We start from the raw sequence: 72089 nt of genomic DNA on the forward strand, positions 1-72089 counted from the left end.
ACAAAGGATTGTAAATAGATTGGGCGGCAAGATTAGAACACTGAAATCGTATAACTGCCCCTGTTTTCAACAGAGGTTAGTGGGGGAGAGAGGTGGTCGCTACCACCTCATCAAGACAAGGAGAGAAACCAACATGACTGTTGTAAAACTAACTTCTCCAGCCTCGAAGGAAGGAAGAACATCACCATCTACCATTAACTATCAAAAGGATTGGTAAGCACAAGTCCCTGCCCTGGAGTCTAACCTGGCTAGAATTAGGTATTGGGAGGTGTCATGTTTGTAACTACAATGTAACACCACTGTATTATTGTGTACACTCAACACAGATGCACACCTTGACCACAAGGGGTGAACTTGTGGGAGACACTCCTTACCTGATCACTCAGGTATATAAAGGGAGGTCCCACGCAGGGTCATCACTTCTGGAATGCTGTAATAAAGAGTTAAGGTCACGGAGTGGCCTTGTCCCTGGAATGTGTCTCGTGTGGTTTCATGCTGTAGAGTAAGGACTTTACATTGGAGACGAGAAAAGGGAATTCACGACCCACGAGAATGGCCACCGGTAGCACAGATGAACGGTACTGTGTTGGGGAAGACTAGGACGATTTTGTTGAGAGGCTTCAGCAGAGCTTTGTCATGAAAGACTGGCTGGGGGATGCAGTGGCCGACAAGCGTCGGGCTCATCTTTTGACCAGCTGCGTGCCAAAGACTTATGCGCTCATGAAGGACTTACTGGCACCCAAAAAGCCGTCGGACAAAACCTTTGAAGAGCTTAGTAAGTTGATTGGGGAGCACCTGAAGCCGGTGAGCAGCATACACATGGCTCGACACAGATTCTACACCCACCGACATCGTGAAGGACAGGGCATACCAGACTTTCTAGCGGACCTCAGGTGCTTGGCCAGCCTCTAAGTTCATAGATGCCAGCATGGGGGAAATGCAAAGGGACTTCTTTATCGAGGGTATCGGTCATGTGGGAATTTTTCGCAAGTTAATTGAGACCAAGGACTTGACCTTAGAAGCGGCGGCGTTGTTGGCTCAGACTTTCATGGCGGGGGAGGAAGCGATGAAAATCATTTACGCACGCAATTCTGCCTCCAATGCGGTGATGGATCAGGGAGTCAACATCCTCAATGCTACTCAGAGCCCCGCGGGCAGGCAGGGACAGTCCGACATTCATCAGGCAGTAATAGACCCCAGAGTAGGACCTCAACAGAGACAATGGCAGGCTGAACGGATGCTCATGCCATCACAGTGGACAATGCGGCCTGGGGTGGGGCCACTGACACCTACTAATAGGGTACTTAAGAGCAGTCAGAGGGACAGTCAGCGCGGAATTCCTGGCCACAGCCCTTTTGTCCCCAACAATGGAAACTTTAACTCATGCTGGAGGTGTGGGGGAAAACACTCAGCCAGATCTTGCAGATTCCAACAGTTTGTCTGCAGAAACTGCAACCTCAGTGGCTATTTAGCTCGTATGTGCAGAAAGCCTGCAACCAGACTGATATGAGGCAGATGGACCAGAAGAGGGTTCTGTGAGGCAGGATGACTTTTGGGGCAAATTGATGGGACACCAAGGTTCAGCTGGTCCATGCAGCAAATATTCACAGTTCATACGCCAAAACGCCACCAATGATGATGAGGGTTTTACTGAATGGTATCCCAGTACGCATGGAGCTAGACACAGGGGCCAGCCAGTCACTCATGGGCGTTCAACAATTCGAGAAGCTATGGCCACTCAAAGTCAATAGACCCAAATTAGAACGTATCGAGACACAATTAAGGACTTACACCAAAGAAATCATTCCGGTGCTAGGCAGTGCAATGTTGGCTGTCATGCACGATGGCTTTGTGAACCGGCTGCCGCTCTGGATTGTCCCGGGCAATGGTCCCGCACTGTTGGGGAGGAGCTGGTTAGCCGAGCTGAACTGGAAATGGGGAGATGTTCACGCAATGTCCTCGGTGGAGCGAAGTTCGTGCTCACATGTCCTACAACAATTCGAGTCACTTTTCCAACCAGGCGTCGGGACTTTCACAGGCACTAAAGTAGTGATACACATCACCCCGGATGCCAGGCCAGTGCACCACAAAGCCAGAGCGGTGCCATATGTAACGAGAGAAAAAATCGAGAATGAATTGGACCGGCTATTGCGAGAGGGCATCATCTCACCTGTTGAATTCAGTGACTGGGCGAGCCCCATCGTCCCCGTTCTTAAAACGGATGGCTCTGTCAGGATCCGTGGTGACTACAAGGCCACCATCAATCGGGTGTCCTTACAAGATCAATACCCGCTCCCAAGAGCGGAGGACCTCTTCGCCACGCTGGCAGGTGGCAAGCTGTTCACCAAGTTGGACCTCACTTCAGCCTATACGACCCAGGAACTGGCCGATGAATCTAAACTACAGACCACCATCACCACGCACAAGGAACTGTTTGCGTATAACAGGTGCCTGTTTGGCATTCGATCAGTGGCCGCGATTTTTCAACGCAACATGGAAATCCTGCTTAAATCAGGAACATCTCCACAACCTGGAGGAGGTGCTGCGCCGACTAGACCGGGTAGGCCTGCGATTCAAGAAGTCTAAATGCATGTTCTTAGCTCCCGAGGTTGAGTTTCTGGGCAGGAGGGTTGCTGCAGATAGGATTCGGCCCACCGAATCCAAAACAGAGGTGATTCGACGAGCACCCAGGCCCTGCAACACACTGGAGCTGCGTTCATTCCTGGGACTGTTGAACTATTTCGGGAACTTTCTGCCAAACTTGAGTACGTTGTTGGAGCCGCTACACGTGCTTCTGTGTAAGGGTTGTGATTGGTTTTGGGGGGGACTGTCAGGAGCGGGCTTTTGATCGGGCGCGAAACCTACTGTGTTCAAACAAGCTGTTGACCCTGTACGACCCTTGCAAAAGTTTAGTTCTGACATGTGATGCATCGTCCTATGGTGTTGGGTGCGTGTTGCAGCAGGGTAATGCTGAGGGTCAACTACAATCTGTGGCTTATACCTCCAGGTCGCTCTCTCAAGCAGAACGAGGCTATGGGATGGTTGAGAAGGAAGTGCTTGCATGTGTCTATGGTGTAAAGAAAATGCATCAGTACCTCTTTGGTAGCAAGTTTGAATTAGAGACTGACCATAAGCCACTCACATCCCTGTTGTCAGACAGCAAGGCTGTCAATGCCAACGTATCAGCTCGCATATAGCGATGGGATCTCACGCTAGCGGCCTATGACTACTCCATCCGGCACCGGCCCAACACTGAAAATTGCGCTGACGCGCTCAGCAGGCTCCCACTGGCCACCACTGAGGGGGCAGCTGAGCAAAGCGCTGAGATGGTCATGGCTGTCGATGCCTTCGACAGTGCAGGCTCCCCTATCACAGCCCGCCAGATCAAAATCTGGACAAACAGAGTTCCTTTCCTATCCCTGATTAAGAAATGTGTCCTGACTGGGGATTGGGCGCCCGCACACAGAGCACGCCCTGAGGAGGTCAGGCCATTCCACAGACGGATGGATGAGCTCTCCATCCAAGCTGACTGCCTACTATGGGGTAGCCGGGTAGTCATACCCCAGAAGGGCAGGGAGGCGTTCATCAGGGAACTCCACAGCGAGCACCCAGGCATTGTGATGATGAAGGCCATTGCCCGGTCACATGTTTGGTGGCCCGGAATTGACTCAGACCTGGAACACTGTGTTCGCAGGTGCACTGCATGTGCCCAGCTGCGCAATGCCCCCAGGGAGGCCCCGCTCAGCCCGTGGCCCTGGCCCACCAAGCCATGGTCATGCATTCACGTTGACTACGCGGGCTCGTTCATGGGGAAGATGTTCCTTATCGTTGTCGATGCGTACTCGAAATGGATTGAGTGCATCATCCTGAATTCATGCACGTCATCCACCACCGTGGAAAGCCTACATGCGATCTTCGCAACCCATGGCTTGCCGGACATCCTGGTTAGTGATAATGGCCCGTGTTTCACGAGCTATGAATTCCGGGAGTTTACGTCGGTCAATGGCATCAACCACGTCAGGACTGCGCCGTTCAAGCCGGCCTCCAATGGCCAGACGGAACATGCGGTCCAAATCATTAAGCAAGGTATGCTCAGGATTCAAGGACCCTCCCTACAATGCCGCCTATCGCGCCTCCTGCTGGCCTATAGGTCCCACCCGCACTCGGTCATGGGGGTCCCGCCCGCAGAGCTACTCATGAAACGGACACTTAAAACTCGGTTGTCCCTCATCCACCCAGTCCTGACCGACATAGTTGAGGGCAAGTGTAAGGCACAAAACGAGTACCATGACTGTAATTCGAGGGGGGGATATATAGAAATAAATTATCCTGTATTCGTCCTCAATCACGCAATGGGGCCCAATTGGCTCAAGGTTACCGTAATTGACAAAGAAGGGAATAGGGTCATCGTGGTAAAACTCAACAATGGCCAGATATGCCATTAGCATCTGGACCAAGTAGAAATGAGGTTCAGCAATGACACGGAGAAACCTGAAGAAGACCATGAGATGGAGCTCACACTACCGCCAGTGAACGAGCAACAAGAGCAATCAAAGGAATGCACAGTCCCTGCGGTCAGGCCGGAATCACCACAGGTGACAGGCACTCACATCAGTGTCCAACAATCAGAGCCCTAACTGCGGCGCTCCACGAGGGAGCACAGACCACCTGAAAGATTAAACCTATGATCCCAATAAGACTTTGGGGAGGGGGAAGGTGATGTCAAGTTTGTAACTACAATGTAACACCACAGTATTACTGTATACACTCAACACAGATGCACACCTTGACCACAGGGGGTGAACTTGTGGGAGACACTCCTTACCTGATCACTCAGGTATATAAAGGGAGGTCCCACACAGGGTCATCAATTCTGGAGTGTTGTAATAAAGAGTTAAGGTCACGGAGTGGCCTTGTCCCTGGAATGTGCCTCGTGTGGTTTCATGCTGTAGAGTAAGAACTTTACAGGAAGTATAATTTTACTGCAACCCCCTTTGAATGTGTAATGTATGGTACTTTATTAGAGTGATTGTAAGTTTGGCTGTGTATTTTCTTACTAGAGTAATAAGCCTGTATTACCTTGACTGTAATAAAACCAAAGTTCTTTGCATCAAACCAGTGTCCTCTGCACTTTTGTCACACACCCCCCCCAAATAAATCCAGAGTACAGAACCCAAGGGAAGGAGAGCGATTCGAAACCGCTCAAGTTGGTCAGAAGGGAACCTGACCCCCTCATAGAGACCACAACCACACACCCCCCTTACAACACGTAGTAAGTCCGAATGAGGGTGTTCTGAGGGCAAGGTATCGATTTTATACATGTCAACGGTCTGAAGGCCAGGAAGTGGCGAGCTATGTCGCCGAACTAAGGCGTCTTGCAGGACATTGCGAATTCGATGGATTCCTGGAGCAAATGCTAAGAGACTTTTTTGTACTTGGCATTGGCCTGAGGTTATCCTTCGCAAACTATTGACTGTTGAAACACCGATCCTGAGTAAAGATGTAACAATAGCCCAGGCATTTATGTCCACCAGCAATAACACCAAAAAAAATTTGCAGCATAAAGATGCATCGGCACGTACTCTACACAAAGTAACGTCGTTTTCAGGCAGGAATGTATATGGCAGAATGTACACGCCTGCAGCTGCACGACTTCACATGACTCAGAGTCCACCATCATGTGAATGCGAGGCAATTAACACCTTGTTGGCGCTGTGGAGGTGATCATCGAGCCCATCAATGCCGCTTCAAACACTATGCGTGCAAAGGCTGTGGAACAATGGGACTCCTCCAGTGAATGTGCAGGTGAGCTGCAAACCCTGCAAACCACCACGTTGCAAAGGAAGACCGATCCATGGCAGATCAAACTGAACTAGAGACTCGAACCGAGGAGGCAGAAGTGTACGGGGTACACACCTTTACCACGAAATGTCCACTGATCATGTTAAAAGTTGAACTGAACGGAATTCCAGTATCCATGGAATTGGACACGGGTGTGAATCAGTCTATCATGAGCAAAAAGGCCTTCGAGAGGCTGTGGTGCGACACGTCACAAAGGCCCAAGCTGAGCCCTATTCATAACAAGCTGAGAACTTGCACCAAAGTGCTGATCCCTGTAATTGGCAGTGCAGTAGTAAAAGTCTCCTATGATGGAGCGGTGCATGAACTACCACTATGGATTGTACCAGGAGATGGCCCCACATTATTCGGCAGAAGCTGGCTGGAAAAAATCCGCTGGAACTGGGACGACATCCGAGCGCTTTCGTCTGTCGACGATGCCTCATGTGCCCAGGTTTTGAGCAAGGTCCCATCATTGTTTGAGCCAGACATCGGAAATTTCTCTGGGATGAAGGTGCAGATCCACTTGGTTCCCAGTACACGACCCATCCACCACAAGGCACGTGCGGTGCCATACATAATGCGAGAGAACGTGGAGATCGAGCTGGACAGGCTGCAATGAGAGGGCATCATTGCGCCAGTTGAATTCAACGAGTGGGCCAGTCCGATTGTTCCGGTTCTCAAGGGCGATGGCACAATCAGAATTTGTGGGGACTATGAAGTAACGATTAACCGTTTTTCGCTGCAGGACCTGTAGCCGCTACCCAAGGCAGACGACCTATCTGCGACGCTGGCAGGAGGGAAGACGTTCACCAAGTTGGACTTGACCTCGGCCTACATGACGCAGGAGCTGGCGGAATCTTCGAAAGGCCTCACCTGCATCAACACGCACAAAGGTCTGTTCATCTACAATAGATGCCTGTTTGGGATTTGATTGGCCACGGCTGTTTTTCAAAGGATCATGGAGAGTCTGCTAAAGTTAGTTCCACACACCGTGGTTTTCCAGGACGACATATTGATCACAGGTCGGGACACCATCGAACACTTGCAGAATGTTGGCTAGATCGTGTGGGACTCAGGTTGAAACGCTCGAAGTGTGTTTTCCTGGTACCAGAGGTCAAGTTCTTAGGGAGAAGAATCGCAGCAGACGGCATTAGACCCACCGACGCCAAGACGGAGGCCATCAAGAATGTGCCGAGACCACAGAACATGACGGAGCTGCAGTCGTTCCTGGGACGCCTCAATAATTTTGGTAGTTTCCTACCTGGGTTAGGCACCTTGCTAGAACCTCTATGTGTTGCTATGCAAGGGAGATTACTGGGTGTGGCGGAAATCACAAGAGACAACTTTTGAGAAAGCCTGAAATCTGTTATGTTCCAACAAATTGCTTGTTCTGTATGACCCATGTAAACATTTAGTGCTAGCTTGCGATGCATCTTTGTACGGGGTCGGGTGTGTGTTACAGCAAACAATCAAATCGGGAACATTGCAACCGGTCGCTTATTCGTCCAGGAGTTTGTCCAAGGCCGAAAGGGCCTACAGCATGATTGAAAAAGAAGCTCTGGCATGCGTTTACGGGGTAAAAAAAATGCACCAGTATCTGTTTGGGCTTAAGTTCGAGTTAGAAAGTGACCATAAACTGCTCATATCACTATTCTCAGAGAGCAAAAGTATTAATACCAATGCCTTTGCTCGCATCCAAAGATGGGCGCTCACGCTGTCTGCATACAACTATGTAATTTGCCACAGGCCAGGCACAGAGAACTGCGCAGATGCTCTCAGTCGGCTACCATTACCCACCACCGGGGTGGAAATGGCACAGCCTGCAGACTTGCTCTTGGTGATGGATGCATTTGAAAACGAAAAGTCACCCGTTACAGCCCGCCAGATCAGGACCTGGACCAGCCAGGACCCTTTACTGTCCCTTGTAAAAAACTGTGTCCTCCATGGGAGCTGGTCTAGCGTCCCAGCAGAGATGCATGAAGAAATCAAGCTGTTCCAGCGGCGCAAAGATGAAATGTCCATACAGGCGGATTGTCTTTTGTGGCGTAATTGCGTGGTTTTGCCTAAGAAAGGCAGGGAAGCGTTCATACGCGACCTTTACAGTACCCATGCAGACATAGTAATAATGAAAGCTATAGCCAGATCCCATGTGTGGTGGCCCGGCATCGACTCAGATTTGGAGTCTTGCGTGCTCCAATACAACACTTGCTCTCAACTGAGCAATGCACCCAGGGAGACACCGCTAAGTTTGTGGTCATGGCCCTCCAAACCGTGGTCTAGGATCCACGTTAACTTCGCTGGTCTGTTTCTAAGCAAAATGTTTTTGGTTGTTGTGGATGCTTATTCAAGATGGAGTGACCGTGTAATAATATCTGTAAGCACGTCCACTGCAACCTTCGAAAGCCTATGAGCCATGTTTACCATGCATGGCCTGCCTGATGTCCTTGTCAGCAACAATGGGCCGTGCTTCACCAGCGCTGAATTCAAGGAATTCATGACCCGCAATGGGATCAAGCACGTCACATCTGCCCTGTTCAAGCCTGCATCTAACGGCCAGGCAGAATGGGCAGTCCAAACCTTCAAGCAAAGCTTGAAATGCATGTTGGAAGGCTCCCTGCAGACCCGCCTGTCCCGAGTCCTGCTCAGCTACCGCACAAGACCCCATTTGCTCACCGGGGTTCCCCCTGCCGAACTGCTCATGAAAAGGGCACTCAAAACAAGGCTCTCTCTAGTTCACTCTGATCTCCATGATCATATCGAGGGCAGGCGACATCAACAAAGCATATACCATGATCGCGCAAATTTGTCATGTGATATTGAAGTCAATGACCCTGTATTTGTACTCAACTTTGGCCATGGTCCCAAATGGCTTGCTGCACTGTCGTAGCCAAAGAAGGGAGTAGGGTGTTTGAGGTCAAACTTGCAAATGGACTATCTTGCAGAAAGCATTTGGACCAAACCAAACTACGATTCACAGGCAGCCACGAGCAACCTGAAGAGGACACCGCTAACTTCCATCCTCCGATAGACACACAAGTGGCAACCGACATCACAGTTGACCACAAAGCTGAACTCATCGTCCCCAGCAGCCCAGCAAGGCTAACTGCGCAGCAGCCCAGCGAAGGCCCAACCAACTCACCTGCACCTGTGTTTGTACCAAGACAATCGACAAGGGAGCGGAAGGCCCCAGATTGTTTCTTACCCTGTAAATAAGTGTACTAATCATTTTGAGGGGGAGTGATGTTATGTATGCAACACCTTGTAACCAGCATTGTACCACCACCAGAGGGCACATCTGTTGGAGTCCCAAGGGATCCCAGCATTCCTCGGGAGCATTGCGTATAAGCAGGTCTCCCTTGCTGTGCTGGCACTCTGGAGTCAGAATAAAGATTCTAAGGTCATACTTACTCAAGTCTACAGTACTCAGTCACATTGCTTTATTTGAGACATAACAGGGAGTATGATTAAGAAGTTTGCAGATGACACTAAAATTGGCTGTGTGATTGATAATGAAGAGGAAAGTCATGGGCTGCAGGAGGATATCAATCTACTGGTCAGGTGGGTAGAGCAATGGCAAATGGAATTTAACTCTGAGAAGTGTGAGATGATGCACTTTGGGAGGACTAATAAGGAAAGTGTATACACATTAAGCGGTAGGCCACTTAATAGTGTAGATGAACAAAGGGTCCATGGAGTGCTTGTCCACAGATCCCTGAATGTAACAGGCCAGGTGGATAATGTGGTTAAGAAGACATACGGAATGCTTGCCTTTATTGGCTGAGGCATAGAATATAAGAGCAGGGAGGTTATGCTTAAATTATATAATACTTTGGTTAGGCCACAGCTGGAGTACTGCGTGCAGTTCTGGTCGCCGTATTATAGGAAGGACATGATTGCACTAGAGAGGGTGTAGAGGAGATTTACTGGGATGTTGCCTGGAATGGAGAATCTTAGTTATGAAGACAGATTGGATAGGCTGGGTTTGTTCACATTGGAACAGAGGAGGTTGAGAGACCTCATTGAGGTGTACAAAATATTGAGGGGCCTGGACATAGTGGATAGTAAGGGTCTATTTCCATTGGTTGAAGGGTCTATTACGAGGGGGCATAGTTTTAAGGTGGTTGATGGAAGGTTTAGAGGGGATTTGAGGGGGGGGGCTTCTTTACGCAGAGAGTTGTGGGGAACTTGCTGCCTGGAAGAGTGGTGGATGCAGAAACTCTCACCACTTTTAAGAGATGGTTGGATGGGCACTTAAAGTGCAGTAACCTGTAGGTTACGGACCTAGAGGTGGCAATTGGGACTAGACTGGATGACATTTTGATGGACGGCGCAGATATAATGGTAAGTACTGCAGGGAATAGAATACGGCCAGGGTGATCTCCTGGACTAGTTTCGATCACCTGGATGGGTTGGAGAGGAATTTTCCCAGATTTTTCCTCCCTAAATTGGCCTGGGTTTTTATCTGTTTTTTGCCTCTCCCAGGAGATCACTTGACTCCGGTTGGGATGGAGTGTAGAATGTTTCAGTATAAGGGGTGTCGCAGTTGTGTGAAGCGGACTGGTTGGACTGGGTGCTCTTTGCCTTTCCGTCATTGTTCATAGGTTTATTTGTAACCTTTAGTGCTGCTGACCAAGGGCCATGCAGCTCTTTGTCGGCCGGTGCAGACACGATGGGTTGAAATGGCCTCCTTCTGCGCTGTAAATTTCTGTTTCGATGACACTGGTTTGAGATCCAACTTTATCACCCTCCAACTGAATTTGAAATTCAACCATGCTATGATCACTCTTTCCGAGAGGATCCTTTACTAGGAGTTCATTTATTAATCCTGTCTCATTACATAGTAATGTTTCTTCTTCTTAAGTGGTCCCTTGTATCGATGATGATTTGCTTGCACACCAAAAAGGGAAGAGTTCATAGGTGTTTCAATGAAGGACCTGACATTCCATGTTCCGAACTACATATTGAAGGGTGGAAGATGCCTGTGCGTGGATTTTTTTAATGTGTGGTGGCCGTTGTACACCAGCTACCACACATTAGTGTCTCATTAACGCTTCACAGGAGTATTACGAGATAAAATTTGATACTGAGCTGCATAAGTAGAAATTAGCGCAGTTGACCAAAAGTTTGGTCAAAGAGGTCTTGCAAGATCCTGCAAAATCCCCTGGGAGGATAGATATACCAACGTCAGTGTTCTCGATCAGACCAACATCCCCAGCATGGAAGCACTGACCACACTCGACCAGCTCCGTTGGGCGGGCCACATTGTTCGCATGCTCAATACGAGACTCACAAAGCAAGTGCTCTGCTTGGAACTCCTACACGGCAAGCGAGCCCCAGGTAGGCAGAGGAAACATTTCAAGCCGCAAAGCCTCCTTGATAAAGTGCAACATCCCCACTGACACCTAGGAGTCCCTGGCCAAAGATGGCCCTAAGTGAAGGAAGAGCATCTGGGTGGGCACTGAGCAGCTCGAGTCTCGTCGCCGAGAGCATGCAGAAATCAAACGCAGACAGAAATCAAGCGGACTCCCACCCACCCTTTCCTTCAACGACTGTCTGTCCCACCTGTGACAGAGACTGCAAAGTATTAGACTGTTCAGTCACCTGAAAACTCACTTTTAGAGTGGAAGCAAGTCTTTCTCGATTTCGAGGGACTGCCTATGATGATGATGGTGAAAAAGGTAGGTTTTAAGGAGTGTCTTGAAGGAGGAAAGAGAGGAGGAGAGGTTTAGGCAGATACTTGCTGAGGTCGTAAAAGGCGCTATATAAATGCAAGTCTTACAGTACCGTTTAGTTGTAGGTTGTCAATCAACAGCTTTCGGCGTGTGATTGGCGGGGGCACGTGGGAAAGGAACAAATAAGAAAAAGCGGGAAGGGCTGGTGCGCAAGTGTGTGAGCCGGCTGCTCTCCAGGGCTAGAATCATGTCTCTGGAGCTGACCTTCCTCGGCACCGGCTCGGCCTACCCGTCTCCCACCCGCGGGGCCTCGGCCGTCGCGCTGCGCTACGAGGGCGAGTGCTGGCTGTTCGACTGCGGCGAAGGGACTCAGACCCAGTTCATGCGGAGCCAGCTGAGGGCAGGTAGGTAGTGGGCCCGGCAGGCCGGCCGGCCTTCTCCCTCCTACCCCCGGCAGGCCGGCCGGCCTTCTCCCTCCTCTCCTCCCCCGGCCCTTCTACCCCGGTCCGGCCTTCTCCCTCTCCCCGGCCCGGCAGGCCAGCTCACTCTCCCCCCTCCCCCGGCCCTCTCCTTCCCCAGCAGGCCAGCTCACTCCCTCCCCCGGCCCCTCAGAGCACAGTTTCCCCCACTCCTCAGTGTTTCAGCGGGTTTGCTCCCCCTCGATCCCACTTTTTCTATTTTTCCTTTCTCTAATAGCCCAATGTCAGTCAGCATCTGAAAAAGGGCAGTTTTAACATAATTTGCTCAAATCCAAAAATGTTACTCCACTAAACACAAGACCAACAAATAACACTTGGAAGGAAAATGTTTTCAGCTTCTGATTTATTTTGTCTTTCAAAGAAGGCTTTCATTTAGCTGGAAAACCTAAAATTAAAAACCGAAAGCTCTAGAAACACTCAGCAGGCCAGGCAGCATCTGTGGAGAGAGAAATAATTGTCTGCCTGCTCAGATGGACATAAAATATCCCACGATATTATTTTTAAAAAGAGCAAATAGTTCTCCAAGTGTCTGGGCCACCAATCCACCTTCATTCAGCCAACACAACCAAATTCGATTAATTCATTCATTTGGTGTTTGTGGGACCTTGCTGTGCATAAATTTTCTACTGCAGTTGCCTATTTAACGACAGTGACTGCACTTCAAATCAATCCATTGGTTGTAAAGCACCTTGGGTTCTAATTGAGAAAATGAAAGGTGCTATATAATTGTAGATTAATTTATTTAAAATTCTGGTTTTAAATCTCTGCACTTTAATTAAAGTAGCATTTTTAGATTTGGGCAAATATGTTAAAGTGCCCTTGTTCAGGTTTATCTTGGGCTATTTTAGAGTTGAGAACTAGGGTTGTCACCTCGTCTGCTTTTGAAAATCTCAATAGATGCTAAAATGATTTTTTTATTTTGTTGTTTTTCTGTGTTAATGTGGAGCAATTGGAGTTCTTCAGATTTTCAATAAATGTTGACAGTAGTAAAGAAAAGATCAGCACTCAAGCCATGATCTTATTTCCTATAGGATTGCCACCTTTCACCAAGTCCAAAACCAGAGGACTAGGTTCACTGCCTGAGTTTTGATTAGAAAGCCCATTAGAAAGTTCTCTTGCTTCTCAAAATGTAGTGCAACTCAGTTTTGGGGTGGATCGTCTTGCACTAAATCTGAAGAAGGTTTCTGACCTGAGATGGCCTGTTTTTTTTTTCTCCAACGCTGATGAGTTGTGCATTTCCAGCATTTTCTATTTTTACATTAAATTTTGTTTGATAATGCTCCTGTGAGGCACCTTGTTAGTAACTGTTCTCACTATTTTGGAAATCTAAATTCTTCCTCATTCATCAACTTTAATATGACAAAATGCAGTCTCAAGGTATCAGGAAATTCTAATTGCAGAAGATCATGGTCTGAGTTTTGATGATTGCTTTGCTGATGTTGCAAATTAATTGAATAATGCATGTATGTTATAAGACAAGAAAATGCAAATAAAAACAGAAAATGCTGCAAATACTCAGCAGCTCAGGCAGCATCTGTGGAGAGAGAGAGTTAATGTTTCAGGTCGATGACCTGTCATCAGAATGGAAAATAGAAATGTTTTTGTTTATAAATTCTGATTTTAATTCTTAGATATTTCCAGATACCATTCAAAAACAAAAAGGTGCAGCTCCCTTTCCCACAAGATTCTTGTTTTCTGCTTGCATTTGGTGGCATTAGATTCGGACTTAAAAATCTCAGTTACGAATATTTTTTGTGACTAATTTTAAGGTACAAATGCATATAATGTACTAACACTTCTATTGTATTTTGTAGGAAAAATTGCGAAGATATTCATTACTCATCTCCATGGTGACCATCTGTTTGGTTTGCCTGGTCTCTTGTGCACAGTTAGCCTCCAAAGTAGTTCTCTCTTAAACAAACAACCTGTCGAGATTTATGGGCCCATTGGATTGAGGAAATTTCTGAGGACAAGCATGGAACTTTCTCACTCACAGTTGGTCTTCCCATATGTCGTCCATGAACTGGTTCCAACAGAAGATCAGTGTTTCCCTGAGGAATGGAGGGAGCCCTCGATACAGAAAGTGGATGACCAGCTTCATCCTCAGGAACTACAAGGAAAAACAATTTATCTTAATCCTCAGGAAGACTGCTATAATCTTGTCACTCATGAACAGTTCATTGTAAAAGCTTTCAGGCTTTTTCATCGCATACCATCTTTTGGGTTTGTAATTGAGGAGAGAAAACGACCAGGAAGACTTCAGACACAAAAACTGAAAGATATGGGTAATTTTGTAGTTCTTGTTGACTACTTTTACTGTCTTTTTTTCAATGCACTTTTTCAGATCCTGGGATTGCCAGAACCACTCCTCACTGCCAGCATTAATTAATTTGAGGCTCCAGAAATGGTCATATTTAATTGAAACTTACAATGGGTTGTTTGAACTAGACTGAAATAGTAAATGCATATACCAGAAATTAAAATATCTGGAAATAGTTGGTCCATCAGGCTCTAAAGGAGAAATGAGTGACTAATGTTTCCTCTGGAAGTCTTCAATAAAACGAGCTGAGGGAAGGCAGCAAGCCCATTAGAAAGTTCTCTTGCTCCTCCTATACTAGATCAGAAAGTAGTGCAACTCCATTTAGGGATGGATAGCCTTGCACTAGGTCTGAATGAGTCCTACGTAAACGTTGTGGAAAAATATTTCCGAGACTGTATAATATATATAAAGAGAGGTTTATTAAATCGGAGACAAAGCTTTGGGAGAAGTGTTAAAGACCCCTGTCTTTGAACCGTCTTCTCAAATTGGTATCTGCAGTGAAGTCCTTTTATCTTACAAATTACGTCACTTTACAACACATGCTTTAGCACTACAAAGCTTTGACTTATCGAAGGCTAAGCTTTTGATATATAACCCATCCTGCATTGTGACAGGGAGTATAAACAAGTGCAGGCTTTTGACACCGGTATAAACAAACATACCTAGCACTTAACTCTCCAGTGTTCATAATGCATCAGTATTGTCCCTTACAAAATTCATTTAAAGGGGAAAATAAAACAAATGTTTGGTCCCGTATACAATCAAATATATGTCCAAAAATCCGCTCCAACAATATTCCCCCTTTTGGTCCTGGAGGATGTTTACGAAATCCAGATGACCACAATGATAGTAGCATATATTCGTCCTTTGAGGTATGTTACTTCCCTGATGTTCCGTATATCCACCTTGCCTGTAGCTCTAGAAAGATAGTGGTCGGTGTCATTGTCGTCTGTTTCTTCATCCTTGGTGTCTTCAGGTATTTCCATCAGATGTGCTTCTTCGGCGATTACACTGGCTACTGGCATCAGTCGAGCCATCATAACTTTACAGCAGATATTAAAACACCCGATAATCAGACAGCAAGTAATTATTATTACAACCAGAATAATTACTCCATGCATAAGATAGGACCCCCAGGATCCCCCTAACAGCCAGTCAAATCAGCCAGATCCTCCTGCTGTCGTGGATAACTTCTTTACTTCCCTTCTTATGTGATCAGCGAGGTTGGTTATGTTTTCTGAATTATCGGGAATGTAAGTGCAACATTCAGCTCCAATTAAGGCACATTGTGCGTATGGCTACCATTTCAGCTGCTATGCCCTCCATTGCTTCAGCGGTGTTGTTAACTATCTGTTCCAGTACCCTCTCTAGGTTATGTAATTCATCCATGGTGCGTCCTATCCCGAATGGGAGCATCATGACCCCAAATAGCCTCTCTACCGGGGTAAGATCTCGTCTTAGTCGACCTGGTGTCTGTACTTCTGCTAAAGTACGTACCCGTCTGACAAAAGGGACCACATATCCCAAATAACAGGACCCCCTTCAGTTCTGAGGCAACCAGGGGTAGGCCTTATGCCCGCACACAAAATAAGTGCCATTGTATGCTGTTAGATTCGATCCCAATCTCTCTCTCAGCCCCTGTCGCCACCTAATCTTAGAGTCCCAGTCCTGGCTACTTGTCTGATTCTTCAAACCCTCTATTTCAAAGAACCCCTGGTTTGTTGTTTCGCTGGCTATTATGTTCCACCTGGTGAGGTTAAAGTATTGCGTACAATTGCTATATCCTGCTACAAAACCTGTTTCCTCACCAGTCAGGTCTCTAGTGAAACAAATGTCAGCGGTGGGCCTTCCAACTTCTGAGGTGTTGGTCAAAACCAGGAACGGGGGTCGTACCGACCTATTGTATTCCGGCTGGTACCATCCGTCAAGTGCATCCAAAAGGTAACCCCCCCCCCCGATCTCCACGTTTCTTTATCCCCACTCTGGTTCCAATTATCATTTACTTCCCCTGTACCGTTTTGTCGCATTACCCACTCTGCTACTTGCGAAATGTTAAGGGAGATTGACCTCAAAGGGATGCCTCCTTTGCTATGTATGGGGATGTGCGAACATACCCAGCAACTAGAAAAGTTCTCATTTTGCGCATAAACATAAGACATGTACAAAAAGGTATTTACATGTAACTCTCGTTTTGGTCTAGCTAGCAGGCCGGACCTAACACGAACTATGATAATCGCACCGATCACAATATATAATTTCATCATCTTATTACTCCTATATTTAACAAATAGTCAAAGGCAAAATGGCCAAATGGCTTGCTTGAAGAATCTCTCGCTGTCAATCTGTAAATAGACAAACAACAACAACTAATACGTGTGCTAAACGGCTGGTTCAAAAACCTTAAGCTGGGTCCAATGCTTCCATTGTAAGTTCTCTTTAACATCGATGCAGGCACAAGTGTCCTTGCTGATTATAACCTCATACGGTCCTTTTTGGGGCAAACCCCGGTTTTCCCGGGAGGACCCTTACCATAACGCAACTTCCCGCCAACGGGACTTCAGGGAGCTTTGTAAGCTCCGCTTCCGCGTCTCTTTCTTCCTGATTGTCCCTAACTAATTTACACATCCCTTTTAATTGAGTACTTAGTTCCAAAACGTTTTGTCTTTTAATGGGCCGACATCGGCCCTCCCCTGTTATGATGTTCTCTGGTAATTGCATCGTCCTTCCTGTCATTAGTTCATAAGGAGTTAATCCGGTTGTCCGGTTTGTCGTGGCTCTTAACTTCATCAATATAATGGGTAATACTTCTGTCCACGTTTTTCCTGACATTTGCATGGCCTTTGCCAGGGTGTTCTTAAGGGTACGATTCATGCGCTCTACCATCTCAGAACTCTGCGGCTGGTAGGGGATGTGGAATTTTTGTTTTATGCCCATCAGCTGGCATATTGTTTTTACAATTTTTCCGGTGAAGTGGGTGCCTTGGTCGGAATCTATTTGAAGAGGCATTCCCCATCGGGGAATCACCTGCTCGGTCAATATCCTTGCCACTGTTGAGGCAGTGCAATCACGTGTGGGGAAAGTTTCCACCCACTGGGTAAATTGATCTATAATCACTAGGAAATATCTTTTTCCATGGGATGGGGGCAAAGGACCTGTGAAATCAATTTGAACGTGTTTCCATGGCCCCCGTGGACGGGGCTGGTGTCCCATTTTAATTTTAATGGGCCTGCCTGTATTATATTGTGCGCACGTAACGCATCGATGGCAATATTTATCAATATCTCTCCCCATCCCCTTCCACCACCAATCTCTCCCAAGACTCCCGGTCATGGCCTCTCGTCCTGAATGAGACAGGCCATGATGCAACTCCAATAAGGTATTCTGTATGCATTCAGGCGCCATTACCTTGTCGTTTCGTCTCCAAACGTTATCCTTCCCTTGCGTTGCGCCCTGCTTTGTCCACATACTCCTTTCTTCCTCAGAAATGTCCAGGTGTAGTTTCTCAATACTTATCTGTTGGTCTCGGGCCCCAGCGGCACTGACTGAGGCTTCCTCACACTCCTCTTGTTCTAATGCCTTCTGTGCAGCTACGTCTGCAGCTTTATTTCCCCGGTGACTCAGCCAATCTGGACTGGTTCGGTCCGGCTCCCTCCTGTGGGCTTTAATTTTAATAACCACTACCTGTTTTGGTTTATTACTGGCTGCTAAAAGAGCTTCTATTCTCAGCTGATGCTTTATGGGATGTCTGCTAGTTGTAATAAAACCCCTTCTCCCCCATGCTGTCATATAATCGTGTACTACCCCGAATGCATATCTACTGTCTGTATAGATATTAACAATCATATTTTCCGATAATTCCAGTGCCCGGGTGAGGGCTACCAGTTCTGCCACTTGAGCTGACGACCGCCCATTAATTCGCCCTGATTCGACTGTCTCTAGATCCTGGTTAACTACGGCCCATCCGGTACGAGGTAGTCCCTCTACGTATTTTCGTGAGCCGTCCACAAACAAGGTTTGTTCTGCGGTTTGAAGGGGGGCGTCTTTTATTCTATCCACTTCCATATCCTCACATACCTCTTCGCAAAAGTGGGGATCCCCCTCACCTATCATACCTTCTGCGGGGTTGTTTCCTACATCCCTAATTATGGTTACCGCTTTGTTAGGTGGTAAGAGGACTGCTTCCCACTTTGCCCGTCTCATATTAGATACGGTTCTCAGTTTTCCTGTGTTTAACATTTCTACCAATGTGTGTTTAGTATGGAGAATGATGTTTCCAGTCATCACCACAGGCTCGCTTATTTTTACCGCCCAAGCTGCGCAATCTAGTGCGGCTATACATCTGGATAACCCAGTCACCACCGGGCTTTCGGTGGTAGAGTAATAGGCTATAGATCTCCTTTTATCCCCGTGATCTTGGGTGACCACGGCCATATAGAACCCACCTTTATTGTTACAGTGGATGTGGAAATCCTTACTCATGTCAGGCAGTCCCAATCCAGGTGTGGAAACTAGTTCTGACTTGAGTTTACTATACGCCTGTTCTTGTTCAGGGCCCCACTCTGAGGTCTAGGGCCGGTTTCCCCCCTTTCACTAATCTTTGTATTGGCTCAGCAATTTTTGCAAAATCAGGGATAAAGTTCCGGCTGCAATTAAAGAGGCCCAGTACCTTCCTCACCCCCTTACCGTTACTGGTCTAGGCATATCCTTGACCGCATTTTTCCTATCCGAGGGCATTTCTTTCAGCCCCTTTGAGAGGCAGTATCCGAGGTACAGGACCTGGGATTTCCCTACCTGGGCCTTTTTGGGGTTAACCTTAAGACCCGCCGTTTCCAGAGCCCTTAATACTAAGTATAGGGTTGCCTGATGTCCTTCCTTGGTTTCTGAGGCTATTAATAATATGTCGTCGACATATTGTAAAATACTATTTTCTGCCGGTACCTCTCTTTTATTTTAGTATATCCCTCATGACTCGATGGAATATGGCAGGACTATTATGGAATCCTTGTGGTAATCGAGTCCAAGTATATTGTTTATCCTCCACCGTGAAGGCAAATTTTTCTTGTGATTCTGGGTCGAGGGGAAGGGCCCAAAAACCATTGGCTATGTCTTGGACTGTAAAGATCTTATGTTCAGGGGATAATCCATTAAGGATTGTGGAGGGGCTGGCCACTATCGGGTGTAATTTGGGGGTGATCTTGTTAAGGGCAGTGTAGTCGATAGTGAGTCTATAACTCCCATCTGGTTTCCCTACCGGCCATGTTGGGGAGTTAGTGGTGCTAACTGTTTCTTTTAAGATACCCTTTTCCACTAGCCCTTTTACTATTTCGACAACCGCTGTTCTAGCTTCAGGTCTTATAGGGTATTGTGGCAAGTCGCCCTTTTCTGCCCTCCTCCTGTTCCCGTGGCAGAGACCTTTTCCTGCTTTATTTTTTTCTTTTCTAAACTGCTAAAGCTTACTGTTTTAGCCTTTTTCAAAAGTCCCTTTTACACCTTCACAGATAGCTCACCACTCGCCCAGGAGTTTGACCTGATCCCTGAAGTATTTCTAAATTTAAAACTTTTTTTTTTACTGAGCTAGAAGCTTTCATGTCAAGGTTTTACACAAAGGAAAATGGGAGCATTTTAAAAGGCATTCTTTATCTCATTCCTGGACTAAATTTATGTCTTTCAACCCAATTGCATGTTTTCTTTCGACAAGTAAGTGAGCGTGTCAAATTCTTTTTTTTTTACTACCGGGACCATGTATCTTTTACTCAACAAACCTATCCTATGTGCATTTCCTAGCTCCGTAACTTATCATCCGAATATATCCACACCTTCGTTTCTAACTTAAAATGTAATACCATAAGGTTCACAGTTTCTTAAACTTCCCACATACAGGACAACACTACGAAGGGCTAAAAAAAACATTTCACTCTGTTTGGAAAGAGTGGGTGGAGCTAAAACAGGCAGGCAACTCCACACCTTCTTAAAACAGGCTTTCATTCATTCCACAGTCAAAATTACTCGAGTACTCTCTTCATTCAAAATAGACACTCACAAAAGTGTCTCTTCATTCAATAAAGCTTATGTCTGGATCCATATGTCACTTAAGATAGTCACTATCAGCTTTTTTATGGCATTACGTAATTACGCAAGTTACAATTAATGATAGGAATTAATTAATGACCCGGGCAGCCCGCGTTTTACATTCCCTTCCTTACCTTCCATGTTCGCCAGTCTCGGACGTTTCCCTTTGTTTCTGTAATACTCACGGCCACGACTACTCTGTGGAGACCCTTTGTCTTCGCAACAAAGCTAGCATGTTTCCTTACCACCGGAGTTTTCGGCTCTTGGTTGGAGTGATCAGTTCCCTTCCGCACCAACCTTATTTACTAAAGGGACAACTCAAACTGGTTAGTCAGCCTCTTCCCGCTATCTCTTTACTTGTATCTTATACACTATCCCGTCGTGCCCGTACACCTCTCTTTTCAATCTCTAACACCAGATTCCAGATACTGTCTTAAGTGATCACGTCTGATCAGACAGTATCCTGTTCATGACGCCATTTTGTTGTGGAAAAATATTTCCGAGACTGTATAATATATATAAAGAGAGGTTTATTAAATCGGAGACAAAGCTTTAGGAGAAGTGTTAAAGACCCCTGTCTTTGAACCATCTTCTCAAATTGGTATCTGCAGTGAAGTCCTTTTATCTTACAAATTACGTCACTTTACAACACATGCTTTAGCACTACAAAGCTTTGACTTATTGAAGGCTAAGCTTTTGATATTTAACCCATTCTGCATTGTGACAGGGCAGTATAAACAAGTGCAGGCTTTTGACACCGGTATAAACAAACATACCTAGCACTTAACTCTCCAGTGTTCATAATGCATCAGTATTGTCCCTTACAAAATTCATTTAAAGGGAAAAATAAAACAAATGTTTGGTCCCGTATACAATCAAATATATGTCCAAAAATCCACTCCAACAATGTGACCAAAACTCGGCAGCCCGTGTCCTAACTCTCACCAAGTCCCACTCACCTATCACCTCTGTGCTCACCAACCTACATTGGCTCCCGGTTAAGCAACGCCTCTGATACGTCCTTACTATACAGTATAAATGCACACTAGGCCCATGCTTGAGAGAAGGTCAGTCTGTGACCTGTCCTTTATTCCTTAGCACTCAAGTGATGAAGGTGGATGGAGCTTCCCCCTTTTATACCTGAAGGTCCAGGTTAGGAGTGTCTCCCACCTAGTGGTCATTGTTCTCCCAGTGTACAACTTAGGTCAGATTATACATGGGTTACAATGCTGATTGAATACATGACAGCCTCGAATTAAAAATTCTCATCCTTGTTTACAAATCCCTCCATGGCCTCACCCCTCCCTATCTCTCATCTCTTTCAGCCTCACAACCCCTCTGCGCTCCTCCAGTTCTGCCATCTTGAGCATCCCTGATTATAACTGCACAATCATTGGCGGCCATGCCTTCAGCTGCTTGGGGCCCTAAGCTCTGGAACTCCCTCCCTAAACCTCTCTACTTCTCTTTCCTCCTTTAAGACACTCCTTAAAACCTACATCTTTGACCAAGTCATCTGCTGTAATTTCTTCTTGTGTGGCTTGGTGTCAGTTTTTTGTCTTAACACTCCAGTGAAGCACCTTGGACATTTTACTATGTTAAAGGTGCTATATAAATACAAGTTGTTTTCTTTCTCCTCATCATAGGCAGTCCCTCGAAATCGACTTGCTTCCACTCTAAAAGCGAGTTCTTCGGTGACTGAACAGTCCAATACGGGAATTACAGTCTCTGTCACAGGTGGGACAGACAGTCGTTGAAGTAAAGGGTGGGTGGTTTGTCGCATGCTCCTTCCGCTGCCTGCGCTTGATTTCTGCATGCTCATGGCGACGAGACTTGAGATGCTCAGCGCCCTCCCGGATGCACTTCCTCCACTTAGGGTGGTCTTTGGCCAGGGACTCCCAGGTGTCCGTGGGAATGTTGTGTTTATCAAGGAGGCTTTGAGGGTGTCCTTGAAACGTTTCCTCTGCCCACCTGGGGCTCGCTTGCCGTGTAGGAGTTCCGAGTAGAGTGCTTGCTTTGGGAGTCTTGTGTCAGGCATGCGAACAATGTGGCCTGCCCAACGGAGCTGGTCGAGTGTGGTCAGTGCTTCGATGCTGGAGATGTTGGCCTGATCGAGGACACTAACGTTGGTGCGTCTGTCCTCCCCAGGTGATTTGCAGGATCTTGCGGAAACGATGTTGGTGGTATTTCTCCAGCGATTTGAGGTGTCCACTGTATATGGTCCACTGAGCCATACAGGAGGGCGGGTATTACTACAGCCCTGTAGACCATAAGCTTGGTGCCAGATTTGAGGGCCTGATCTTCAAACACACTCTTCCGAAGGGTGCACTGGAGGTGGTGTTGAACCTCGTTGTTGATGTCTGCCCTTGTTGATAATAGGCCCTCGGGGGGGGTGGGGGGGCAGTGCTGTGTGGTGGGGTCAGGTTGGTGGAGGACCTTTGTTTTATGGATGTTTAGTGTAAAGCCCATGCTTTCATACACCTTGGTGAAGATGTTGACTATGACTTGGGGTTCAACCTCTGTGTCCGAGAGCACTATAGCTCGACGACAGAGGATGGGATGGTCTTGGATCTGGCCTGGAGGCGACGAAGGTTGAACAGGTTCCCACTGGTTTTATAGTTTAGTTTCACTCCAGCGGGGAGCTTGTTGAGTGTGAGGTGGAGCATTGCAGCAAGGAATATAAAGTGGGTTGGCGCGATGACGCAGCCCTGCTTGACCCCGGTCCGGATGTGGATTGGGTCTGTGGTGGATCAGTTGGTCAGGATCACGGTTTGCATGTCGTCGTGGAGGATGGCGACAAACTTTTGGGGACAGCCGAAACTTAAATGTCAAAGGCCTTTGTACGGTCATGTACAACGGTTGGTGCTGTTCCCTGCATTTCTCTCGCAGTTGTCATGGCGTAAAGATCTTTCTCAAATGCTGACTAGTTATGCATTTCCAGCATTTTCTATTTTTGTATCATCACATTTTGTTTGCTAATGCTCCTGTGAAGCACCTTGTTAGTAGTAACTTTCTCAATATTTAGCATTTTTGGAAATCTAAATTCTTTCTCATTCATTAACTTTAATATGACAAAATGCAGTCTCAAGGTGTCATGGAAATAATTGCAAAAGATTTCTCTTAGATGCTATCCATGACTATTTTAGCCATTTTGAGTGAATGAGTGCTTCAGTTTGGATCATTCAATAAGTAGTCTGTGTGTTAATTAAAGGGTTCATTTGAGAAAAAAGTGGTTTGTGGAAGTATATATTAGTGGTTTTGTTAAATTCCTAGCTGTGTTAAGTTGAAACATCCTTGTCTATGTTGCTGGTAAAAATGCTTTCTTCCATAATAGCATCCTTCTGGAAGACTTGGAAAAGTGGTGATTATACCAATATTTAAAGAAAAATTCCAGGCTCCACATATTTCAAAGAGCATTTCTTCTTCTTCTACGTTTCCTGCTAACAGATCCTGGATTCTTTTTTTCTCTTTCGCCTAAAGTACTCTACTTGCTTGTTGACCTGTGATCCAACAGCGTCGGACCACTCTTAAATGTGAATAGCCTGAGAGGTTGCAATTTACACGTTAGTCTTGCCATCAGTCTCAATTCAAAAAATGTTGTTCTCTAGTTGCTTTTACTTTTGTATCTGGTCTTAATTCAGTCATACCCCAGCCTCAGTGACTGAATACCAAATTTGGGGAGGGTGTGGGTGGGGGAAGAGAATGGTCAAGAGTGAGGCCATATCTGCAGATTATTTTTGTGAAATAATTGTTTCAGGAAATAAGAGAAACTGATGGAAATAGAGGTGGGTCTGCTACATCTGAAACAGAAAAAAACATTTCAACTGAAAAAATATACAGCGCCTTTCACGACCACCGGACTTCCCGAAGAGTTTACAGCCAATGAAATACTTTTTTGAAGTGTAGTCACTTATAATGTGGCAGCCAATTTGCGCACAGCAAGCTCCCACAAACAGCAATGTAATAATGACCGATAATCTGTTTTTTTTTGTGATGTTGATTGAGGGATAAATATTGGCCAGAACACTGGGGATAACTCCTGCTCTTCGAAATAGTGCCGTGGGATCTTTTACATCTACCCAAGAGCAGACGGCCTCTGTTTAACGTTTCATCCGAAAGGCAATACCTCCAACAGTGCAGCACTCCCTCAGTACTACACTGGAGTGTCAACATAGATCTTTGTGCTCGTGACAATAATTGAATTTGATTTTTCAGAAATGTCATTTTAAAACTGAAAGTTCAAAACCTGTTTTATAGTTTTTTTAAAAAAAAATGCAGGGCAAAAACATTTCAGATTTGCAAAAGAGATTGTTTTAAAATTGAAACATGCATGTTATGTATTTTTGCCTTGTCTTTTCAAGGGGCTGAATGGCCTACTCCTGTTCCTATTGTGTTCTTTTCTACTTTTGCTGCCTATTTTTCTTCCCCTAAATTTTGTGTTTTGGATTATTCTAGGTGTTCAACCAGGACCTTTGTATGGGAAACTAAAAAATGGACAAGCCATCACTCTAAACAATGGAGTGACTGTTTTTCCAATGGACGTACTCGAAGCTCCTATTCCAGGTCGGAAAATATGCATTTTGGGAGATTGTTCGCGTATCGTGGGTGACATGGGCAAGAAACTTTGTATTGATGCAGATGTGCTGGTTCATGAGGCCACACTTGATGACAGTCAGTCGGACAAGGCTGAGGAACATGGACACTGTACTCCAAAGGCTGCTGCAGAGTTTGCAAAATCGTGTAAAGTTAAACGGCTGATCCTTACTCACTTCAGTCAAAGGTACAAGCCTCCTGCCCTTACCAATGTAGGGGATGATGATGTCATGGAACTGAAGACACAGGCTGAGCTGGTGCTGGAAGGACAGGAAGTGACTCTGGCTGAAGACTTTATGGTGATTGAAATCCCTTTCAACAAGACAAAGCAACAAATAATCCCAGCACATTAAAAATACTTTTTGAAGGAATATAAAATTAGACTAGATGCAGAATTACTGTTAAAACTTTATTTTCTATTTAATCTTGCTGTTGTGTAGATTTTTACAAATTTATGATGAACTTAGAATCTGTTACAATGAGATAATCTTTAGCTTTTAATCTGTATCCTTGATAACTTTATTGTATGTGAAGCAGAAGTAATGATGTCTGTACCATTTGCTCTTGGTTTCCATGGTGTGGATGCTGTAAGTTTGGAAAGAATCTGTGCTGTACTGGGAGTCAATGTGCATTATACCTTGGTTAAGGTTTATTCCTTAACATCTGTATAGTGAAATTGGGAGTAATGAGGAATTTGCTGATTTGCAAGCAGGCACCATTCATGGTCAGATGGGTGGGGCAGGTGTGGAATTTATGAATACTCTTATTGACTGCACACTTCATTCTCTGGTGCAATGAATGGACAGTGCCACATATTGTAGGTTTGCGTTGGTAGAAAGGGCACCCAGTGAAATGTACTCCAGCCTTCTCTATCTGGAAGGGCAGAAAGTGGAAAAATCCAGCCACAAGACCACCAAGTTTGAATTGCGAATCAAATCTCTCATTAAAACATCATTCTTCTGAGTGAGAAAGAAACATCCTAGCATTGCTGCTGTCATCCTTAATAAGTTAGACTTTTATGAAACTCCTGACAGCTCAGCGAGTTTATCCAGTGAGTAGTGGAGTCATACAAATCAGGACTGTCCCACATTCTGTTCCTACTTCATTCTAACTTGATCTTAATGGGGCAATGTAGGGATGCTTTCAGCACCCCAGGTTTGGAAGGGGAAAGTTGGCTCGTGTTCCTGCACCTGGCTGGTATCCAGTGACCCTGCTGAAGGTTCGCATTTGTGAATACTGGCTGAGGGCTGGGTTGTGCTTGATTTTTGATTTGCCTTTCTCTTGCCCCACCACCACCTGCAAGAAGTCATCAAAAGCCAATCCGATCCTAACTTTGATTGAAACAAGGCTGTAGAATACACACATGGCCAATTTGAAGGGTAAAGGAGAACTAAACAATGGTAACTATTTCCTGATCTCCTTGAAGTTGGTGACCTGTTCAGATGTTGTTGTTCCAGTGGTCCTCTGGTATCTCAGTAAAGTGACCATTCTTAATCTGAACATGGAGAGTGAGCCTGATCCAAGGTTGATTTGTCTTCAGCCACTATCTGCATGCAAACTTCCAGCAGGGGTTCCTTTATAACAGTTTGGAGTATGCTGGCTTCTCCTCCACAACTGTGGGATCCCAGGAGCCAATTCACAAGAAACCAAGGGGTTGAACCTTGGGCTTTCAGGATCTGCGATGCTTAGAGCTACACCTTGTGCTATGTTTATCAGCAGAGTTATTGATATATCCCAGAAAAGTAATTTTAATAGAATGTGATACAATGGATGGAAGTGCTTAAGTGCTGCACAGGGAGATACAGAATGTGGCTTTCCTGACTTTAGGTGTAAAGAGAAGTAGTATTCCTGGAGAGGTGTTTGACCGGTCAACCCTGGGCCTGGTAGAGAGTTTAGGACTCGGACTCGCAGGTTTTGAGTCCATCCTGCTAGCTGAGGGGTGTAGTTTATTCTGACTCGGCATCTGGACTGCGATGCTAATGTTTGAGAAATCTGGCTTGTAATGGAATGTTGTATTTTTTCCCATTCAGCAATACTAGTAAAATCTAAAGATGGAATTGTAATGTCCCAGTGATTCCACAAACGGAACAATTGCTGCACACCGCCCACTATCCTTGTGTTGTGAGTGACTTGTGCAGTGGGTAAGTCTATTCTCGAGGGCCTCTAGTAAATGGTGAAATGGTTAAAGGTGAATGACTGACTGAGACAATAGCAAATGCACAGATATCTCAACTTCACACTTATGGACTATATATGTGAACCATTGAAATGTACCTAAGCTATTTTCTTTGCAATTTTTTTATATTCCAGGTCTTCAGGTTGTGTAACCTGCCCCATCTGCTATAGCCAAGCCACTTGGCAGTGAAATGAGGGGGATCAATAATGATCAGTATTATGCTTCTCTTGTCCCGCCGCCCCCCCCCCCCCCACCTACAAGCCATGGGGATGTGCCTCGCTTCCCTAGCCAAGATCGCAAATTTAGCAGGGTAGAGGATTGAGGGCATGAGCTGATATTCTTTCGCTCCAGTGTATTGTGATGCCATGCTCCCCATTCTGACTTATTTTTTAAGAGTAATTACATTCCTTTTGCACTGCAATACATTGGAGATGGGAGAGCATTAAAACGGCTGTTATTATCTGGGCTAAAATTGCTTCTTCAATTCTATGTATCACTGCTATCCAGAATGATGCCCCCCATTTGGGTAAGTGGAAATAATAGCAACATCCGAGCAGTGAAGAGATTCAATATTGGAAATTGGATTTCTCTCTAACCCAGCGTCACATAGGTCAGAACCCTTAACGGAATTTATTTGGTTATTTTTAAAATTTAAAGTAGCAATTTCCTTTTACAAATTACTTATAGACGGGGTGCTGAAATTATGTACGTTTTAAAAGTTTGTACCAAGTCTACTGTATTCAGAAAAGGAAATAGATTCAACTTTACCAGATTGCATAATGTATCCAAACACTCTCCCCCTTTCCCGCCCCCCACTGGCAAAAAAAATTTAGAGCATTATTTTAAGTACCAAAACTTTCAGATTCAAAGTGTTTTATTGAGAGTTTCATGGTTTCTAATCTGGATTGTTTTGAAATAATAGTGAGAAGCAACCTGAAAATCATGTGATTTAAATATATCAAATTGTTAGCTTTTACATGCTATTAAGACTGTCAGAAATTAGCTTTTTTTGAGATGCAAGTGTTTTAATGTCATAAAAGAAATGGCAGACCAATTGAACCAGTACTTCGGTTCTGTCTTCACAAAGGAAGACACAAATAATCTTCTAGTTGTACTCGAGGACTGAGGGCCTAGTGAGAAGGAGGAACTGAAGGATATCCTTATTAGGCGGTAAATTGTGTTATGGAAATTGGGATTGAAGGCTGATAAATCACCGGGTCCTGATCCCAGAGTACTTAAGGAAGTGGCCCTAGAAATAGTGGATGCATTGGTGATAATTTTCCAACAGTCTATCGACTCTGGATCAGTTCCTATGGACTAAAAGGTAGCTAATGTAACACCACTTTTAAAAAAAGGAGGGAGAGAGAAAATGGGTAATTATAGACTGGTTAGCCTGACATCAGTAGTGGGGAAAATGTTGGAATCAATCAATAAGGATGAAATAGCAGCGCATTTGGAAAGCAGTGATAGGATTGGTCCAAGTCAGCATGGATTTATGAAGGGGAAATCATGCTTGACAAATCTTCTGGAATTTTTTGAGGATGTAACTAGCAGAGTGGACAAGGGAGAACCAGTGGATGTGGTGTATTTGGACTTTCAAAAGGCTTTTGACAAGGTCCCACATAAGAGATTGGTGTGCAACATTAAAGCACATGGTATTGGGGGTAATTTACTGAAGTGGATTGAGAACTGGTTGGCAGACAGGAAGCAGAGAGTCAGGATAAACGGGTCCTTTTCAGAATGGCAGGCAGTGACTAGTGGAGTGCCACAGGCCTCAATGCTGGGACCCCAGCTCTTTACAATATATATGGATGATGGAATTGAGTGTAATACCTCCAAGTCTGCAGATGGCACTAAACTGGGTGGCGGTGTGAGCTGTGAGGAGAACGTTAAGAGGCTGCAGGGTGACTTGGACAGGTAAGGCAAGTGGGCAAATACATGGCAGATGCAGTATAATGTGGATAAATGTGAGGTTATCCACTTTGGGGGGCAAAAACACAAAGGCAGAATATTATCTGAGTGGTGATAGATTAGGAAAAGGGGAGGTGCAGCGAGACCTGGGTGTCATGGTTCATCAGTCATTGAAAGTTGGCATGCAGGTACAGCAGACAGTGAAGAAGGCAAATGGTATGTTGGCCTTCATAGCAAGGGGATTTGAGTACAGGAGCAGGGAAGTCTTACTGCAGTTGTACAGGGCCTTGGTGAGGCCCCACCTGGAATATTGTGTTCAGTTTTTGTCTCCTAATCTGAAGAAGGACGTTCTTGCTATTGAGGGAGTGCAGCGAAGGTTCACCAGACTGATTCCAGGGATGGCTGGACTGACATATGAGAAGAGACTGGATCAACTGGGCCTTTATACACTGGAGTTTAGAAGGATGAGGGGGGATCTCCTAGAAACGTATAAGATTCTGACGGGACTGGACAGGTTAGATGCGGGAAGAATGTTCCCGATGGGGAAGTCTAGAACCAGGGGACACAATCTTAGGATAAGGGGTAAGCCATTTAGGACTGAGATGAGGAGAAACTTCTTCACTCAGAGCGTTGTTAACCTGTGGAATTCCCTGCCGCAGAGTGTTGTTGATACCAGTTCATTGGATATATTCAAGAGGGAGTTAGATATGGCCCTTATGGCTAAAGGGATCAAGGGGTATGAAGAGAAAGCAGGAAAGAGGTACTGAAGGAATGATCAGCCATGATCTTATTGAATGGTGGTGCAGGCTCGAAGGGCCGAATGGCCTACTCCTGCACCTATTTTCTATGTTTCTAAGGTCAAGGAGTATATCTTGGTTAAATTAATGATTATTTTGCTTAGATTTTTGCTTTTTGTTTTTCTTGTGACTTGCCCCGTGCCCCTTCCCCTAAAAGAATTAGCTCAGCACAGAGGTTAATTCTATGATTTATCTCGTTTCTGATTTAGCTATGCACCAGTCACTGCATTTACTTGCTGAGCCATCAAGGTACTTTGTTTTCCATGAACAACATATTTTTAAAAAATTTTCAAACAATTGAAGCTGTGACTTGTATTTGAATAAATTGTCTTGCTTACAAAATTAGAATCTCATTCCCTTTTTATGTTGAGTTCCTCTTTCTCTTACTTTTCACTTGTACAAAATTAAATTTAGTTGCACATTAGAAGATGCGAGGATAAATTTGACCAGCATCAAGCAAGACTAGACATCAGAAAAAAGATGTTCACTTTTTCCCCCTTTCTCAGAACAATTGATTCTGAAATAGGCAATCTAAAATACTTAATGCTTCATCAGAGAAGCAGACTCAATGAGCCTAACTGTCTTTTCTCGGGCCATGGTTGCTTGAATTCCTACTCCTGAAGCTGCAGTTTTTTGTTTCCAATTTTCTACTTTCTCAAGGGCAATAATTCTTTGGAGCAGCGCCTTATCCCATTTACATGTAAACCCAGACTCTGAATGCCAATAAATTGTTCCACCATGGAAGGCATTGCGGTTGAACTCAATCTGGTTCTCACCTGACATACATACTCCCTGGAAGAGTTATTAGAAAGTGATTGGGTGCGGAAACCCTTTTTCCTTCCTCTTTCCCCATTGCTACCTCAGAGAAGTGGAGGTGAGTTGGGACACCCCTACTGTTATCCATTTGTTTGAGGTCAGCTAACTGGAATCTGATATCTTCTGATCTGTAGAGTTTAGCACTATACAGAGCACTGCTATTCTGTACTAGTCAGGAGAGCAGAGCTGCTGTTTGAGGGAATAAAAAGTGATTGATTCTGGAGAGAGGGAGAAAAGTGGACACCTTTTTTCTGATGTCTAGTTTTGAGGCTGGTCAAATTTATCCTCGCATCTTTTAATGTGCAATTAAATATCATTTTGTACAAGTGAAGAGTAGGAGGCATGGGGGGGGCAAAATATTGCTGTTGAATATTTTAATTTCTGCATGAAATATGGGTGAACTCACTAGAACAATGAACTAAAAATGATCAGCTGTGTGACATGATGTAAAATCAGAGTGCCATGGTTTTACCACCATACACCAGTAACCTGTCCTGAGTGCAATAAAACGCCAGTCCACTGAAACCAGTATCACTGAAGCAAGAATTAACGGGATTGTTTCTCCCCAATCTCTCCTGGAGACAGTAATTTATGCTAGGATATGGATCCACAAGTGATGGCAGCTCTCCAAGTATGTTGTCAAACTGTGTTCTTTGTTTCTTTTATGCTCGATCCATGCTGATGGGAAGGGTAATGGAAGTGTGTGGGGGAGAGAAGGAAGTTGTCTTGGAGCCAGATCCTGCCTCCCCCACTATCCGGCAGGAATTGTTGGACAGTGGTCAGGGACGAGCAGATGGTGGAGAGCTTTATGAAAATCTTTTTAGCTATGGCACTGCTGTCAAAAGTGCTTGCGGTTAATATTCCGTTTTACGGATTTGTTGTTTTTTACCGAAGATAAAGAGTGCAAGGATAAATATAACCAAAATTGAAGGAGCCGATCTATTACTGCTGCTAACAATTTAAAATGGGCATTAACAGCTAAATTGCTTTGATTTGCAAATCTGTTTACACCATCTTGGGTCACCATAAGATAAATTGTATTGTTGACTAACTTTAAAATGGTGGCAGGTTCTGGGACCTTTTTTTAAAAAACTTTCAATGCCCACATCCTGGATGTGGAAACACTAATGCAGGTACAGTATTAAAGCTGTACAAATGTCAGGTTGATTTATTAGTATAATAATCCTAAACTACAAAAATGAACAATAATCCTATTTTAAGATCAGAACACCAGGAGTTACTAATACAAAAGCAGGCTCTAGAAATCTGAAAAAACCCCAGAAAATGCTGGAAATACTCGGGTCCAGCAGCATCTGTGGAGAGAGAAACCGAGTTACCGTTTCAGGGCGATAACCATTCATCAGAACTGGTGAAAGGTCATCGACCTGAAATGTTAACTCTGTTTCTCTCCACAGATGCTGTCTAACCGACTGAGTATTTCCAGCATCTCCTGTTTTTTATACCAGGTGATACTAGTTGCTTTCTGCCAGCACCCCTCTTCTCTCCCCACTCCCCATCAGGTGAACCCTGTAATGCCAACCCATAAATTTTTTTAAATCATGACTCTTTATAAGCAATCATGAGTTGCTATTTTTTTCAAACATAAACCAGTGTAGATTGATAGCTTGATAATAAACCTTGTTAGTGGCTTTATTTTTAATCTAACGGGTCACAGCTCTTTACAAAAACTATTATTGCATCTGAAAATGCTTTACAATTTTAAAAAAATCATATTTGTTATCGCCATGCATCACAGTTTAAGGTTACGGTGACCAGTATAAATTAGTTATACAATTAAGCATATATATTTATGGCTTGGGCCACCTGCCACTAGGAAGAGACGAGCATTCCTAAAATCAATCTTCCGCTCCCCTGTGAACCAAAACCTGCACTTATATTTGCTGTGTCTGAGATAGTCCAGGAGTTAAGATGTGTTTTATCATTGTTTTTGGCCACCACCATAAACTCTGCTCCTTGTTACTGATTCCACCCTTCTCCCCAGCCACTCATTCATTCAGGCTGAAGCAGATAGTGGGAGACCTTGACCTCCGTTTGATCCAGAACTGTGCTCCAAACACCACATGGTGTAATATCCCAAGTTTGCAGATAACAACTAAGCTGGGTTGTGGTGTGAGCTGTGAGGAGGATGCTAAGAGGCTGCAGAGTGACTTGGACAGGTTAGGTGAGTGGGCAAATGCATGGCAGATGCAGTATAATGGGGGTAAATGTGAGGTTATCCACTTTGGGGGCAAAAGCAGGAAGGCAGAATATTATCTGAATGGTGACAAATTAGAAAAAGGGGAGGTGCAATGAGACCTGGGTGTCATGGTACATCAGTCATTGAAAGTTGGCATGCAGGTACAGCAGGTGGTGAAGAAGGCAAATGGTATGTTGGCTTTCATAGCTAGGGGATTTGAGTATAGGAGCAAGGAGGTCTTACTGCAGTTGTACAGTGCCTTGGTGAGTCCTCACCTGGAATATTATGTTCAGTTTTTGTCTCCTAATCTGAGGAAGGACGTTCTTGCTATTGAGGGAGTGCAGCGAAGGTTCACGAGACTGATTCCTGGGATGGCAGGGCTGACGTATGAGAAGAGACTAGATCAACTGGGCCTGTATTCACTGGAGTTTAGAAGGATGAGAGGGGATCTCATAGAAAATATATAAAATTCTGACGAGATTGGACAGGTTAGAGGCAGGAAGAATGTTCCCGATGTTGGGGAAGTCCAGAACCAGGGGACACAGTCTAAGGATAAGGGGTAAGCCATTTAGGACGGAGATGAAGAGAAACATATTCACTGAGTTGTTAACCAGTGGCATTCCCAACCGCAGAGAGTTGTTGAGGCGAGTTCGTTAGATATATTCAAGAGTGAGTTAGATATGGCCCTTATGGCTAAAGGGATCAAGGGGTATGGAGAGAAAGCAGGAAAGGAGTACTGAGGCGAATGATCAGCCATGATCTTATTGAATGGTGGTGCATGCTCGAAGAGCTGAATGGCCTACTCCTGCACCAATATTCTATGTTTCTACCCATCACCATTCTTCTTTCTATCTCTGCAACACTGCCTGTTTCTGCTCCTACCTCAACTCCTGCACTGCTGAAATCTTTTATCCATGCTTTTGTCATTGATCGAATAGTTTTCACCCATGCTCTCTGGCTCTGACTCTCCAACCTCCATAATTTCTAACTTGGCCATTCTTGTTCTTTTCTGCACTCAGTCCTGTTTACACTTATCTCCATTTTCACAAACTAACTTTGGCTGTGTGACCCCTTCAATACTTTTTAAGTTTAGAATCTTTGTCAGTGTCTTCAAATCCCATCATGACCTCAACCCAACTTTCTGCAGCCTCCTCCAGTTTTATACCTCCTCCTGCATCCTTTAGCCTTTTGACTCTGGTCATTTGTGCATTCCCAGTCCCTTCACCTCACCATTGGTGCTTCGTCTCTTTTTCTGGAACTCCCTCTCTTAACCCCCTCTCCTCTTCTTCTCGCCCCACCTTGAAAAAGCAGCTCAATGTGTACATTTAGAAGACGACAATTTAAGAAAAATTAATATCTGATGCCTTTGAACTGAGATTTCACATGAGAACTTTCTATACAATATTCCTGGTATATTGTGGTCTTTGTGCAGGATTTAGTGTTCATATTTCCGACAGCTACCATCATAAACTCTTTCCCCTTTTTGCTACAAGAACCCTCACAGCTTAGTTTCTGGATTTCACAAATTGAAGGAAGCCTTCTGTTGCACACCTCATAGTTCAGAACTGCTTTGATACCCATTTTGTATGCCACCTGCTTGACGTGCATTGAAAATTTGTGCTATCAAGATCAGAACTCCTCTTGCCCCCTTTTCCCAAATATCTCTAAGCAAAAATTGGTATCCGCCTGGTTCCATAGGTGCTGACCTTAATAATTAGTAGACGCCCCTTCTAACTTTTTTACCAAAATTTCAAGATCCCGTGTTGAACCATGAAAAGTCATCAAATTGCACTTGGTGTCATTCATCATCCTATCCCACTGATTGGCCCATTGTTCAATTTGAGCGTTAGGAATTTTTAAAAGTGGACAGTAAACAGTGGAATGCAGTCGATCTCACTGGTGGAAAATAGCCCTCATAACTTGCAGGTGACATCATTATTCTCCTGGGATAAATCTAGCTTCCTGTTGTGTTCCATGTGTGTGTATAAACTTTGTTTCGTTGACACCTGCAGGCAACAGCATGCTGGTGACTCCCTATCGTCTACACTGATACTACACAGGTAAGTATTGGTTTTCTGAGGCAGGACAGGTACAGTTCTGTCTATCAATCATCATAGGCAGTCCCTCAATCGAGGAAGACTTGCTTCCATTCAAAGTGAGTTCTTAGGTGACTGAACAATCCAATACGAGAATTACAGTCTCTGTGACAGGTGGGACAGACAGTCGTTGGAGGAAAGAGTGGATGGGATTGGTTTGCCGCACGCTCCTTCCGCTCTCTGTGCCTGCTTTCTGCATGCTCTCGGCGATGAAATTCAAGGTGCTCAGCGCCCTCCCAGATGCACTTCCTCCATTTAGGGTGGTCGTGGGCCAGGGACTCCCAGGTGTCAGTGGGGATGTTGCATTTTATCAAGGAGGCTTTGAGGGTGTCCTTGAAACGTTTCCTCTACCCACCTGGGGCTTGCTTGCCGTGTAGGAGTTCAGAGTAGAGCGCTTGCTTTGGGAGTCTTGTCAGGCATGCAAAGAATGTGGCCTGCCCAACGGAGCTGGTCGTGTGGTCAGTGCTTCGATGTTGGCCTGATCAAGGACGCTAACGTTGGTGCATCTGTCCTCCCAGGCGATGCAGGATCTTGCGGAGACATCGTTGGTGGCATTTCTACTGTGATTTGAGGTGTCTACTGTACATGGTCCACGTGTCTCATCCATACCGGCATTGGAACCGGTTCTGGGGGAGGTGGGACCAGTACAAACCGGACGGTCTGCACCTGGGCAGGTCCGGAACCAATGTCCTTGGGGGAGTGTTTGCTAGTGCTGTTGGGGAGGAGTTAAACTAATATTGCAGGGGGATGGGAACCTATACAGGGAGACAGAGGGAGACAAAAAGGAGGCAAAAGCAAAAGACAGAAAGGAGATGAGGAAAAGTGGAGGGCAGAGAAACCCAAGGCAAAGAACAAAAAGGGCCACTGTACAGCAAAATTCTAAAAGGACAAAGGGTGTTAAAAAAGCAAGCCTGAAGGCTTTGTGTCTTAATGCAAGGAGTATCCGCAATAAGGTGGATGAATTAACTGTGCAAATAGATGTTAACAAATATGATGTGATTGGGATTACGGAGACGTGGCTCCAGGATGATCAGGGCTGGGAACTCAACATCCAGGGGTATTCAACATTCAGGAAGGATAGAATAAAAGGAAAAGGAGGTGGGGTAGCATTGCTGGTTAAAGAGGAGATTAATGCAATAGTTAGGAAAGACATTAGCTTGGATGATGTGGAATCTATATGGGTAGAGCTGCAGAACACTAAAGGGCAAAAATCGTTAGTGGGAGTTGTGTACAGACCTCCAAACAGTAGTAGTGATGTTGGGGAGGGCATCAAACAGGAAATTAGGAGTGCATGCAATAAAGGTGCAGCAGTTATAATGGGTGACTTTAATATGCACATAGATTGGGCTAGCCAAACTGGAAGCAATACGGTGGAGGAGGATTTCCTGGAATGCATAAGGGATGGTTTTTTAGACCAATATGTTGAGGAACCAACTAGGGGGGAGGCCATCTTAGACTGGGTGTTGTGTAATGAGAGAGGATTCATTAGCAATCTCATTGTGCGAGGCCCCTTGGGGAAGAGTGACCATAATATGGTGGAATTCTGCATTAGGATGGAGAATGAAACAGTTAATTCAGAGACCATGGTCCAGAACTTAAAGAAGGGTAACTTTGAAGGTATGAGGCATGAATTGGCTAAGATAGATTGGCTAATGATACTTAAGGGGTTGACTGTGGATGGGCAATGGCAGACATTTAGAGAACGCATGGATGAATTACAACAATTGTACATTCCTGTCTGGCGTAAAAATAAAAAAGGGAAGGTGGCTCAACCGTGGCTATCTAGGGAAATCAGGGATAGTATTAAAGCCAAGGAAATGGCATACAAATTGGCCAGAAATAGCAGCGAACCTGGGGACTGGGAGAAATTTAGAACTCAGCAGAGGAGGACAAAGGGTTTGATTAGGGCAGGGAAAATGGAGTACAAGAAGAAGCTTGCAGGGAACATTAAGGCGGATTGCAAAAGTTTCTATAGGTATGTAAAGAGAAAAAGGTTAGTAAAGACAAACGTAGGTCCCCTGCAGTCAGAATCAGGGGAAGTCATAACGGGGAACAAAGAAATGGCAGACCAATTGAACAAGTACTTTGGTTCAGTATTCACTAAGGAGGACACAAACAACCTTCCGGATATAAAAGTGGTCAGAGGGTCTATTAAGGAGGAGGAACTGAGGGAAATCTTTATTAGTCAGGAAATTGTGTTGGGGAAATTGATGGGATTGAAGGCCGATAAATCCCCAGGGCCTGATGGACTGCATCCCAGAGTACTTAAGGAGGTGGCCTTGGAAATAGCGGATGCATTGACAGTCATTTTCCAACATTCCATTGACTCTGGATCAGTTCCTATCGAGTGGAGGGTAGCCAATGTAACCCCACTTTTTAAAAAAGGAGGGAGAGAGAAAGCAGGGAATTATAGACCGGTCAGCCTGACCTCAGTAGTGGGTAAAATGATGGAATCAATTATTAAGGATGTCATAGCAGCGCATTTGGAAAATGGTGACATGATAGGTCCAAGTCAGCATGGATTTGTGAAAGGGAGATCATGCTTGACAAATCTTCTGGAATTTTTTGAGGATGTTTCCAATAAAGTGGACAAAGGAGTACCAGTTGATGTGGTATATTTGGACTTTCAGAAGGCTTTCGACAAGGTCCCACACAGGAGATTAATGTGCAAAGTTAAAGCACATGGGATTGGGGGTAGTGTGCTGACGTGGATTGAGAACTGGTTGTCAGACAGGAAGCAAAGAGTAGGAGTAAATGGGTACTTTTCGGAATGGCAGGCAGTGACTAGTGGGGTACCGCAGGGTTCTGTGCTGGGGCCCCAGCTGTTTACATTGTACATTAATGATTTAGACGAGGGGATTAAATGTAGTATCTCCAAATTTGCGGATGACACTAAGTTGGGTGGCAGTGTGAGCTGCGAGGAGGATGCTATGAGGCTGCAGAGTGACTTGGATAGGTTAGGTGAGTGGGCAAATGCGTGGCAGATGAAGTATAATGTGGATAAATGTGAGGTTATCCACTTTGGTGGTAAAAACAGAGAGACAGACTATTATCTGAATGGTGACAGATTAGGGAAAGGGAAGGTGCAACGAGACCTGGGTGTCATGGTACATCAGTCATTGAAGGTTGGCATGCAGGTACAGCAGGCGGTTAAGAAAGCAAATGGCATGTTGGCCTTCATAGCGAGGGGATTTGAGTACAGGGGCAGGGAGGTGTTGCTACAGTTGTACAGGGCCTTGGTGAGGCCACACCTGGAGTATTGTGTACAGTTTTGGTCTCCTAACTTGAGGAAGGACATACTTGCTATTGAGGGAGTGCAGCGAAGATTCACCAGACTGATTCCCGGGATGGTGGGACTGACCTATCAAGAAAGACTGGATCAACTGGGCTTGTATTCACTGGAGTTCAGAAGAGTGAGAGGGGACCTCATAGAAACGTTTAAAATTCTGACGGGTTTGGACAGGTTGGATGCAGGAAGAATGTTCCCAATGTTGGGGAAGTCCAGAACCAGGGGTCACAGTCTAAGGATAAGGGGTAAGCCATTTAGGACCGAGATAAGGAGAAACTTCTTCACCCAGAGAGTGGTGAACCTGTGGAATTCTCTACCACAGGAAGTAGTTGAGGCCAATTCACTAAATATATTCAAAAGGGAGTTAGATGAAGTCCTTACTACTCGGGGGATCAAGGGGTATGGCGTGAAAGCAGGAAGTGGGTACTGAAGTTTCATGTTCAGCCATGAACTCATTGAATGGCGGTGCAGGCTCGAAGGGCTGAATGGCCTGCTCCTGCACCTATTTTCTATGTTTCTATGTTTCTATACAGGAGGACTGGTATCACTGCAGCCCTGCAGACCATGAGCTTGGTGCCAGAATTAAGGGCCTGATCTTCAAACACTCTTTTCCTCAGGCGACCGAAGGCTGCTGGCACATTGGAGGCAGTGTGGAACCTCATCATCGATGTCTGCCCTTGCTAATAATAGGCTCCCGAGGTATTGAAAGTGGTCCACATTGTCCAGGGCCGTGCTGTGGATCTTGATGACTGGGGGCAGTGCTGTGTGGCGGGGTCGGTTTTGTGGGGGACCTTTGTCTTAAGGATGTTTAGTGTAAGGCCCATGCTTTCGTACGTCTCATTGAAGATGTTGACTCTCTGGTTTGGAGTTCAGACGCAAGCATTGTCTGTAGTTCGCGATAGAGGTTGGGACGGTTTTGGATCTAGCCTGGAGATGACAAAGGTTGAACAGGTTTCCACTGGTTCTGTAGTTCCACTCCAGCGGGTAGCTTGTTGAGTCAGTCAGTGAACAAGCAGTTAGCCCTGCCCACACTCCGCCTGAATCATCTTGCAGAGTCAATCAGTCAGTGTCTTCCTGGCACGGTCATGCCTCCTTTATGCTTTGCGAAGATTCCATCGAAACACACCCGTCAATCAATGTCCAGGTGATGGGAGGCCGTCCCCTTCCAGAATTGGAACATTACACATAGAGACACATGGGTAGAGTCTGTTTTTTCTGTACAGAAGCTTTGGTTTGGAACAACCGTTAAACTCGTAAGTTTTCTGAGGTGAGATGAGGGCAGAACAGTGGCAAATGGAATTCCATCAGAAGTTTGAGGTAATGCATTTGGGGAGGGCGAACAAGGCAAGGGAATATACAATAAATTAGACGACACTGAGCTGTGTAGAGGAATAGAGGGACCTTGGAGTGCGTGTCCACAGATCCCTGAAGGTAACAGGACAGTTAGATAAGGTGGTTAAGGCATATGGGATACTTGCCTTTATTAGCCGAGGCGTAGATTATAAGAGCAGAGATTATGCTTGAACAATATAAAACACTAGTTAGGCCACAGCTAGAGTACTGCGTGCAGTTCTGGCCTAGCATTACAGGAAAAATGTGATTGCACTAAAGAGGGTACAGAGGAGATTTACGAGGATGTTGCCTGGATGGAGAATTTTGGCTATGAGGAAAGATTGGATAATTTGGGGTTGTTTTCTCTCGAACAGAGGAAGCTGAGGCTCACCCGTGGATCGACAATGGCGGCTGCTGACATAGCTCGGCAGATGACCAAAGGTACCCGCAACCGTTCGCTGTCTGGGCACATGGGATTTGACAGTATGCCAGACCAGTTGGTCAACAAGTCAGTGTGTCAGGGCTTCTGCTTCAACATCTTGTGTGTGGGTGAAACTGGTCTTGGAAAGTCCACTTAATGGACTTAACCGATAAGGGAGTATGGGGAACGGGCAGGGAAGTGGACCTGAGTCCATGATCGGATCAGCCATGATTGTATTAAATGGTGGAGCAGGCTCGAGGGGCTGTATCGCCTGCTCCTACTCCTATTTCTTGCATTCTTATGAGACCTGATTGAGGTGTATAAAATTATGAGGAGACTAGATAGTGGATAGGAAGGACCTATTTTATTTTGGTCACTAAATTTTCAGACTACTTGTCCGACATCCAGTACTGGATGAGCAGAAATTTTCTCCAATTAAATATTGGGAAGACCGAAGCCATTGTATTTGGTCCCCCGTCACAAACTGCGTACCCTAATCACTGATTCCATCCCTCTCCATCGCATCTATCTGAGGCTAAACCAGACTGTTCGCAACCTAGGTGTCATATTTGACCATGAAATGAGTTTCAATCACACATCCGCGGCATAACTAAAACTGCTATTTTCCACCTCCGTATCATTGCCCGCCTCTGCCTCAGCTCTTCTGCTGCTGAAACCTTCATCCATGCCTTTGTTACCTTGACTACTCCAACTCACTCCTGGCTGACCTCCCACATTCTACACTATGTAAACTTGAGGTCAGCCAAAATTCAGCAGCCCGTGTCCTAACTCGCACCAAGTCATAATCACCCATCACCCCTGTGCTCGCTGACCTACATTGGCTCCCGGTTAAGCAACGCCTCGATTTCAAAATTCTCATCCTTGTTTACAAATCCCTCCATAGCCTTGCACCCTCCCTATCTCTGATCTATTTCAGCCTCACAAGATGTCTGTGCTCCTCAAATTCTACCCTCTTGAGGACCCCTGATTATAACTGCTCAACCATCGGTGGCCGTGCCTTCAACTGCTTGGGCCCTAAGCTCTGGAACTCCCTCCCAAACCTCTCTGTCTCTCTACCTATCTTTCCTCCTTTTTAAGACGCTCCTTAAAACCTACCTCTTTGACCAAGCTTTTGGTCATCCGCCGTAATTTCTTCTTTTGTGGCTCGGTGTCAAGTTTATTTGTTTTGTCTTGTAACACTCCTGCCGGGATGTTTTACTATGTTAAAGGCGCTATATAAATAAAAAAATTGTTGTTTGTTAGCAGACGGGTCAACAACCAGGGGGCATACATTTAAAGTAATTGATAGGAGGTTTAGAGGGAATTTGAAGGGACATTCTTTCACCCAGAGGGTGGTGGGGGCAGAAACCCTCACCACATTTAAAAAGTACTTGTATATGCACCTTGAAGTGCCATAACCTACAAGGCTACAGACCAAGAGCTGGAAAGTGGGATTAGGCTGGATAGCTCTTTGTCGGCCGGCACGGACACAATGGGCCGAATGGCCTCCTTCTGTGCTGTAAATTTCTATGAATCACAAGATTGTGAGTTGGGGGGGATTTTTATTCGAAATTGTGTGACTCGCGATTAAATTTCCGAGAGTTAATTTTGCTGTGGACCTTAATGGGCAGATCTTCACCACCCACTAAACCATCACATCTGATCGCTTTCAAACCCTGCTCAATCTATTCCGAATATTATTCCTCAGTCTTGCTCCCCTATTCCTCATTTTTTCCCATACCCTTGAGCTGAGATTTTGCCAAAGGAAGATCTTAGCTCTGCCAATTAGTATCTTTTACTGTGAAGATATATACAGATTATTAAAACCTTTAATGGATATCTTCAACTACGTAGCAAGCTGCAAAGTAGTGTATGCAGTTGTATTGCATTCTATTTATTAACAACTTGAATGACGACATAGAAAGTCATATATCCAAATTTGCCAATGACAAAGATATTGTTGGCAGTGTAGATGAAAGCATAAAATTACAAAGGGATATGACTAGATTAAGTGAATGGGGGAAAAAATGGCATAGATTTCAGTGTAAGCAAATGTGAGGTCATCCACTTTGGACCTAAAAAGTATAGAACACAGATGAAAAGCTAAAAATAGTGAAGTTCCAAAGAGGCTTGGGGGTTCAGGTACATTGATCATTAAAATGTCATTAACAGGTACAGAAAATAATCAAAGGTTAATGGAATGGTGGCCTATATATCTTAGAGGACTGAAATATCAAGGGGTAGAGGTTATGCTGCAGCATACAAAATCCTGGTTAGATCACACCTGGAGTACTGAGAGCAGTTCTGGGCACCACACCTAGGAAGGATATATTGGCCTTGGAGGGAGTACAGTATAGGTTTACCAGAATGATACCTGGATTTCAAGGGTTAAGTTACGAGGAGAGATTACACAAATTAGGGTTGGATTCCCTAGAATTTAGGTGGTCAAGAGGTGATCTGATTGAAGGTTTCAAGATATTAAGGGAAACAGATAGGGTAGATGGAGAGAAACTATTTCTACTGGTTGGGGATTTTAGGACTGGGGGCATCGTCTCAAACCTAGAGCCAGACCTTTCTGGGGTAAAATTAGGGTGATAGAAGGTTATAAGAAATAGAAGCAGGAGTAGGCCATTTGGCCCCTTAAGCCTGCTCTGCCATTCAATAAGATCTTGGCTGATCTGATTTTGGTCACAACTCCACTTCCCTGACTGCTCCCCGTAAACCCTTGCCTCGTTTTGGAACTCTCTTCCACAAACAGCAATTTTGAGATCAGTTGTTAATTTTCAATCTGAGATTGATAGCATTTTGTTAACAAAGGTATTAAAGGATATGGGCCAAAGGCGGGTATATGGACAGGTTGCAGATCAGCCATGATCTTATTGAATGATGGAACAGGCTCGAGAGGCCGAATGGCCTACTCCTGTTCCTATGTACCAAGACCGGAGGATGTGTGGCAATTCCTGTACAACCCAACACAAGCAAAATAGAATTTGTTAAATTGATATTTCCCCAATTTTCACACCTGTAACTGCTCATGATGTCTGCTTATTCTCATTTAGTTTTTTTGTCTGAGCTAACCAAATCTGAGATGAATATCATGTAGCGATTAATACCATTTTTATTCCATTAGTGAAGAGAACCTAAAAGCTTATAACTTGCAGAAAAAAGCAAATCAATATTTTGATACTTTGCCAGTTTTTAAAAACAAAAATAGTATGGACTAGTTTAAGAGTGGAGGGCACTTGTGGCAATGAGGTGTAATTATGATCTCTGTGTTTGGCTATTTTTTTCCCCCGAAAAGATTTGTCAAACTATTTTGAGTGATGGAGGCTCTGATCATTTTTTTGGGGTTATTTATTGAGAACTAATAGTTCTATGACTGAAGAGCACTTGACAAGTTTACAAATGACCATTAATTTTTCTGCTGTGCCCTTTAAAACATTGCAGATTTTGGTAATTAAATTGCCACCTGCTGAATATTTACATTAGTCCATCTCCCACACTAGTTCATCTAAATCTTGACGATTTCAAAGCTAGTAGTGGAATTCAAAGTAAGCATGATGTTGTATGGCTAATCAAAAACAATGGCTGCTGAAGTTACCAGTGTAACTGCGTAGCATGGATTTGTTAAAGGCAACTAGTTTCTGGTCAATTTAATATTTAACTTGGAGTAAATAACTAGCAATAAATATAATTTAGTGGACATTGTGCATGGGGATTTTCAAGATTTATTTGGTACAGTGCCTCATAGAAGGCTGGTTAATAAAATTAAGGCATGTAATAAAGGGAGTGTGACGGTACGGTCCAGAAGATAGTTAAGACTGAAAATGGTTAAAGGAGCATTTTGTGAAGTGGAGCAATGTAAACAGTGGTGTCACAAAGGGGTCAATGCTGGGACCATTGCTGCTCTTGTAATTATATACATTTATCTGGGGCATAAATGGGTAGGGTTGGCCTCGTTATGGTACTGGACTAGAGCTTGAGTTCAAATCCTGGCATCTCAAATTAAGACATTTAATTTAATAAATCTGGTCATTTGTGGGCTAACACCAGAAAAAAATGACCATAGAAGCTGCTGTATTAGCATAAGTCCACCTGGTTTGTTTATTGTCCTTCAGGGAATTGAGGTACGCAGTCTGGCCTACACATGACATCAGTTTCACACTGCATGTTAACTCTTAATGCCCCTCAGGGCAACTAATGAAGTGCCAGTATCTCACATCTCTAGAACAAATTTTTAAAAATAATTTGTAGATGACACAAAAATAAGGGAGCACAGTTAACTCTGGAGAAGACTGAAGTGGCTACAGAAGGACCTAGATAAGTATGTAAATCGGGCAAAGAGATGTCAGATGAAATGTAATGCAGTGAAATAGGAAGAGTAAGGAGAGGACATGTATACTAAATGGTAAAGCTTTAAAATGAGTAGAGAGGCAAATAGATTTAGTGGGTTCAGGTACACATCCTTTAAAAGTGGGAGAACAAGTTGATAAAAATGCTTTTTTTTTAAAAAATGGATTCTGGGTTTTATATAATAAATAAAATATATGTAGTAACGAAAAGGAATGCTAATCTATACAAAAATGCTGTTAGATTATTGTATCCAATTTTGGGTGCCTTAAAGATGTCAAGGGTTCAGAGGAGATCTACTAAGATGCAACCAAGTTTTGAGGGTTTTAGTTCTGAAGAGCGACGAGAGAAACTGGGACTCTTTTCATTCGAAAAGAGAAAAAAATAATCAAATTGAGACATTTCTCGAATCTAGTATACTGTATTTGCTGCTCACTGAGGTTTCCTGTACACTGGGGACGCCAAACACAGATTAGGTGACGGCTTCTGTCAGAAGTGTGACCCTGACCTCCTTGTGGTACTCCACTTTTTTAAATCCACTTCCCATTCCCACTGACTGCTTTATCTTTGGTCCTATACTACTCCAATGAAACTCAATGGAGGCTTCAGAAACAATGGCTCTTAAATTCCGGTAACACCATTCCCACAGGCAATCTGGTAAAATAAAGTATTAAAAAAATGCGCACTTACCTTTCTCTCCTGCGCCCCCTTGAACTTCCAATAGAGTGAAGATTATTCCCAGGCAGCGTATGACGTCACGACGTGGGTGAAGCCTGTGGCTTCTTTCGGAGTCTGTCCCCGCCCACAGGAACTGTCAAAAGGAGCTCATTTACATAGGCCGCGCCCCCGATTTTTGTTTTACCTTCAGTGCTGCAGCTGGTTTAGAGATCACTACCAATCTTTGAAAGGTGAGATTTTTCAATGATTTAAAAAAAAAATCTTTTAGAATAGTTTTCAGATTGTCTGTCTAATTTATCTTAAACAGTAACAGTTTTAAAAGTTAATTAAAGCAATATAAAGACATGTCTTGAATTTCTGGGTCGTGGTTGTGCAGTGTGTAATAGCATGGCCAGCAAATAAAAAGTAGCGACTTCTAAACTGCATGTACAAATGAAAGGATGGGGAAAATGTTTAAGATTGATGGCCACAACATTTCTGGTTTGGGGGAAGGTGTAAGTTGGCGGGGACAGGAATTGTTGGCTGGGCCGATGTATGACAGAACACATTGAAGAAGCAACTGCCCTTCTAATGCAGCAGCATGCACATGACGGAATTAGGATGGGATGACAGCACTTGTCCTAAATTCCAAAACTCCTGCTCTCCCATCCGTTCGAGAAGCTGAGCCTCTATGTAAAAGGTGCACTTTGTTGGAACCCATTCACCAAGGTGGAAGTACGTGGTTGAAAGTACACTGTTCAACTGAGATTGTTTGTGAAAACTTTTGGCCATATTTTGGGATTCACTACAATTGCTGGAAAGCCTTTGTACTATTATTCTCAAGAAGCTATCCTCTACATTATGCATTGCCCTTGGAAAGCATTCTATCTCAACACAATTACTGAGTGTCTGACTTTAAAGTCGATCATAGACAACACGGTACCTCAAATGTGATAAAAGTTGCAAGATTTGAATCTCTCATTACTTTGACAGGAAGCTGCTTGTTTCCATTTCCCGCTGTTTATTTAGTTTGTGTTCAGCTTTTACTCTACAGAACTCCTCAGCATCGACTGCTGCTTATGCTGAAGGCTATTGAGTTGTTTGAAGCAATGTTTCCGGTTAATGCGCACAGAATGCAGGCTGTACGCCTGCTTTATCTCGCGCAGAACTTTCGTGCCCTATTCCTGGGCAGAAGATCTCAAAGTCGGAATTTTGCGTGAGAACTCATCGCACGGGCAAGACCTGTACTGCTCCAGCTGGACAGGTCGCATTGTGCGCTGAAAACCGGCTTTTCCGATGCTTTCCTGGGTCCGTAGCAACTTCGTACGGACCCGCGACATCGGAATTTCAGGGCCAGTGTCTTATCTTTCTACTGGGCACTCTGCAGTTACTTGGGACCGTAGCTATACCCTCCATTTTCTTCACAACAGTGATGTAGGGAGGTTCTGTCAGTGCCCATGGGGTGGAAAGGCAGGTTGACATTTGGATTGGTGACCCTTTGTCAATTGTCAGTGCATGTTGCCGGTGGGGATCTAAACCCATGGCGTAGAACCGTTCTTTAGCTTTTCTCATGATTTAGAGATCCAAAGTGTTTCATTTTAATTATGTTTTAGTTTCATACCTACAAATTTTTCCCTCCATTTATTTGAGATACTGTACATTGATCTCTCCTGTGCCATTTTATTTTTCCCTCCCCACAATTTGTGCATCTTGTGCTTTTGTAAATGTCGGCACCTACTCTTCTTTTTTTTATATCACTTAACTGTCTTTTATTAGGTCATTTAACACATTTACTACCTCTCTATAATTTGTGTATCTGTTAGTTCACTGCTCACCTCTTTTTCTCTCTCATTTTCCAACCTCATTAAAATACATGTTTTCTTGTAATCTTCAATTCTGCTGACGGTTACACCTGAAATGTCACAACCTGAATAGATGTTGACTGGTCTGTGTATTTCCAAGGTGTTCTCATTTTATTTCAAAATTCTAGCATGATCAATTATTCTTTATTTTATCTGAGAAAATTGCAGGGTCAATTAGGACCTTTTTTAAATAGGAACTATTTAGAAGTGGGATTGAATATTATAGAGATAGTTAACAACACTGCTTGACTTTTGTTGGTAATAGAGGTTGGGGAGAAAATTATTATTTTTTTAAGTGGAGGAAATCAACAGAGCACTCTGATATAACAATGTTACAATGAACTTTGGATAGAGTAGACTGTTGGGCTAAATTACATTTTCTCCTGTTTTGTAAGCTTAATTAAACATTGGGGAGATTAAAGCCTGTGTCCCAAATTTTTCTGGAGCAAGGCATCTCTTGCGTGCCCCATGTGTTATACTTGGCTCCCATACCCTTCAGATCGAAGTTTTTTTTGCTCTGCAAGTTGCTGGATATGCAAGCTGATAACAGCGTGGTGAGGGCAACAACAAGACCAACAGTCTATCTCCATAACCAATGGAACTTCAAGATGGAGAAAGAAACAGGAACTACAGAGAAGGAAATAGTGAATTAGAGCCAAATCAGGTATAGAAAGAGAAATAAAGAAAGGGAAAGATAGATTGGATTGAGAGAGAAAGAAGATGTAAAGGAAAAGTAGAAAATTCAACATTTTCAATCTCCAAACAATTTATTACCTGAAGAAATGAGACTCCACAGTTTCAAATGTTTGCTTTCTGGGTTTGAAGTTGAGTAGCATAGCAGGAACCTAAATCTTGTCATAAAAAAGGTACATGCGCTGTTAATTTTTTTTAAAATTCATTCACTGGATGTGAGCGTCACTGGTAAGACCAGCATTTATTGCTCATCCTTAATTGCCCTTAACTGAGTGGCTTGCTGAACCATTTCAGAGGGCTGTTAAGAGTCAACCATGTTGCTGTGGGTCTGGAGTCACATTTAGGCCAGTCCGGGTAAGGACGTTAGATTTCCTTCCCTAAAGGACATTATCATCATAGTCAGTCCCTCGGAATTGAGGAAGACTTGCTTCCATTCTAAAAGTGAGTTCTTTAAATGACTGAACAGTCCAATATGGGAATTACAGTCTCTGTCACAGGTGGGACAGACAGTCGTTGAAGGAAATGGTGGGTAGGACTGGTTTGCCGCACGTTCCTTCCGCTGCCTGAGCTTGTTTTCTTCATGCTCTTGGCGACGAGACTCTGGGTGCTCAGTGCCCTCCAGGATGCACTTCCTCCATTTAGGGTGGTCTTTGACCAGGGACTCCCAGGTGTTGGTGGGGATGTTGCATTTTATCCAGGAGGCTTTGAGGGTGCCCTTGAAATGTTTCCTTTGCCCACCTTGGGCTCGCTAGCCATGTAGGAGTACTGAGTAGAGTGCTTGCTTTGGGAGTCTTGTGTCAGGCATGCGAACAATGTGGCCTGCCCAATGGAGCTGGTTGAGTGTGGTCAGTGCTTCGATGCTGGGGATGCCAAATCTGCCACCAAGCTCATTGTCATGTATTCAACTGTCATTGTAATCCATATATAAACTGACCTAAGTTGTACACCGTGAGAACACTGACCACTAGGTGGTGAACTTATGGGAGACACTCCTAACCTGGACTTTCAGGTATAAAAGGGGAAGCTCCACCCATCTTCTCCACTTCACTGCTGGCTATTAAAGGTTATTGGTCACAAAGTGACCACCTCTCTAGTATGGGCCTCGTGTGCATTTGTACTGTACAGTAAGGACATATTACGCATGGTCTACAGGGCTGAAGTAATACCCGCCCTCCTGTATGGCTCAGTGACGTGGACCCTATACAGTAAACACCTCAAATCACTGGAGAAATACCGCCAATGATGTCTCCGCAAGATCCTGCAAAGGACATTGTGAACCAGATGGCTTATTACAACAATCCAGTAGTTTCACAGTTGCCATTACTGATGCTAGCTTTTCCTTCAAGATTTATTTAATTTACTAAATTTAAATTCCCCAGCTGCCACGGTATTTGAACTTCTCGCAGCCCTAACTTTCCGTGCCGAGATTAATTGGAAATTAATGTGCAAATGTAGCAATTTCATGAAAATAACTAGGGTTTTGAGGGTGGGCTGTGTTTTTGCCAGGCTAACGACAAAGGGGTGCAAATTGACCAGCAACTTGTGGTGATTGATGATCTTGAGGGGGCAAGGCCAAAATCCATTTGGTTAGAGTTGAGAAGCAAAATGGGTATGATCACGCTATTGGGGGTATTCGATAGGCCTCCAAATCGTTCGAGAGAGATTGAGGAGCAAATCTGCGGGGAAATCAGAGATGTGCAAAAACTAGAGTGGTGATATTGCGGGACTTTAATTACCCAAATATCGATTGGGTTAACTTTAGAGTAAAGGGAAAAGAGGGGGAGGTATTTCTGAAATATGTTCCGGAGAACTTCCTTGACCACTATGTTCTCATCCCAACTAGAAAGGAGGCATTGCTGGATCTGGTGCTGGGGAAGGAGATGGACCAAGTGTCTGTGGGAGAACTCTTGGATAAGAGTGATCATCGTATCATAAGGTTTAGATTAGTAATGGAGAATAGCAAGGAACAATCTAAAATGGAACTTCTAAATTAGAAGAGGGTTAACTTCAATGGTTCCATTTTACACTAGCTAGATCCCCTCTCATCCCAAAGATTGGGAAAATACTAGAGTCCAATATTAAATGTCCCATTAGTGGGACATTTGGAAAAGTATGATTCAATCAAGCAGAGTCAGCATGATTTTATGAAAGTGAAATAATGTTTGACAAATTTACTGGAGTACTTTGAGGATGTAGTGAGCAGGATGGATAAGGGGGAACCAGTGGATGTGTATTTGGATTTCCAGAAGGCATTTGATGAGGTGTCATGTAAGAGGTTACTGCACAAGATAAAAGCTCACTGGGTTGGGGTAATATATTAGCATGGATAGAGGATTGGCTAACTAACAGAAAACAGAGAGTTGGGATAAATGGATCATTTTCCGTTTGGCAAACAATGACTAGTGGGGTGCCGCAGGGATCGGTGCTGGGGCCTCAACTATTTACAATCTATATTAATGACCTGATGAAGGAATGGAGTGTAATGTAGCCAATTTTGCTGATGATACAAAGATGGGTGGGAAAGCAATTTGTGAGGAGGACACACAAAAAATCTGCAAAGGGATATAGACAGGTTAAGTGAGTGCGCAAAAATTTGGCAGATGGAGTATAATGTGGGAAAATGTGAGGTGATCCACTTTGGCAGAAATAATAGAAAAGCAAATTATAAGTTAAATGGAGAAAAATTGCAAAGTACTGCAGTACAGAAGGATCTGGGGGTCCTTGTGCACGAGACACAAACCGTTAGTATGTAGGTGCAGCAAGTAATCAGGAAGCCAAGTGGAATGTTGGCCTTTATTGTAAGGGGAATAGAGTATAGAAGCAGAGAAGTCCTGCTACAATTGTACAAGGTATTGGTGAGGCCACACCTGGAGTACTGCGTACAGTATTTAAGGAAGGATATACTTGCATTGGAGGCTGTTCAGAGAAGGTTCACTCGGTTGATTCTGGAGATGAGGGGGTTGACTTATGAGGATAGGTTGGACCTATACACATTGGAGTTCTGAAGAATGAGAAGTGATTTTATCAAAACATATAAGATAATGAGGAGGCTCAACAAGGTGGATGCAGAGAGGATATTTCCACTCCTAGGGGAAACTAAAATAGGAGACATGGGGCTAGACTTTCCACTAGGGGGCCATCGCCCAAAAATGTGGCCGATGTTCCAGCAATGTGGGATGTTTCGGCCTTGCTGATCGCCGGCACATCGCCCATTTTATTTTTTGCAATTTTCCACTTCGCCTTACCCCGGCGATGTCAAATGGGTGATGTGATTTTTCAGCGATCTTACGATCGCCCACCTAAAACGGAAGTGGGGAAAAAAAAGCTTTCCTAGCAACGCTATTGTGCGCATGTGTAGGATTTTTGGGGTTTTTTTTGCTGTGTTTTGAGAGGTCAGGGGTCATCACACATGCTCAGAGAGAGAGAGAGAGAGAGAGAGAAGAAATGTTTGAATTGCCGGATTAGTTTGTGTGAATAGAATAAGTTTTTTTTTGTAATTTATCCAAGATTTATCAGTTTTAAACAATTATATTGCACTCAGTTATCCTTACTGTAAAATATAAACTCAAATATATTGTATAAAATAATCAATATATTTAACCAAAAAAGTCAATGGAGGCTGATTTGGAACGTAAAAGGGCTAAGCCCTTTAGTGAGGAGGCGAATGAGGCTCTGGTGAACATAGTGGGCGGATTTAAAACTGGGTGGGCAGGGGAAACCTCCACCCCATGCATACCGGAAAATATGGGCAGAGATTGCCGACATGGTTACATCGGAGTCAAATGAAGTACGGACACCGGACCAGTGCCGCAAAAGATGGAACAACCTGCTGTCAGCAGCCAGAGTAAGTTGCATTTTATATTTAAAAATTATACATATCATATTTAAATGATGTATGGAAATTAATTGGAATCTTCAATGTCATTTTATTATAGTAATTAATGAAATTATGAAATTTATGCATCCTACACTGTTGAATTTTACATTGTTCATATGCAATGCAAGGTTGACTTATGAAGATAGGTTGAGTCTATACTCATTGGATTTCAGAAGAATGAGCTGTTGTAATTCAATGCAAGGTTCTAATCAGACATTTAATTATGTAAATCTGAAATGTTTATTACCAAGTCAATTAGCTTATGCCATGCAATGTTATCTTTATCATTTACAGAAGATTTCACTAAATAGAGCTGAGCAAAGGAGGACAGGCACCAGCTTGGCTCAAATTCAGCTCCTAAGTGAATAAGAGCAGCTTGCAGTCGCCCTAGTGGGGCCTGACAGCCGTTTGGTCACAACCCGTGGTGTGGCCGAACCCACCCTCGAGTCTTGAGTAATGGGAACTGTGTAATGTATCAAGCATTATCAAATACATCTTTAAAATATCTTAGTTACTCTTGTGATGTCCTGCAATGATGATGCTTTATGATATATACTTTTGAGGTATTCATGATTCATGATTCATGATTCACGAATGAGGTCATGTCAGCCCTGGTGAACCATTGTGCATATGGGGTTTTGAAAATTAGACATATGTATTGGGTTATTGAAAAAGTGGTATGTATTGATATGTCTGTTTAATAATGAGCACCATTAATGTCCTAAAGCTGTCTTTAAATGTTTAGAAACGTCATATTTGTCTTTTTAAGGTCAAGTGTCGTTGGAATCAGGAACATCAACAAACTCGCAGGAGGAAGGGGAGGAGCACCCTCAAACGGAGGAGGCAGAGGAGGAGGAAGATAATGTTTTTGTGGGGGGGGTGGGGGGGGGGAAACAACCTGCGGCCATCTCAATTGAGATAGAAGAAGCACTGGTTCCAAGCGGTGTGCAGGTGGTGATGCCAAGGCGTGAAATTTTGCCAACACCAACCTCGCGGAGGTCAGGTCAGCGGGATGGGCAATCCCTGCTTGATATCTCTGTGCAGGGAGACGGTCGTGACCTTATCCAGGGTTTCGCAGGTTTCTTATAGTTAGGTTATGCAGCATACAACACACCACAATAAACTCTGCGATCTGGTCAGGGTGGTACTGTAGGCTGCCTCCAGAATGATCCAGGCATCTGAAGCGCTGCTTTAAGACTCCAACTGTCTTTTCAACGATGTTGCGAGTCGCTATGTGACTTTCATTGTAACATTTCTGTGCTTCAGTGACTTGATTATGCAGAGGGGTCATCAGCCAATGGGCAAGGCCATATCCTTTATCCCCCAGCATCCAACCATGACCTTCTAGATGATTGACAAACAGGTCAGGGATAGCACTTTCACGTAGGATGTGCACATCATGGATGCTGCCAGGAAATGTAGCATTTACTGTCAGAATTGTTTGATTGTGGTCAACAACAAGCTTCACATTTAGTGAGTGGAACCCCTTTTTGTTATGAAACACCTCCGTGTTCTTTAAGGGTGCTTTCAGGGCAATGAATGTGCAGTCTATTGCTCCCTGCACCTTGGGGAACTGTTACCCTGTAGAAACCCAAAGCCCTCTCGGTCTGTGCCTCCCTGGTCATTGGAAAGCTTATGAAGTCCATCCTGCGAGTGTAAAGGGCTTCAGTCACCTGTCGAATGCAGCAGTGTGTAGCGTGCTGAGATATGGCAGATGTCGCCAGTTGAAGCCTGAAAAGATCCCAATGCGTAGAAGGCTAGAGCAGCAGTAACCTTCACCTCAACGGACAGTGCAGTTATGATGCTGCTGGAAGGCTGCAGATCACACTTGACGATTTGACATATCTCATCGATGACCTCCTTCCGGAATCGCAGCCTCCTAAGATGAGCATTTTCAAACAAGTTCAGGTAAGATTGCTTTTCCAAGTACCTTCGTTGGCTGTATGGTCTCCTCCACTGTCTTTGTCTCCATCTACGCATTACTCTGCCACCTCTTCAATTGATCCTTTCAGTAACCAATGTGCGAGCAGTTGCAATTAATGGCAGGGAAAGCATAGGCCCCATATCACTATCAATAATTACTTTCACTAATTTAATATAATCTCTCTACTTTATCCTCTCATCACTGTACTCTACGCTGTATCCAGTCAGTTTAATAGGTCCCAATATCAGTAAATAATTTCGCTATGTAAAAGCTATTTCCAAAATAATGTCAATATATAAAACCTATTTCCAAAATAACTTGATAATACCTACTTTATATACCCTTTATATATCCTGTTCCAATATTCTGAGTAGAATTATCTTTAGATTAACTCTCTAAATAATTCAGCTATGCCTCCACTCTGCCTCCGATCTTTAAAATGGTGTCCGTAGTGCCTATTTCCTTCTCTAGCCCAGTAAAGGCAACTATTTCTCAACACTCTTTTGGGCCTTGCATCGGCCCAGCGAAGTGCATGCTAGGTGCCGAAACTTGGGATGGGCCTTGTGTGGGCCCATCTGCGATCAAAGTGGAAACTTAGGCACTTCTTTTTCCAGCGATGTTTTGGGCCTAGTTTCCACTTTTTAGTCAAAATGGGCGCTAGAGGTCTGTTTTGGGCGATAGATGGGCGATGTGAAGTGGAAAGTCTAGCCCATAGTTTTAGTATAAGGGGCCGTTCATTTAAAACTGAGATGAGGAGAAATTTCTTTTCTCAGAGGGTTGTAAATCTATGGAATTCTCTGCCCCGAGAGCTGTGGAGGCTGGGTCACTGAATATATTTAAGGCGGAGATAGACGGATTTTTGAGCAATAACAGAGTAAAGGGTTATAGGGAGTGGGCAGGGAAGTGGCGCTGAATCCATGATCAGATCGGCCATGATCTCATTGAATGGCGGAGCAGGCTCAAAGGGCCAAATGGCCTACTCCTGCTCCTATTGCTTGTGTTCTTATGACAGGAAAAATTGTAAGGGAACAATGGGTAATCTTTAAGGAGGAGATGTTTCAGGTATAGGCTAGGTCCTTTCCAACAAGAGGGAAAGGTAAGGGAATCAAAGCCTTGGATGAGGAGGGAGATAGAAAATATGATGAAACAAAAAAAGTGGGTGTATGATGCATGTTGGGTGAATTCTTCAAGTGAGAACCAGGCCAAATACAATAATTTGAGGGGAAGTGAAGAGGAAAATAAGACTGACAGAGAATGAGAATAGAATGGCAGTTAACATCTTCTACCGGCAAGTAAATAGTAAGCGAGTAGTAAGAAGTGAGGTGGGGCCTATTGAGGACAAAGAAAGCAACATACGATTAGAGGTGCAGGGCAAGACTAGAATACTTCATGAGTACTTTGTATCTGTGTTTACTAAGGAAGAGGATGCTGACAAAATATCGGTAGAAGCAGAGATGATAGAGGTAATAGGTGGGATGAAAATTAATAGGCAAGATGTACTGGAAAGGCAGGATATGCTTAGAATGGATAAGTCGCCTGGTCCGGATGGCTTGCAGCCCAGGTTGCTAAGGGAAATGAGGGTGGAAATAGTGGAAGGGCTTGCTATAATCTTCCAATCTTCCCTAGTTACGGGGGAGATGCCAGGGGATTGGAAGTCGCAAATGTGACACTTTGTTCAAGAAAGGGTATAAGGACAATCCGAATAACTACAGTGATGTGTAAGATTTTAGAAACAATAATCAGGGAAAAAATTAACAGGCACTTGGATGGTTTAAGTAATTAAAGAGAGCGAGCACAGATTTGTAAAAGGCAGATCGTGTTTGACTAATTTAATTGAATTTTTTGATGAAGTAACAGAGAAGGTTGATGAAGGGAATGCAGTGGATGTTGTCTTATATGGATTTTAAGAAAGCGTTTGACAAAGTACCACACAAAATTTAGGTTCATGGAATAGGAGGGTCAGTGTCCGCATAGATAAGAAATTGGCTTAAGGACAGAAACCAGTGAGTCGTGGTAAATGGTTGTTTTTCAGACTGGAGGATGGCAGACAGTGGTGTTCCCCAAGAGTCAATGCTAGGTCCATTGCTTTCTTTAATATATGTAAATGACTTGGATATTGGAAAACAGAGTAAAATTTCAAAATGTGCCAGTTAAACCAAACCTGGAGGTGTGGCAAACAGTGAAAATGATACCAATCGACTACAACAGCACACAGATAGCAGAATGGGAAGACAAGTGGCAGATGGAATTTAATAGAGAAGTGTGAAGTGATGCATTTTGGCAGAAGGGATAGGGAGAGGCAATATAAACTTAATGGCGCATTTCTAGAGTGTGCATGGACAGAGGGACCTGGGGTTCATATGCATAGATCCTTGAAGATGGCAGGACATATTGAGAGAGTAGTTAGCAAAGCATATGGGATCTTGGTCTTCATAAATTGAGGTATTGAGTACAAAAGCAGGAAAGTTATGCTGAACTTTTATAAAGCACTGGTTAGGCCACAACGAGGGTATTGCGTCCAGTTCTGGTCACCATACTTTAGGAAGGATGTGCGAAGGTGCAGAGGAGATTACCAGAATGGTTCCAGGGATGAGGGATTTTAGCTACAAGATTAGGTTGGAGGACATAAGAACGTAAGAAATAGGAACAGGAGTAGGCCATACGGCCCCTCGAGCCTGCCCCGGCATTCAATAAGATCATCGTTGATCTGATCATAGACTCAGCTCCACTTCCCCGCTCGCTCCCTATGACCCTTATCCCCTTATCGTTTAAGAAACTGTCTATTTCTGTCTTAAATTTATTCAATGTCCCAGCTTCCATAGCTCTGAGGCAGCAAATTCCACAGATTTACAACCCTCAGAGAAGAAATGTCTCCTCATCTCTGTTTTAAATGGGTGGCCCCTTATTCTAAGATCATGCTCTCTAGTTCTAGTCTCCCCTATCAGTGGAAACATCCTCTCTGCATCCACCTTTTCAAGCCACCTCATAATCTTATACATTTCGATAAGATCACCTCTCATTCTTCTGAATTCCAATGCGTAGAGGCCCAACCTACTTGATCTTTCCTCATAAGTCAACCCCCTCATTCCCGGAATCAACCTAGCGAGCCTTCTCTGAACTGCCTCCAAAGCAAGCATATCCTTTCGTAAATATGGAAACCAAAACTGCACGCAGTATTCCAGGTGTGGCCTCACCAAAACCTTGTATAGCTGTAGCAAGATGTCCCTGCTTTTATACTCCGTCCCCTTTGCAATAAAGGCCAAGATACCATTGGCCCTTCTGATCACTTTCTGTCCCTGCATACTATCCTTTGTGTTTCATGCACAAGTACCCCCAGGTTCTGCTGTGCTGCGGCACTTTGCAATCTTTCTCCATTTAAATAATAACTTGCTCTTTGATTTTTTTTCTGCCAAAGTGCATGACCTCATACTTTCCAACATTATACTCCAGTTGGGGTTATTCTCCTTGGAGCAAAGGAGGTTGAGGGGAGATTTGATAGAGATGTACAAGATTAAAACTGGTTTGGATAAGGTAGACTGAGAGAGGCTGTTCCCATTAGTTGATGGTACAAAGACTAGGGGAAACAGATTTAAGGTTTTGAGCAAGGGATACAAGGGGGATGTGAGGAAGAACTGTTTTTACGCAGTGAGAGGTAATGACCTGGAACTCGCTGCCGACGAGGGTGGTGGAAGTGGAGACGATCAATGATTTCAAAAGGAAATTGGATAGGCACGTGAGGGAAATAAACTTGCAGGGCTGTGGGGATAGAGCTGGGGAATGGGACTGACTGGATTGCTCTACAGACAGCTAGCATGGACTCAATGGGCTGAATGTGCTATAATGATTCTGACACTATGGTTTGAAATTTACTGGGTAGCTCTTCCTTGCCACAAGTTGATGAGTTATGCATTTATAATGATGAGCGCCATTAAACTCACCGTTATTTTGGGAGTAATACCTGGGCCATTGTCATTGACCACCTGCCACCAACTCCATTCCCAAGCCACTGATCTCCTGCCCCCTCCTTGGCCACTGTCTGAGGCTGAATCAGACTGTTCACATCCTCAGTGTCCTATTTAAGAACGCAAGAAATAGGAATGGAGTAGGCCATACAGCCCTTTGAGCTGCTTTGCCATTTAATAAGATCATGGCTGATCTTCTACCTTCCTGCATTGTTCCCATATCTCTTGCTTCTCTTGGTATCCAAAAATCTATCGATCTCTGTCTTGAATATACTCAACGACTGACCATCCACAGCTCTCTAGGGTGGAGAATTTCAAAGATTCATATCCCTTTGAGTTAAGAAATTTCTCGTCCTCTCAGTTCTAAATTGCCAACCCCTTATTCTGAGACTGTGATCCCTCATTCTAGACTCCTCAGACAGGGGAAACTTCCTCCCATCATCTATCCTGTTAGGCCCCTTAAGAGTTTTATACACTTCAATGAGATCACTTCTAATTCTTCTAAACTCTAGGGAACATAGGCCTAGTCCACTCAATCTCTCCCAATAGGACAATCCCTGCATCCCAGTAATCAGTCTAGTGAACCTTTGTTGCACTCCCTCTAAGGCAAGTATGTCCTTCCTTGGGTAAGGAGACCAAAATTGTATACAGTACTCCAGGTGTGGTCTCGCCAAGGCCCAATATAATTGCAATAGGACTTCTTTACTCTTGTACTCCAATCCCTTTGTAATACAGGCTAACATACCATTTGCTTTCCTAAATGCTTGCTGTACCTGCATGTTAACTTTCTGTGATTCATGTACAAAGACACCCAGGTCCCTCTGAATATGAAAATTTTTCAGTCTCACCATTCAAAAAATATTCTGCTTTTTGATTTTTCCTACCAAAATGGATAACTTCACACTTCTCCACATTATATTCCTTCTCTCATGTTCTTGCCCACTCGGTCAACCTTTCTATATCACTTTGCAGCCTCTGCATCCTCCTTCACAGCTTACTTTCCCACCTAACTTTATATCATCAGCAAAATTAGATACATTGCACTCGATACCCTGAGCTGAACTTCCAACCCTATATCCTCCTTTTCACAAAGATCGCCTACTTCTACCTCTAATATTGCCTATCTCTGCCCTTGTCTCTGCTCATCTGCTGCTGAAAACCTCATTCATATCTTTGTTACCTCTAGACTTGATTAATACAAAGTTCTACTGACCAGCCTCCCATGTTCCACCCTTCATAAACATGAGCACATCCAAAATACTACTGCATGTATCCAAATCCCGTTCACCCATCATCCTTGTGGTCGCTGACCTACATTGGCTCCTGCTCCACCAACCCCTTTAATTTTAAAATTCTCATCCTTGTGTTCAAATCCCTTGATGGCCTTGCCCCTCATTACTTCTGTAATCTTGTCCAGCCTAAGCATTGAGAACTCTACGTTCCTCAACTCTGACCTCTTGTACACTCCCTACTTCCTCCGATCTACCTTCCGTCTCTGTAGGGAAGATGTTGCCGACATCGGTTCAAAACTCGCCATTTACTAGTATGAATCTGCGTCTTTAGGCCCACTCATCATTTCATATGAAGTAATTTTTTTGGATCTACCTTTTGCATACCATTTACTATCTTGTATATCTTTAAGATCAACTCTCAGTTGCCTCCGTTTGAGGCTGAATTGTCCAAGTCTCGCCGGTACCACCTCAGAGGTGAGCGTTCTATCTAGTTTGTTAACTATTTGCTCTGGTGATTGAATGTTGTCTACTAGAACCACTGTCTTCTTCAGCCTCCTCAATTATCTATATTGATCCCTGATTCAAAAAGGAAAAGATGAGGTTGGTTGAGCAGGATTTTTCCCTTCTGAATCCATGCTGACTACTGCTTAATAGCTTGTTATTTGCACATAAAATGCTCAAGTTTGAGAATTTTATGTGCAAATTTTACACTGTTTTGAATTAATAATGTACCTGTTCTGTTGCCATTTAAAAAAAAAAAAAAAAAAAATAGGCATCACAATAGTCTGATCCCTCCCCAGTGATTAGTACTCCTTTTATAATGACCAAAAATGCTTCACAAGTCCCCCCGCCCTCTTAGTTCTCTGGGCTATAAAGATAATTTATCTCTGCTGATTTTGCTGGATCATTGATATTTATTTTTTCTAAAGGGCATATTGTTTCTCCAAAAGGAGACATTTGTTTTAATAAATTCAATGAAAAAATACTTTTCTCCCTTTGACAATGCGATGGAATTTGACTCCTTCATCTCTATGGGAAATTGGGAAGATGAAAGAAGAATGGAAGACATGGTGTCTCTAAATTGTCAGTCTGGTTGTCCGATATCCAATATTGGATCATAGAATCATAAATGGTTACAGCACGGAAGAGAGCCATTCGGCCAATCGAGCCTGTACCGGCTCTCTACAAAAGCAGTTGAGCAGAAATTTCGTTCAACTAAATATTGGTAAAATCAAAACAATTGTCTTCGGTTCCTGCCACAAACTCCCTTCCCTAGCCAATGACTCCATCCCTCTCCCTAACTTCTGTCTGAGACTGAACCAAACTGTTCACAACCTTGGGTGTCATATTTGACCCCGAAATTTAGTTTCCAACCACACATCTGTACCCTAACTAAGACCGCCCATTTCCACCTCTAACATCACCCCTACTTCAGCTCATCTGTAGCTGAAACCCTCATCTATGCCTTTGTTACCTCTAGACTTGACTATTCCAATGTACTCCTAGCTGGCCTCCTACGTTCTACCCTACATAAACTTAAGGTCATCCACACCTCTACTGCCTGCGTCTTAACTCGCACCAAATCCCATTCACGCATCACTCCTGTGCTTGCTAACCTACATTGACTCCCAGTTAAGCACCACCTCGATTCTTAAAGTCCCTCCATGGCCTCGCCTCCCACCACCCCCCCCCCCCCCAAACTCTGTAATCTCCTCCAGCCCCACAACCACCCTGAAATATCTGCGCTCCTCTAATTCTGGCCTCTTGAGCAACGATTGGTGGTCGTACCATCAGCTGCGAAGGCGCTAAGCTCTGGAATTCCCTCCCTAAACAATTCCCTCTCCATCTCTCTACCTCACTTTCCTCCTTTTATGACGCTCCTTAAAACCTACCTCTTTGACCAAGCTTTTGGTAATTTGCCCTAATTTCTCCTTATGTGGCTGTCAAAATTTTGTTTTATAACACTCCTTTGAAGTGCCTTGGGATGCTTTACTACGTTAAAGGTGCTATATCAATACTAGTTGTTGTTGTATCCATGGCCATTGCAGCTTTGACACCACCACATTCAGTTAGACCACAGTTGAATATTGTAGATAGTCTTAGGCAATTCACTACAGAGAGGATAATGAAATGAAAAGATACAAGTGCAGTATATTATGTATGCAATCCTAGGCAACCTGTAAACATACTGCCTCTAGAGGGCTTACCTGTTGGAGTCCCAAGGGATCCCAGCATCCCTTGGGAGCACTGTCTATAAGCAGGCCTCCCATGCTGTATCAACACTCTGGAGTTTAATTAAAGAAGCTAAGGTCACACTTACTCACTGTCTACAGTACTCAGTTGCATTACTTTATTATGAGCTTAACGCAATATAGATACAGTAAGATATTTAAAGTCATTACAGTTATGCACAGAGAGATGAGAATGAGACAAACATATGAAGATTATGCTGACAGATTTAGATGAGGAAAGCCGGGAGGAGGCTCGAGTGGGTCTTAAATGCAGGTATGGACTGGTTGGACCAAATGGCCTGTTTCTGTGCCATCATCATCATAGGCAGTCCCTCGGAATTGAGGAAGACTTGCTTCTACTCTTAGAATGAGTCTTTAAGGTGGCTGAACAGTCCAATACGAGAGCCATAGTCCCTGCCACAGGTGGGACAGACAGTCGTTGAGGGTAAGGGAGGGTGGGACAGGTTTGCCACGTGTTGCCTGCGCTTGTTTTCGGCATGCACTCGGCGACGAGACTCTAGGCGCCCAGTGCCCTCCCAGATGCACTTCCTCCACTCAAGGCGGTTTTTGGCCAGGGACTACCAGATGTTGGTGGGGATGCTGCAGTTTATCAGGGAGGCTTTGAGGGTATCCTTGTAATGTTTCCTCTGTGCACCCTTGGCTCATTTGCCATGAAGGCTTGTCTAGCCTCCCCTTAAATGCATCGATACTATTTTCTTCAACCACTCCCTGTGGTAGCGAGTTCCATATTCTCACCACTCTTTGGGTAAAGAAGTTTCTTCTGAATTCCCTATTGAATTTCTTGGTGACTATCTATCTTATATTGATGGCCTCTAGTTATGCTGTACCCCACAAGTGGACACATTCTCTCTCTCTCTCTCTCTCTCTCTCTCGCGCTCTCTCTCCACTTGATCAAAACCTTTCCATAATTTTAAAGATCTCTTTGAGGTCTCCCCTCAGCCTTTTTTCAAGAGAAGAGATCCAGCCTGTTCATCCTTTCTTGATGTATATACTCTCACATTTCTGGTATCATCCTGGTAAATCTTCTCTGCACCCTCTCCAATAATTTACTAAGAACAATGGGATCAGTATAGCTAGTGCATATGGATGAGAACATATGCAGTTTTGATTTCAAAATTCTCATCCTTGTTTTCAAATCCCTCCATGGCCTCATCCTCCCCTATCTCTAATCTCTCCAGCCCCACAACCTTCTCTTGAGCTGTTGCCTAGAAAGACTTGCATTTATATCGCGCCTTTTGCAACCACCAGATGTCCCTAGCGCTTTACAGCCAATGAAGTAATGTTTTGAAGTGTAGTCACTGTTTTAATGTAGGAAATGTGGCAGCCAATTTGCGCTCAGCAAGCTCCCACAAACAGCAATGTGAAAATGACCAGATAATTTGTTTTTATGTTGATTGAGGGATAACTATTGTCCAGGACACCGGGGACAACTCCCCTGCTCTTCAAAATAGTGCTTTGGGTTCTTTTACGTCCACCTGCGAGAGCAGACGGGGCCTCGGTTTAATGTCCCTAAGTTCTGGAATTCCCTGCCTAAACTTTTCCGCCTCTCTAATCGGACGCTCCTTTAACCCTGATTTTGGTCATCTGCCCTAATTTTTCCTTGGGTGGGTCGGTGTCAATTTCCTTTTTGTTCTGTAACGCTCCTGTGAAGTGCCTTGGGGCGTTTTGCTACGTTAAAGGCGCTATATAAATACAAGTTACGAAGGGTCGCAGACCCGAAACGTTAACTCGGTGTTTCTCTCTCTCTCCACAGATGCTGCGTGACCTGTTGTTTTTATTGTAGATTCCAACATCCGCAGAATGTTGGCTTTGGTGAATACAAGTTGTTGAGTCGATAATATGGGGATGGGGGGGGTGTTGCTTTTACGGTGCGGAAGCATTCGGGGCTGTTTACAAGTAGCAGCCACATGCTGCAGTGAAAGATTCATATTCTCAGCTAGGCCTCCCTCTCTCCCCAGTGTAGACAGCACCACGGCGCATGCGTCTGCTCAGCCGCCATGTTGCGTCCTTAAAAAAAAAAAGGTTGTGTGACGGGGCCCGAAGCAGCGAGTGTGAGCGAGCGAGGGAGGGAGAAAACAACCACAGCCGGCCGGGCCCGAAACCCGCGCTCCGATGTGGCCTGCAGATTCCAGGGGTGCGGGGAGATAAACCCGCCCCCCCCCCCGGCCCCCCACCAGCCGACAGCTACCTCTCCACACACACTCTCCTCCCTCCCTCCCTTTGCAGCTGGGAAAAGATCGAGGGTAAGCGGGGCCGCTGCGGCCCGGAAAACTTTCCGCTGAGCTCCGGGGAGGGGAGGCGGGGGTCCCGAGGCCCAGATTAGGCCCCGAGCCACTTCATTTTTTTTTTAAATCCCTCAAGCCTGCATGTACTTTTCTTTAAAACAAATCTCTGCATGCACGTTAACTGTGAAGCACTATTGCGATTTAAAAAAAAAACAAACATTATTTATTCTTCATCTCGGGTCTTTTTAATGGGGAGCCTTGGCGCCGTAAACATGAGACCAAGGAGTGTGTGTGTGTGTTGGGTGGGGGGTGGGGGGGGGGGGGGGTGCATTTCCTGTTCAACACAATCTAATTTTAAAAAGATCTTCAAAATCCCATGTTTGATTTAAAAAAAAAAATTCTTCCTCGTTTGAAGCGTTTGATTCTTGCTGCTGGGAAGTAGCAAGGGTTTTGAATGCTGCGTTCAAGCTTTTTAATTAGTTGCAGTGAAGTCTCTTCAGATTGAATAGTTGGACTGAGTTGTGTAGCAAGAATAATTCTTTGTGCAGAAAATGTCGAGGGCTCATTTATGTTTGCTGCATGTGCATCTCTGAATCCAAAATGTTGACTATCTAAAGGTTGTACAAAAGCAAAATACTGCGGATGCTGGAAATCTCAACAGGCCAGGCAGCATCTGCTTCCTCCACAGATGCTGCCTGACCTGCTGAGATTTCCAGCATTTTCTCTTTATTTAAAGGTTGTATAATCTCTGCGTTGTAAATATTGATCTTATTTAAAAAATGCAAATTAGTGTTATGTATGCAACATAATTAAGCATTTTTTGTGTTTTGGCAAATAGCTAATCACTTTCCCAACTGTTTGTAATAAAACAATAATGAGAAATGGTAGTTCAGCCCATCAAAACTCATCTGTCTGGGGGGACACGCTCTTTTCATAATATCTAGCCTCCTCTTAAACAGTCCCGTAAATTTTAGCACCCAAGGTGCTTTAAAACCTTTTCACCGATTTAAATTAAACCTTCTGATCTTGCATCCTATCTGAATTTAAAGCAATGCTTTGTGCTTATCCTTCCTACACTATTAAATGTTTCAAATAGCGTAATAAAATCTACATTTAGGTCCGCAGTGCACAAACACAGAAATGTACCCGCTGAAACATCCTTACTGTCTTCTTTCTAGACTGTAGAGTTTAAGCTGCTTTAATTTGGGACAGTCAATTTACCCTTCTGTGCACACTCTCCAATATTAGTGTATGGATCCAAATAGAACAAAATCTCTGTAGATCTGTACTGTATTCAGAATTCCCATTGCCTCCAACAACTATTCCATCGAAAGTGCTAAGCCAATCAGCATTCCCAATTCTGCTTTCCATGTGTTTTCCCGATGCCAATTGACCCCATTTTTTTTGTTGTTTTCCACCAATGCACATTTAGTAATCCAATGTGCGGTGCTTTACGTTTATCATGGTTGAATGTCATTGCTCTGCCCAATTATATATCCTATCTAAATTCATCTACAACTATTTTTCTCTGTACTCTCTGCTCTCCCAATTTTAGCGCAAGCTTAGTTAGATTTGATGTCTGTTATCAATGTACATTAACAGCATTGACCCAGTTTTCATGTTCATCTCATGAGAACAGTCAGTTTACCATTTTTTAAAAAACTAATCTTCGATACCATCCTATAATCTACTCTGGATTCCTGTGGCTTCTTGTTTAATTGGGACTTTGTCGTTGGCACTGTCCAAGTCTATGAAGTTTGTTGAGTACGATCTTCCCTCTAAATCTGTATTAATGTCTCAAGTAATATCTAGATATTTTGTTTTTGAGTCTATCTCAAAGCTGTTATGATACTGTGTTAAGATCTGCTCGTGATGTTGGCTCCCAATGTCTCGGGGGCTCTCTAGCCGGCTGGAACCCGAAGGTAAACTTTCTAGGATTTGCTAAGTGGCTGGAAAGACTGTGGCACTTAGTCTTGAATATGACGCAAGAGCTGGTGCTTTGGACATGGTTGAACTTGGGATGCTGGTAAGATGAGTAGTTTAGGCTGGAGCTGACGAAGGCATGGATAAAGGCTGCAGTGGGAATAAGGTGAGGTGTGGGATTGTTTTTTTTTGAAATTCGTAGCCAATCGTTCCAATTCTTTGTCAAATCACAAACGCCAGAGGTCACCTTGGGCCCATTCAAGGATCACTCTGCGCCAATGCTCTTAGCCAAAAGGCCTAGAGCCACTGCACCGTTCCTGGAAGTACTGCAATACCAGGTTCGTGCCATGGAGGTGGATGGGTCAGGTCCCCCACACACCTCCGTGGAGGTGGATGGGTCAAGCCACCCCACCCACCTCCTATTTCCAAAAAAGCAAGCATATACCTTCCTGATCCAGGGAGAACCACCTTGGGGTTATGGTGGTTACTCCCCTGTCAGGTCAGTTACGCATGATCTTAGCCAAAAGGCGAGTGTGGGATTGTTAGAGATGGAAGTAGACTGTTTTGTTGGTTAGCGACCCCACACTCCAGGTCAAGCAGGTTGACTATGCTGACTGAGTTGGTGCACTTTAGGCTCAGCCTGAGTGAGCAAGTGGGGAGGGGGATGGATTTGTGGGTTAGGGTAAATATTTTTTGATGGGAATCCGAATAGTTTTGGAAATGTTAAGTTGAAGAAAGCTTTTGCTCACCCATGTTTTGATTTTGGACAGCACAATAGAAGATTGGCAGGATGTTATATTTAGCTGTGTGAAAAGTATGTAGATTTAAATATGTTATGAATACCCTTTTGATGAAAATCACGGATTAAATCAGGAGACAAAGCAGATGCGTATCCAACAGGCAATGGAAATTCAATGAGTACTGCACTAATATGTAGACTTTCTTCGAATGCTTGTGCTCCCTGACCAAACTTTCTGCCAAGTCTCTGCATATTCTTTCTATGCTGGAAGAAAGTTGGACGTCGGTAGAGCTGAAAAATACCCTGTGGGTAGAGATACCAAACCGTGCATCAGGGCCTCAATCTGGAATCTAAACTAGCCATTTTAGTAACAATATGCAGGAATGCAAATCATAAGGTAGAAATAATGTTACTTTAAGTACAACAACAACAACCTGCACTTGTATAGCACCTTTTTTAAACGTAGCAAAAATGACACCAGGACCTTCCGTCTTTCACACAAGACGTTAAACCAAGGCCCCGTCTGCCCACTCCGGTGGATCTAAAAGATCCTATTGCACTATTTGAAGAAGAGCAGGGGACTTCTCCCAGCGTCATGGCTAATTTGTATCCCTCAACCAACATTACTAAAAAAAAAGTAGGTTATCTGGTCATTATCTCATTGCTGTTTGTGGGACCTTGCTGTGTGATAATTGGCTGTTGCATTTTCTGCATTACAACAGTAGCTACAGTTCAAATATACTTCATTTGCTGTAAAGTGCTTTGGGATGTCCTGAGGTTGTGAACTATATAAATGTTTGTTAGTTCGTTTGTAATCAAACAAAAATTGACAGCAAGCCAAAGAAGGAGATAGTGGGTGGGGAGTGAGTGGTGGTGGGGGATTGTGTGTAAGAAACCAGAGTTGGAGGAATACAGAGTTCTGAGGGTTGTCGGGCCGGAGGGGCTTACAGAGACATAGAGGTGCAAGGCTGTGAAGGGATTTGTATATGTGGATGAGAATTGTAAATTTGAGGTGTTGGTGGAGCAAGAGCCAATGTTGGTCAACGAGCACAGGATGATGGCAGAATGGGACTTGATGCAAGTTAGGATATGGGCCACAGCGTTTTGGATGAGCTCAAGTTTATGGATTCCAGCCTGGGATGACGGCAGAGGATTAGTGTGTGGGGTTAGGGATTTGTACCTGAGGGAAGAAATGAAAACATGGCACGACATGGGTGATGGAAGGGGAGGTGACCGGGCATGAGGGGTTAAGTAGGAAGAAAAAAAGGAGTGATAGCAGTAATTGGGTTGGGTTTTGTTGGGCAGTGAATAGAGACAGAAAAAGTTCAGGTCAATACACGGTAATGGAAAAGATTAGGCTATTCTCAGATTGATATAGAATCGTAGAAACTTGCAGCGCAGGAGACCATTCGGCCCATCGTGCCTGTGCTGGCACTTTGAAAGAGCAGTCGTGCTTAGTACCACATCCCTGCTTTTTGTCCGTAACCCTGTAATTCCCTCATCCTCAAATACCCATCCAACTCACTTTTTAAAAATTATTTATGGAATCAGCTTCCGCCACCTTTTCAGTTAGTGTTCCAGATCCTGACAACTGTGGAGGAAAAAAAACTCCCATCTCCCCTGTAGATCTTTTGCCAGTGATTTTAAATCTATGGCCTCTGATTAATGACACACTCGCCAAAGGGAATAGTTTTTCTCTCTTGACTCTATCAAAACCTCTCATCATCTTGAAAACCTCTAGGCCACCTCGTTAACCTTCTCTGTTGCAAGGGGAACAGCCCTAACTTTTCCAACCTCTCCTCATAACTAAAGTCCCTCATCCCTGGTAACATCCTGGTAAACCTCCTCTGTTCCCTTTCTAAGGCCTTTACATCTTTCCTGAAGTGTGGTGCCTAGAATTGTCCACAATACTCCAATTGAGGCCTAACCAGTAATTTATAAAGTTCTATCATCATCAATTTGCTTTTATATTCTATTCCGAGTAACCCATATGCTTTTTAATCAACTCACCACTTTTAAGGATTTGTATATATGGACACCAAGGTCTCTCTGCTTATCTATTTATAATGTACTGTCTTTCCACATTCCCCCCAAAATGTATCACTTCACACTTCTCCGCATTGAACTCCATCTGTCATGATATTTCCCATTTCGCCATCCTGAAGCCTATAACTATCCTCATCACTATCTACAGCAAGGGCAGACATCGACGACGAGGTTCAACATTCCCTCCAGTGCGCCAGCGCAGCCTTCTACTGTCTGAGGAAGAGTGTTCGAAGATCAGGCCTTCAAATCTGGCACCAAGCTTATAGTCTACAGGGCTGTAGTGATACCCACCCTCCTGTATGGCTAAGAGATGTGGACCATATACAGTAGACACCTCAAATCGCTGGAGAAATACCACCAACGACATCTCCGCAAGATCCTGCAAATCCCCTGTGAGGACAGACGCAACAACATCTGTGTTCTCGATCAGGCCAACATCTGCAGCATCGAAGCACTGACCACACTCGACCAACTCCGTTGGGCCACATTGTCTGCATGCCCGACATAAGGCTCCCAAAGCAAGCGCTCTACATGGCAAGCGAGCCCCAGGTGGGCAGAGGAAATGTTTCAAGGACACCCTCAAAGCCTCCTTGATAAAGTGTCACATCTCCACTGACACCTGGGAGTCCTTGGCCAAAGACCGCCCTAAGTGGAGGAAGAGCATCCGGGAGGGCACTGAATACCTCGAATTTCGTTGCCGAGAGCATGCAGATCATCATCATTATAGGCAGTCCCTCGAAATTGAGGAAGACTTGCTTCTACTCTAAAAGTGAGTTCTTAGGTGGACTGAACAGTCCAATACGGGAATTATTCCTGTATTGTGAATGCAAATGATATCTCGTCTTTCACAGGTGGGACAGACAGTCGTTGAAGGAAAGGGTTGGAGAGACTGGTTTGCTGCACTCTCCTTCCACTGCCTGCGCTTGCTTTCTGCATGCTTTTGGCGATGAGACGACGGAGGATGGGATGGTTTTGGATCTGGCCTGGAGATGGCGAAGGTTGAACAGGTTCCCACTGGTTCTGTAGTTTGGTTCCACTTCAGCGGGGAGCTTGTTGAGTGTGAAGTGGAGCATTGCAGCGAGGAAGATCGAGAAGCGGGTTGGCGCGATTTTCTAGGGACTGCCTATGATGATGATGATGATGACTACTTTGCCAAGTGTCCTGGTTGTAAACAGGATAGGGAGAAGACAATTAAGGAGAATCCAAAGTTAAAGTCAGAGGACCCATGGTGGGATGAAGTATTAGCTGATGATTTTTTAAGTAGGCCTATTAATTATATTTTCAACAATCACCAGCTTAAAATAAAACGTTGATTTGAACTCGGCATTCAGAGATTTGCATCCCCAATACAGGAATATGCAGGATATCTGGATGAAAAAATATTACATTGCAACAGATCAGATTAACAGAGGATTGCATTTATATATTGCCTTTCACAACCTCGGGATGTCCCAAAACGCTTTTGAATTAATTAAGTAATTTTTAAGTGTAGTTACTGTTGTAATGTAGGAAACACGGCAGCCAAGGTGTGCACAGCAAGTTCCCACAAACAGCGATGTGATAGTGACCAGATAATCTGTTTTTAGTGATGTTGATTGAGGGATAACTATTGGCCAGGACACTGGGGATAACTCCCCTACTCTTTGAAATAGTGTCATAGGATCTTTTACATCCACTTGAGAGAGCAGACGGGGCCTCGGTTTACAGCCCCATCCAAAGGACGGCGCCTTCGACTGTGCAGCACTCCCTCCGTACTGCACTGGAATATCATGTGCTCAAGTCTCTGGAGTGGGACTTGAACCCGCGATCTTCTGAGTCAGAGGCGATGGTGCTACCAACTGAAGTTACATAGAAGCTAATGATATATCGTTGGTTTGCATTCAGTGCAAGGATCTAAGATTATCCAATACATTTATAATGGAAACTGGTTATCAGAAAATATTTAGATCTCCAGACCTTTGGTTCAGCAAATCACGGAAAAAACACGACTTGACTATAATGTGTAATTTTCTGCTCCGAACAAAATGGTTTAATCTTGTCTAGAACTTATTTTTTTTAATGTAAATTCTAAACCGTTTCAGGAGCTAAACGGCATACAAAACATTCATTTCATGTATACTGTTTACTTACTCGTTGTAACTTGGAAGCATCACAAATTTTATCTGAAACAAGTTTTCATTACTTGTGGATAGGCTGCTGTTGCTAAAGTGTTGGAATTTGGAATGGAAGTGCTCACTGACCTACATTAACTCCCAGTCCAGCAACACTTTGATTTTAAAATTCTCATCTTTGTGTTCAAATCCCTCCATTGCGTCACCCCTTTCTACCTCTTAATTCTTGCCTCTTGTGCATCCTCATTTTTTATCAATTTTCTATTGCCGGCTGTGTCTTCAGCTTCCCAGACCTGAAGCTCTGGAATTTCCCCCTAAACTTCTCCGTGCCTCTACCTGTCCTCCTTTTAAGACGCTCCTTAAAGCCTTTGTACAAAAGCAGAATACTGTGGATGCTGGAATCTGAAATAAAAACAGAAAATGCTGGAAATCTCAGCGGATCTGGCAGCATCTGTAGAGAGAAACTAGTTCTAATGAAGGGTCATCGACCCGAAACATTAATTGTTTCTCTCCACAGATGCTGCCTGACCCGCTGAGATTTCCAGCTAATATCTTTGTGACTTGATGTCAAAATTTGTCTGATAACGCTCCTGTGAAGCGCCTTAGGATGATTTATTGCATCAAAGCTGCTATATAAATGCAAGTTATTGTTGTGATAAATATACTGCAGCCCAAAAAACTTAATTTTACTGCATTAATGCAAGTTATTGTTGATGTAATTTCTTGCCAGAGGGAATGGAGAAATTGGAGCTAATCACTGATTCAATACTAGAGAGAAATGCATCAGTGAGGGATTTATGGATCGAATTGCTTGTAGGATAAATAAGATTTCAGATCTCTATCAAAATAGATTATTTTATTGATGGGTAGAAAATTTTGGGTATGAGAAGAATTATCTTGGGGAGCGAGGAGTGTTGAGTGGGGTATAAACTGTTTGTTTCAAATGTGCATCCACATACCATAGCTTGAATGGTGCTGTGCCTGGTTCTGGTGACTGATACACAAGGGAGATATTGAGGTAATGCTTAAAGTTGGTCCTTACTATCGTGGTTTGAGAAAAACTGAGCTTTTAAGCCTTGAAAGGAGGCATTTGAAAGGTTATTTTATAGAGGTAAGTTAGCAAACAGTATGAAAAAGGTAATTTCAGAAAATTACTACAGATTAAATTGTGAAAATAGGACAAAGGAACACAAGTTCAAAGTAGCGAAAGGCAAATAGTAGGACTAATTTCATAGGAACATTGGTCTTTTTTCATCTAGCAATTCCTAAGTCCAGCTAGTTCGCCTACTCATCATAGGCAGTCCCTTGATATCGAGGAAGACTTGCTTCCACTCTCCATCTTGGCTCTCAACAAGCTCCCCGCTGGAATGGGACTAAACTATAGAACCAATGGGAAACCTGTTCAACCTTCCAATGTCGTCCCATCCTCTATCATCAAACTACAGTGCGCGGACGGTGCTTGCATCTTCGCACATTCAGAGGCCAAACTCAAAACCATTGTCAACATCTTCACCGAGGTGTACAAAAGCATAGGCCATGTACTAAACATCCGTAAGACAAAGGTCCTCCACCAACATGACCCTGCCACACAGCGTGGCCCCCCCTGCCCAAGTCATCCTGGTAGTCACATGATGCAATGATAATCGAGTTGTTGACTAATCATGGCCATCAATCTCTATCCATTTGACTGCAACAGATCAGACATGAGGTAAAGAAACCACAAGTGGTTGAAAGCTTGGGGAACAATGGGTCCAGTCCACCTATTCCCCTTCAGCGTGCTACATTTAGTTTGTGTCATGTCTCAAATTACTTGGAAATCTATCCCACTCTGGAGATTTGACCACATCCTTTACGTTCCTCCTTAAAACGTACCTCTTTTAGTCATCCCTCCTAATATATTTCCTCCTTTTGGTTTGGTGTCGATGCGATTACACTTCTGTGAAGCGCCTTGGGACTTTTTCATACTTTCTAGGTGTGATAAAATGCAAGTTGAAGTCCAAATGTGATTTTAAATTCTCGGAATTAATTTTTGCTCTTTAGTTGCAGTTTTGTTGATTGAACAGTGATAGATCTATAAATTTATTTATGGAACTTATGAAGTTCACCTTTATGTACTGTGTACAATTCTGGTCGCCATATTAGAAAAAGGATTATGGAGGCACTAGAGAGCGTGCAAATGTGAAGTTATACCGATCAGAAAAGGATAAATTGGCTTGAGCTCTGAATCTAT

The 72089-nt window shown here is 44.0% G+C and overlaps 3 protein-coding genes across 5 annotated transcripts in view; 2 read left to right on the forward strand and 1 right to left on the reverse strand.

Moving 5' to 3' along the window:
* Positions 1-11757: 11757 nt before the first annotated feature.
* On the forward strand, positions 11758-30159 carry elac1 (elaC ribonuclease Z 1). Its single transcript, XM_070867500.1, has 3 exons — positions 11758-11917; positions 13807-14277; positions 24834-30159. Exons 1-3 carry the CDS (start codon positions 11761-11763, stop codon positions 25322-25324), a joined length of 1119 nt encoding a protein of 372 aa, XP_070723601.1. The 5' UTR covers positions 11758-11760; the 3' UTR covers positions 25325-30159.
* On the reverse strand, positions 14715-45094 carry LOC139238796 (protein NYNRIN-like). 2 transcript variants are annotated; one of them, XM_070867499.1, is made up of 4 exons: positions 45047-45094; positions 41123-41238; positions 17718-20686; positions 14715-16654 (listed from the first exon to the last, which is right to left on the reverse strand). In XM_070867499.1, exons 3-4 carry the CDS (start codon positions 18789-18791, stop codon positions 16604-16606), a joined length of 1125 nt encoding a protein of 374 aa, XP_070723600.1. In that variant the 5' UTR covers positions 18792-20686; positions 41123-41238; positions 45047-45094; the 3' UTR covers positions 14715-16603. The 2 variants fall into 2 exon arrangements, with proteins under 2 accessions (XP_070723600.1, XP_070723599.1); XM_070867498.1 differs by having other exon boundaries at positions 14715-20686.
* A 17716-nt stretch (positions 45095-62810) lies between these two features.
* The window catches only part of smad4b (SMAD family member 4b), a 119428-nt gene continuing 110149 nt past the window's right edge, over positions 62811-72089 (forward strand). For both annotated transcript variants that reach the window (XM_070867501.1, XM_070867502.1), the window contains exon 1: positions 62811-63058. The gene's annotated coding sequence lies outside the window, so the exon portion shown is untranslated. The remainder of the gene's footprint in view (positions 63059-72089) is intronic.

This window comes from Pristiophorus japonicus, chromosome 2 (assembly GCF_044704955.1).
Source record: "Pristiophorus japonicus isolate sPriJap1 chromosome 2, sPriJap1.hap1, whole genome shotgun sequence".
Taxonomy (NCBI): Eukaryota; Metazoa; Chordata; class Chondrichthyes; family Pristiophoridae; genus Pristiophorus; species Pristiophorus japonicus.

Bases quoted from the DNA above. Each gene is read 5' to 3' on its own strand.
- elac1 (XM_070867500.1), top strand. From the start codon at position 11,761: ATGTCTCTGGAGCTGACCTTCCTCGGCACCGGCTCGGCCTACCCGTCT. The intron at 11,918-13,806 runs GTAGGTAGTGGG...TGTATTTTGTAG, and splicing joins GCGGAGCCAGCTGAGGGCAG to GAAAAATTGCGAAGATATTC. The intron at 14,278-24,833 runs GTAATTTTGTAG...GGATTATTCTAG, and splicing joins ACAAAAACTGAAAGATATGG to GTGTTCAACCAGGACCTTTG.
- LOC139238796 (XM_070867498.1), bottom strand. From the start codon at position 18,791: ATGAGTAAGGATTTCCACATCCACTGTAACAATAAAGGTGGGTTCTAT.